The sequence below is a fragment of the Phoenix dactylifera genome, chromosome 2, assembly GCF_009389715.1.
Source record: "Phoenix dactylifera cultivar Barhee BC4 chromosome 2, palm_55x_up_171113_PBpolish2nd_filt_p, whole genome shotgun sequence".
NCBI lineage: Eukaryota > Viridiplantae > Streptophyta > Magnoliopsida > Arecales > Arecaceae > Phoenix > Phoenix dactylifera.
This window is the reverse complement of record NC_052393.1, coordinates 11,530,926-11,603,014: the sequence shown is the minus strand read 5'-3', so window position 1 is coordinate 11,603,014 and position 72,089 is coordinate 11,530,926. Positions and strand designations below refer to the sequence as shown.

Below are 72,089 nucleotides of genomic sequence, written 5' to 3'. Positions count from 1 at the left end.
TAACATATTAATGTATTAGGATGTAATGTAATATAATATAATATTTATAGTATAATTCATTAATAAAGGTATAAAATTATTTAAAATAACATAATATTAAATTATTTAAAATAATAAAGGTATAATACAATAATAAAGGTATAAAATGTTTTAATTATTAGTGTAAATTAATTTTTCATCATCCCAATGACCATTTATCTTTTTAACAATTTTTTTTGTGGAAGGGAGTTTGACGGCTAGTGTTCTTGGCTCCAACAGATTTTTAGGTTTATAAAGGGACAAACTATGTAATTATTATATTTTAATATGGGCATTTTTGTCAAAAATACAGCTTTCCGACAAAACTGAAAACAACATTTTCGAAAAGCTCCAAATTGAAGCTTTCTCCCAAAAGCTGTTTTCAGCTTTCCACAAAAGTTGAAACAGCTTTTCAGAAATTTTACCAAACACTATTTTTTTATCTAAAAATACTTTTGGAGGGTCAGAAAATGGGGTGAAGTCGTTTTCTTTATTAAGGACATAACATATATTTTATAATTTTTTTTTCAGAAAAATTGATGCTCAACCAAACATAATCTACTCTAAAATATGCCACTTTCTATGATCAATCAAATATACAAAAATTACTTTTCTGAGCATCATATATCCGAACATCAGTTTTTTCAAAAATATATTTTAGTGAAGCAAAATTTTTCCTGTGAACCAAATAAGTTCTTTGTGTCCAAGTGGAGCCAGCTATTGGACCCGACCCATTTTGGGATGCAAATAGTTCAGTTTGCATTCCTACTAATAGTCTAATGCCAGCAAAAAAATTGTTAGGACAAACAATGAAGCAGAAGTCACGTTTAGCAATAAGGGAAATAGGAGAAAAAGGATGGTGGTCTCACATTTACGAGGCAGTCATGGAAGAAGAGGCGAAGGATGGATACTACCATCCTCGGCTTCTTTCGGACAGCTTGTGCCATGATCACCGACCCCACATTATTGTGTGGGTTTCGGCAGCTACGGCTATAAAACGTAGGTGACAGCGGCTCACCGGTAGGAAAAGCTAGTAAGATAGAGAACAAGGGTGTCCTCGCAGCATATCTCAACTACTTGCGATCAAGATGTATAGCTAAATGACAGACACATAATTTTGAAGTTGAGACTAATCGATGAAAGGTTGCATCCTTAGACTAATCTTATCAATGATCTAACAAATTTCTGATTATTGGTATTCTATCCTTATCTTGCGTGATAGCCAGCAAAACATGCAATTGATGACTTCAACTGCCTCCTTACGTGGTCGCACTGTTTAATTCTTCTCCGTTCTACTTACCCTACATAACATTGAAGTGCTGATAAAAGCAATATGTTCGATAATTGATATGTAGAATCTCCCTCAACGCCTTTGAAGCATACAGACACCTACCCTTATTGACCGTATTAGTGCTACGCCAAATCCAATTCACTAGTTGCTGACTCACCGTTTTATATTTGATGGAGGGCATACCAACAAAACCACCAACTTTGTACTCTCTTTTTTTTTCTTTTTGGCAAAAGCGGCATTTTATATCACTCTAACGTGGGTACATCCTGCCAAATCAGATTAAAAATAAACGGTACAAGGGTGAAGGTATCTCTAATACAGACAGCTAACTTTTCCGATGTGCCGAGCAACAAATGAGGCGACCCAGTCAGCTGCTCTGTTCGCCTCACGGAACATATGAACCGTCGGAAGGAAGCCAAATCTGGAATCAATCTGCGTATCTCCCATAGCAGAGGGTGATCATCTCCATGTCTATCCATACCTCGAATCCAATTAATCTCCATGGAGGAATCTCCTTCGAGGCATACTCTGTCCGCACCAAGCACGCGCCTCGCATAGGAGATACCCTCCCAAGCTACTCAAAGCTCTGCCCCAACCGGAGTGAGACCAGGCATACTCCTGCCACCAGCTGCGATCATCTGTCCTAAATGATCCCTGATCACAAAGCCTACCCCTTCCGATGCTCCATCCGTCGACATACTACCGTCGAAGTTCACTTTGAAATAACCAAGAATTAGGAATACCCAACATAAGAGGGCAAACTTGGGCGCTTTGACAGCTGAATTGGTACCTCAGTTGTCCCTGATTATCCCTAAAGCGAACGTTGCAGCAGCCGATGTAACTTTCGCAGCATGATACATAGCTCTGTCCACCACACCCACCGGGGTCGAGCCGATGTGACTTTCATGAATTCCTGTCTCGATTAAAATGTAATGTCCTAGAAAAGAAGATAAGACGAGATCACTAAGGTTCCAGACTATGGTGATGAGCTCTATCTCATGGCCATGCTGATAATTTCGGTTTCCACGCTTAAATGGGAATGGGACGCATGATACGTACTTTGCGTCATGGGGGCTACAGTATCATGTGCAGTTGGTGGGCATGTAATGCGGGGTACAGTTCCAAGTCTTATCAGATATCTCCAAAGAAACTGGGACGTGGGGTATGTAAATTAACAATCTACTGCCAGAGAATAATGAGAAAAATTCCAGGTTTGCTTTCAGCATGTGCAAGGCGATTGCTTTGGAGACGGCCCAATTTGCACTCTTCTTCCAAATGCAGGAGACTGTGCTGCCTCTAGTGTCTAACGCTGTGCATCATTTTGATGGATGGCTACTTCCTAAATTTTCAAAAGAGCTTCCTCTCTGTGTCATGGTATTGAGAGTGAGAATTTTATCCGAGCTCTCTAGTAGGGACTTCCTTGTATTCATTTTTGCCCAACCTTACATAGCACTACGATTTCAGAGTCTGAACTAGGAGGTTATCAGTTATCACCCAAGTACAGAAGTTGTTAGATCTTCAAACACTTGTTTTTTACTGGATATTACAAAGAGACAGCGAAACAATTTCCAGCAGAAACAGTGGTTCAGATACAGTTCTGAACTTGTGCAATATCAGTCTGAAACTTGCGCAAATTGTTGTACCAAGATAGCATTTATGTGTATGCAGGAATGCAAATTTTGACGCGGAAAATTCTCAGCAGGAAAAAAAACAAGGGGAAACAAGGAAAATTCACCGTACAACGGGGGCAAAAATCCATCTCCTGGGCTGCTTAATCCTGACCCAAGGATTACCACTTGTGCATATGACCTGTACACCGTATCACCAATATATCAATGAGTAACTCCCGCTCCAATCATTTGATTGGAGGAAGTTCCATTCTAATTTATGTTCCAAGAAGAAATCAGGATGCCCCAATCTCCCAAAACTCAATCATGGCTCTCCTACTAATTTTCAAATTCTATTCTGCGAGATTTACTTAAAAAAATAAAATTTTAAAAATATTTTTATATTTCATTGATTTTTTAAAAATATCTTTTTATTTAATTTATTTTTTGATTCCAGCTACGAACCAATACACCGGAGAGTACGACCATTCTAATTTTTGTTCTGTTCACCAACCAACCATACTCCAAATATGATATCCACGAAAAAAAGATGCGAGATTACTTGCCGAATCCTGAGACAGTCTCATGTGCAGAGTACAAGATGTGGACCAAATCACCCATTATTTTTTTTGTCGCTCTTCCTTTCCTTCTCTCTCATCTCTTCCATTTCTCTTCTCCTTTTTATCCTCATTTTTATCTCCTCTTCTCTTGCGTTGAGGCTGTGCTCTCGTCGCATGCCAAAACAGCCTCTTAGGGCCTTAATTTAAAATCTCCTATACCACATCACCCCTCTCTCCTACTCACACTGGGAAACGAGAGATATGGGGTCAGAAGGCAAACTGGGAGGGGGACCGGCATGAGGTTGGACCCCATCCCAATAGAAGTTGCATTGCTGATAAGGAGTCAGAGTCCCTTAACCGGAAGCAGTGAATCATTCTATTTATCTTGAATGCGATGTCCTTGTATGCATGATAGACTGCTAGAAGGGCCTGTCCTCCAGCCTTCAGTCCATGAGGACGAGGTCCCCACTGCACCCGCGACCTGAATTTTTTGACATGTCCATGCGCATATATTTCGCCTTTCATAGAGATTTTGAGATTACACCTTTATATTTTTGGAATTTCAAGTGCTCGTTAGACAAAGACTTTACTATTATAATTTTCTCTCTTTATAATTTTTTTTTGTTATTTGTGAAGCTTTCTTTGATCATCTCCACCATTGAAAATAGACAGTAGGGTAAATCTCCATATTTTGTATTTGATTTGTTCTCTCTAGATTATTTTTTTTTTGCACAGTACTAACTCTGTACCCAATGTACAAGAATTTGTGATTGAAGTATTCATAAATATGAATTTTAATGAAAAGGACAATATTGATGGCTAGAGTTGCACTGGCAATTTGCATGATAGGACATGTGGATGCTTGTAAGTTTCCTCCTTGCAATTCTCAAAAAAAAATCCTCCTCGCAAAAGTTGCCAACTTTTTCTCTGTGAGTGAATAAATATATTATTAATGCTTAAATTTACGAAATACTTGATTTGTTTTGACAGGATACTAATCGTGTCTCTCCCTCAACGAAAGCATAAAATGAACCAGAAGAGGCGTATTTAAGTAGGAGAAGAGTGCGTAAAGTGTCTCTCTCTCTCCGTTACCGCAGCTCCCCAGTAGCCATCCAGAAATAGCCCTGTTGCCGAACCTCGAACCGCGAGGACTCGGACTGGCCTAATTGCAATCCTACGCTACCCTACAGGTAGTGTTATGCCAGGCTAAATAGGCCCCGCCCGGGTTAACACAATTGACTCGTTCCCACGGTCCCCCCGTCCTTTTGCGAACCGTTGGGCATTTGTAATGGCTAATCCCTGCTTCATTTTCAGCGAATTAAATGCAGACGGCTTCACGAACCAACGCCCGGTTGTAACCTCGCAGGATATTAATAGTCGATGATGCTGACTGCGTTGTGATCAAAATGAATCCGTGAGACCTGAAACTGCTATTAATAGAGGAGCAAAGAGTGCGCAGCAAAGCAACGAGGGAAGAATGGAGTTGGAAGGAGTTTTGGCAGAGTTGAGAGAGAGTTTCGAGAGCGGGAGGACGAGAAGCCTTTCCTGGAGGCAGTCTCAGCTGAGAGCTCTGTCAGACATCCTCCATAAGGAGGAAGAGGACATCTTCCGGGCTCTCAAGGCAGATCTCGGCAAGCACAAAACCGAAGCCTATAGAGATGAGGTCACCCAAGAACCCTTTAAGCTTTCTAATTAAATTTATATAGATGCTTCTCCTCCCTTTTTTCTTTCTTTTCTTCATCTCTTTCCTTTTCTTGTAGGTGGGCGCTACGATCAAATCGTTGAACCATGCGCTAGAGAATGTGAAGAGATGGATGGCTCCAACGAAGGTAAATTAGTCTCTTCTTTGGTCAGCTGTTGTTTACTTGTTTACGTTCTTTGTCGGGTTTAAAAATAAGAACGTAAGGAGTTTTTTTTTTCTCTTTGAGCGGTTATAGGTTGGCGTGCCAATGGTAGCGTTTCCAACAAGTGCAGAGGTGGTGCCGGAGCCGCTTGGCGTTGTGCTGATATTCTCGTCTTGGAATATCCCGATAGGTTGGTACAAAGTTCTCATCTTGGGTCCTGTAATGGAGACAATTTAAAGAGCTAGATGGAGGTCCACCTCTGTATCCAATCGTATGCCAGCGAAAAGACTGGTACAAAGATTGTTTTTTTGAGGTCAAAAGAAGAGAGTGAGAGAATATACGAGAACCTGTGCAAGCGTGTGTTTAGTCCCATATTGGTTAATGGTTATTCGTTGGGTAGATCTTGAGTACTTACGCATGATCAAGGAACCCAAATCTGTTTTGAGTTGTTACAAATAGTATCAGAGCAGATCCGAACCATAACCTATGTGAACTAGAAGACACTGCAGCATGAATCTATTAGGGCTGACCACAGGCTAATCGTGATGCTTGTAATTAGATTTAAATAGATTTGAACCCTTAACCTGACAAGAACGATAAAATTTAAATGAAAAAAAATATGTAAGGACCTAATTATATAAATATATAAAACTAACAATAAAGGAGAGACTGAATCCATCTACGAGATTTCCACCTTACGCAACACAGGATCATAAATGGACTTGATATGTGCTCATTTGGTGAAGAATTTTTGGGGGTAGCTAATTGATGAGAGCTCAAGGGATAGTTTGAGGTTCCGTGATTTTAAAGGATCAAACTTGTTGGGTGGTTGTGCCAAGTGAGTTAAATCTGCACACTGTGGGCTCTTCAAAGCCCTTCAATTGAACTAGAGTATTATTGGCGACTCCAAGAGACCCGGAATTGTTTATTTTAGAAGAGGCCCGCGGACTATAGGCTACAAAAAGGGAAGTAGTCCTCCATCCATTATCCCTAATGCCTCAAAAACCTTAGCGAACATGGGATTTGAACCTAGGTCCTTGATAGAGCCATAAGTGACTTTACCAGCTTGTTGGCTTGGGGACCTTTGACAAAAAATGGTCTAAGGGAAACTTGGTTCATGGGTACAAGACCAACAAGACAGATTGCTAACGATTCTACTAAAAAATAGAAACCATGGGTTGAATTTTTAGCTAACTTTTGGCATGTGATCTTCTTTTAGTCTCTGAATGTGAGGCCTCTTGTTAAGCAGAGGGGATTGCTTAGCATAGATGAGGCTCAAGGTTAGGATTTGATCCAAGAGTTTTGAGTTAAAGATCATATTAAGAGAAGGGAAAATTAGGAATATAGTAGGTTGGGTTGAATTATGATTTAAAGATGCGAAAGTCTAGACTCTTGATTAGTGGGGCCTTATAAAAGCAAGATGTCTCTAAGGGAAACAGGGATGACTGCAAGTATACAACCAATATGATATCTCTATGTTTTACATGTAGAATGTATTCATGCCCATTGTGCTTCATCATAAGTTTCGGAAGGATGATGTCGTGTCTCTTCTTGGTCTTACAAAGTAGCCTCCTGGTCAGCCTCTCTTACAACACACAATATGCAGTTTCAAGTATATATTGATGATTGCTAGGCAGTCTGCTGAACTTGGAGAAGCCTCGAAATATCTTGATTGTATGTCTGCCAATGAGACCAACAATTGAATCTTCTTGGCATGATAGATTCTTATATACTCAATTGTATCCTTAAACTCTTGAACACATTAAGCTGGCTTTCACCACCAATACACCTCAATTTCCAATACTTATGCATAAAAGGTGTCAAAGTCCCACATAACATCATCAAATGTTCCTTGAATTCTGTCAGATTATGAGGCAGTTGTCCCACTAATTATCCACTATGTGCATGATTTCGCGAACATTTAAATTCTAATATGTAAGAAATGAACATCCCATCTTTCAATTCTTTCGAAGGTCAACATGTCAAAGTTTTTAGTGTTGCTACCAGGAAAATCTACGAATTTTGTTGGCCCATCATATGTAGCAGTCTATTTCAACTTTGGAGGAGGCCCTACTACAACTATTCCCTGGGGGCACAGATGAAATCTCATGTGAAAAATTTTCAAAAGAAAAATGGCTTTACATTTCATTTTTATATATTTACTTATTAATGTATTCTTTCTTTATCGGTCTCCATTCTAATGCCAATTCCGATATTTCGTGGGCTTAAGTATAGATCGTTTATTTTTGCTAAATATCTTCCTCCTACCAATCAGCAGCATCGACGAGGGAGAAAATAGAACTGCTTCCTTGTTAGAACTCGAAGGTTTAAATGCCTAATACATTTCAGTTTAGGAACCTGATCTTCTTTCACTTGTTACTGTTTTGACCTTTCCATGTCATGCTGGTATGCTGTACTCGAAGTAGCAAATCCACATCTTCCTTCAATAACAATCATCACACAGCTAATGAAACTAACCATCTCTCTTACTATTATTGACTACTCGCATGACTGTTTTATGTAGGACTGTCCTTGGAGCCGCTAATTGGAGCTATATCAGCTGGAAATGCAGTACTTCTAAAGCCTTCAGAACTTGCTCCTGCATCTTCAAATTTTCTAGCAAACAATGTTTCAAAGTATTTGGACAATAAAGCCATAAAGGTAATTGGAGGTGGTCCAGATGTTGGAGAGCAGCTCTTGGAGCACAAATGGGATAAGATCTTTTTCACTGGCAAGTTCAAGCCTTCTAAACTGCATGCCAGATGTTTAACATATTTAATGATTTTAAGTTTTGGCATATTGGAAGCAACAGCTGCTTGACTCACACTGTAATAGGCCCCATTTTAATCACTGTTACAGGGTCTCTCTTTGCTTCACATTGATGGTGTGAGAGTAGGAAGCGAACAGTACAAGATCCATTTTATATTAATCATTAAACACAAATGCGTGGTCACATGAATTGGGGTTCACATCAAGTGGTTAGAGCATTTGATATTTTTGACATTTATGATGTGGCACCTGCTAAAGTCGACTCATAATTTTGTGGTGCATTATCTAGCACTTGTGTTTATTTTCCTCCAAAACAATATTAATTGCTCCTATCAACTTATTATAGAACATTTAATTTTATTCAAATAAATTATCTAGCACTTGTGTTTATTTTCCGCAAAAATAAGTATTAATTGCTCCTATCAACTTCTTATAGAACACTTAATTTTGTTCAAATATATCTAGGGAGCCCACGGGTTGGACGCATTGTCATGACTGCAGCTGCAAAGCATCTGACACCAGTTGTTCTTGAATTGGGGGGGAAGTGCCCAGCAATTTTTGATTCACTATCAAGCTCAAGAGAAAGGAAGGTATGTTATTTTAATGCAAGGCAAGTTGATAACAGGTAGTTCTGGAATATGCGTTCATCAAATAAGAAAAAGGGAAAACCAAGAAAAAAAAACCCAGGTATAACTACATATGCAAACCCACAAAAGCATAGCATTAACTTGTATATAATCTAATCCCTGCCATCAAATTACATGGATGAGACATGCACCCCCTTGCTAAAACCCTAACTAGGGGTCCAACTATGATTTACTCATTTATAAAGATTTGAAGGTTTTTTTTTTTTTTTTTTTTTTTTTTTTTGCACTAAGAACGGAAGTATCATACATAACTAGTACGGATACAACCAAAAAAATCAAAAAATAATACATCACGAAGTTCACTGGGCAACTCCGCCTCTCCTATCCAGAGGTGGTCCTCCGAATGGCTGACAACAAAAAAAGCCACTCAATCTGCAGCTCCATTGGCCTCTCTAAACGCATGCTTCACCTGGAGCACCATCCCACTACGAATCATGGCCCGAATATCTTTTAGCAGTGGGTGATAATGACCAACCCCTTCGGAAACCTGCAAGATCTATCTAATGACCGTCGCCGAGTCATCCTCCAGAAGGATCTCTCTCCTCTGAGGTGCAAATTAAGCGTCATGCATCATACGAAACATACTAACAGCATTCCATCTCAAGGTTTTCAATCTCAATACCGAATCCTTTACCAAACCATGTTAGTACACGGTTGGTATGCCTCTTTGGGGATGGTTTGGCATACTGATACTTAGTACTAAGTATTGATTCAATTAAGAATACTGATATGGTACGGTATACCTGATATAGGGCAATATATTCCGGCATGGTTAATCTTGCTTCATCTCATATGTGGCAATTACAAGAAGAGACATCCTTTTGGGATTACTTAGGTGCATAAATGTGATTAAGGGGTGTCATGGTTCAAGGTTGTCACAACGATGTGTCTCCACTAGTGATACTAATGTTTTGAAGAGGTGCTTTAATGCCTACGAACACACTGAAAAAATCATGTTGACGAAAATAGTACTAGTGAGGGGCTAGGACCCAACATTGATAGTATACACGTATCGTTCATAACCAGTTTGTCTGTTATTGATATACTTTTATCCCAATGTGGAACTAAAAGGGCGTGGAGTACTCAACAGTACTGATGCACATAGCATATTGCCTTTTTTTTTATTTCATGGCCATGACTTTCTCAGTCTGTAACTTATGGTGTGCGTTTGAAGGGAACTACCTCTATATTTTTCTTATGTTGAGCTTGGTCTGAGAAACAGTGCTAATGTTGTTCTACCCTAAATCTAGATGGCTGTTGAACGAGTAGTCGGAGGAAAATGGGGACCTTGCTGTGGGCAAGCCTGCATAGCAATTGATTATATGCTCGTGGAAGACAAATTTGCACCCATTCTGGTAAGCATCAGTCAAGAAGCACTGCGTTTTGATTTCCACTGTTAATACTGCTTTTGCTGCTCGATCAATTTCCAACCTATACATATGATGTTCCAATGTTTCAGTTCCTAACTATAGCTGGCCCTGCCTTATCCTTGTTTGTTTTAGGTTGATTTACTGAAGGAAACGATCAGGAAATTCTTTGTAAAACCTGACTACATTTCTAGGGTCGTTAACAAGCAAAATTTTGAAAGACTGAGCAATCTTCTAAAAGATCCATCTGTTGCGGCTTCAATTGTGCATGGCGGCTCCCTAGATTCTGAGAAATTGTAACTTCCCAAACATCCATTCTTGTCGTTGCATTCTTGCCTTTTGTTTCCAGCTGTTCCTCCATCTTCTGCCTCCAGTAATAGATCGTGTACTGAACAATCATGCAATGCCCGTAGGTTCATCGAGCCAACTATACTGATAGATCCCCCACTTGATGCTGAGATCATGACTGAAGAGATATTTGGCCCGTTGCTTCCAATCATCACGGTGAGAAATCTCCCCCATTTGCATTACTTCTCTTGTTTTCCGGTTAAGCAAGAACTTGTATTTTTCACTCTCACGTTTCCTATTTTGCAGTTAAAGAAGATTGAGGAGAGCATTCAATTTATAAGAGCAAGGCCAAAACCTCTTGTTGTCTATGCCTTCACTAATGATGAAAAGTTGAAACGCCAAATCATTGCAGAAACATCTTCGGGAACCGTCGCTTTTAACGATGCCATTATACAAGTATTCCCTTGCTACTCTCTAAAAGCTTTTCTGCCTTTCATCTCCACTTGACTTAATACAGTGTTTTTACATCTGAACCATGCTGCTGCTTCTCACGTTCTATATCAGTAATGTTCTTTTAAGTCTTCGATTGACGTCCTGTGTTCATACACCTTTAGAAACCAGCAGCAGTTGTTAGATGCGCTAGAAGGATTACAGATTTTAGAGTCTAACAGCCCTACTGAAATTTTCCTGTCTAATGAGACATGCAAACTAACACGTGACCCTTATTTTTGTAGTACCTATTGGAAACGATACCATTTGGAGGAGTTGGACAAAGTGGTTTTGGGCATTACCATGGCAAGTTCTCTTTCGACGTTTTCAGCCATAGTAAAGCAGTTGTCAGAAGAACCTTCCTGACTGAATTTAGTTTCAGAAATCCACCATGGAATGAAAGAAAGCTGCAGTTGTTGAGATCCATCTATCACTTCGATTACTTTCAATTTCTGCTCTATTTCTTGGGATTCAAGTGAATTCCAGATTAATCTGATCCTTGTTGCATGTCATAGTGATTCATGTATTTATTCCTAAACGTCTGCCATGGCCCATGAGCTACAGTCTTTAAATGTGAAAGTTCTAAAGAATGCTGTCACTAAGCTTGTGGATGACTAAATAATGGATGAATTTTAGATCAGTTAAATTTTTATGCTATTTTTTTCTTTTTTCTTTTTTTTTTTTTATGGAATGCTCTTATTTCATATTGCTCAAGCAGAGGATCCTGTTTTTCCTTATCAGCATGGTTCTGCCTTGGTTGCATATGATGAAGTTTCAACCAGCTACATCTTTTCTGGGATATTCTCTTAGAAGTCAAATATGATTGGAGCATATTATGTCCTGCTTACTATTCAACTGTCATGCAATCCTTGAAAGGAAAGAAACTGCAAAGCAGATCAGCCCCACCTTCAACTTGTGCCTCAACTACAACCAGCTACTTCAATAACTGAAGGATTGCAACTTTGTTTTCTTCAGCTACAGCTCTTGTTCAACCTCTGCTTACTATCATTTGCCAAATTTCGAGCTTCAGCCATTATCAAGAAACTATATAGTGTTGTTGGGTTGAGAGAAATGGAAGAATATTCCTTAATAGAAGCTCCTCAGCAGAATAGGCTTTTTTTATGCCAGTGGTAACAATTGTGTGGTGTTGCTGGAAGAAACTCTAGTATGTTCCCCAACAAAAGCTCGACGGAAGAAAAGGGGTTTTGGAAGGTAATGCATAACTCTAGGATGTTCCTCAACAAAAGCTCGATGGAACAAAAGGTGTTTTGGAAGGTAATGCATCTATTTAAGTATTGATCTATACTCTACAATCAGAAAGATCTTCTTGGTTTCGCTAAAGTGGCTGGCTGGTCTGCTCTTCAAAAGATGACATAGTATTTTGTTTTTGTTTTTGTTTTTGTTTTGGCTTATACACAACTAACAGATTGTTATTTTCTTTACTTTCTCATGGGTTTATTTGGTTACAACTGACACCTGCAGTTCTGTCTGATAGGCTCTCTACTTTTTGTAACTCATCCTCTCTGTAATTACTAATTCTTTTAATCAAGACTTGGGTGGCTTTTGCCTCCCTTAGTATTGTAATAACCCCAAAAAAATTTTTTATATATAAAAAGGGATAGAATAGTCCTTTAAAATTGATAAAAAGGGTAAAATTAGAAGGAATCAAAAGATAATGGCATAGTTGTAGATATGTTGAAGTGTTAGGGGCAAAATGGAAATTTAATAATATTAAACAAAGGTGAATAGTGCTTTGATGTGATTTAAATGGGGTGGTTGGTGGCTCACGGGAATGAAGCAGAGAGAAGAAAGGGAGGGGTTCTCAGGCGACAGAGAGGAAGAAAAAGAAGAAGAGGAAAGGAAAGGAAGAAAGGAAGAGGAAGAAGAAGAAGAAAAAGAAAGGGAAAGGAATCCCGGGTGCACTTCCAGCTGAAGGAAAAAATGTAGATCTCCTTCTCCTCTACGCAAGGACCTCGATTTCCAAAAAGAAAAAGGTAAATATCCGTCCCTATCTAGTCTTTTGATAACATTAGGCTATACAAAGGGTGGATATAGTCTAGAGGGGTCGGATAAGGGTTGTAGAGGCGGTTAAAAGAGGAAGAATCGGATTTTGACAAATTTTTCCGGCACTACGGAAAAACTGTGTCGAAGTTCCAACTTCGGCGAATTATTTAGGGGGTCAAACGACCTCCGATAGCAATGCATGTTACCTCTTTGGAATTTTCTATGAGTGTAGAATGTTAGGTAAAAATTTCATCAAATTTGGAGTCTGGAAAGTAGATCAAACCCGGGATGAAGTAACCGGCTGTCGGTCCGGATTACTGTTCATCCGGGTGGAAAATAAGGGATTTCATGCTATAATAGAGTATTAAGCCTAGATCAAGCTAAAAAGGACCTTGTACTCATGCAAGGGAATCCCTGGTATACATAAATGATGAGTTAATTAATAGAAAAAGAAAAAAAGGAAAGAAAAGAAAAGATTTAGGGAACGGGGGAGTTGAATCAATTAAAGTTCCCTATATTATAATTGGCACGTAGATTATAGCCCTTGATACAGGACTAAATGTATTGTAAATGCATGTCACAGTTGGGCAAGAAGCTAGGGAACAAGAGGAAGAAGTTCCCCACTACCAGCTGTAGATTTTTGGAGGCGTATCAGGGCTGTGCCAGATTGACAGGTGAGTGGGAGTCATGTACTTTGCACCATGAGCATCCTTAATTCATTTTCATGAATGTCGCCAAGTGTGAATTGATTCCACTTGAGCATATTGATTGATATTGTAGTAGATTCCTCTATAATCTTGATTCTCCATGCTTGATTATTCTGTACATGCATTTGAGAGAACATTGAGAGGAATTACGAGGGGTTGATGAGTAATCAAATTGATTCCGAATTGTGAAATGATTTCTTTTGTAAATTGATTTCATTTCCTCTATTTTAAAGACTTGTGAGTCGTAGCTTGATTATACTCTTTTATGAGTAATTAAATTGGTTCCAAATTGTGAAATAACTTTTTTTGTAAATTGATTTCATTTCCTCCATTTCAAAGATTTGTAGAGCCTTTTTAGTGGTATATTGAGTTGTATTGCACTTCCTTGACCCTCACTCCTAACCCTGATGTTAGTTTATGATTGGGTCATGATCGAGTGAGTGGTAATCTTGATTATACTCCTTTTTAGTAGAGTATTGGGAGGGTGCATTATGGCATTTATGCATGGCTTGGCAGTATCTGCAGGACACCTATAGTCGATGGGGTTGAACATCGGCCTTTGTGCACATAGTAGCCTTCTGGGTGGGCGGAGCCCAGTCCCTTCCTAGGGGGGACACGGCCCTAGGCGTAGGATCGGCCGGTCCTACGACTTATATTCTGCTTGCCGCCGGGCATAGTAAGACCCCGCGAGGTGCAGTATGGCTTTCCGCGGATGTAGAATTCCCGCGAGGTGCCGTTTAGTATGTAGATGTGAGATGGATTTCTGTTCTGGATACTAGCCGGCATTTACATGATTAGTGTGGTGTCTTATCCTGCATATGAATGTGACAGTAGGGAGTTGTTGCTGGTTCGCCTGGGGCGTAAAACCCATCTTCCGACAGCTGTCTAGCATTTCCATTATCGATATGGTGTATTATCCTGCATATGCATGTGACAGTAAGGAGTTGTTGCTGGTTCGCCTGGGGCGTAAAACCCACCTCCCGACAGCTGTCTAGTGATGATTTCAGCATATTGACACCTGATTTGTATGTTCCAGCATTATGATCTGTTGAGCATATTCATGAGTAGCATATATGTTTACTTGATTATTCCATATATGCTTCAGATGAGTTGATATTGATTGTGGTGATATTGATGATTTACTCTATATTCTCTATGTTGAGTTCATATTCATGTTGTTATTGATCTTGAGATTTCATCTCGAGCCATGATTATATTCTGTCTCATGTGCATAGTACTCTCTACTCCACTCACTGAGTATTCGTATACTCACTCCCTAATTTGGTGTTTTTGATTGCAGGGCAGGTATTGTATAGAGAGGAGCAGGGTTAGAGATTGTGTGCTTGCTGTGCCGCTCCATAGTATAGTATAGTATAATCTAGATAGAGGTTTATACCTTTTGGTGTATTATAAACCTTCTGTTGTATATAGTGTATAGTTATAGTCATAGATCCTGTTGTGGATATGGGTTTGACCATGGATGGATTGGAGAGCAGGTATATATATATATGTGCAGATCAGTTGTATGCCTGTGATGATACATGTGTTGTCCAGGTTATATTGTGACAGATTATGTGATTGCTGCTCTGACAGGTAGTGTGTTGTATGTATTGAGATAATCCTGACAGGTCACTATAGGAAAGGTGATCATTTTGTGCATGCATCATGCCAAAATTTTTCAGAATTTAATAATGATTGATAGGTAATAGGGTTCTACGTGATGGCTGGTGGCCTTATGCCTACCCGCACCCTAGGACCGTCGCGACGGCCCGCCGGGAACGGGGGGGGTCGTGACAAGTATCAAAAAAAAAAAAAAATTGTTGGTGGGTGCCACTTGATGTAGTTCTTGTGGCAAAAACGTGAACGACTTGTACATATTCGTAAGATCTGCAAACCGATCAGGTTAGATATCCAAGTTGGATCTCGGATTGATAAGGATGAACACACACCATATCCCATTCACATTTTAATTGAGACAAAATTAAACCCAAGCCTCATTCAGTTGCATTAAATTGGACTAGATTGACTCTAGGATTTATTTATCGATCCATTGGGTTCTTCAGGGCAATTCAAGTTAAGAACAATCCAAACGCACACCGAATATAATGCAAGAAAAAATATTTAAACAATTAGACATCAACGATAACATAAAGCTAATATTAGAGTAAACAAATTTATCATTAGATTTAAGAAAGCCTATCAAAAATATATTGCATTAGTTCTTTAACTTGGGTTCAACTTGAAGTACTTAGTAATCCAAATCAAATCCATATTTAGAACTAACCATATTTTTCAATAAGATAATAATTAGCACTAATAATATAATAGCTATACATTATGTCACATTATGACATTAAAAAATAGAATAGCATATTATAATTATTATATAATATCAGTGCATTAATATATATATTCTATTATGTAACATGAAAATATACCAAATACCATAATTCTATGTTTTAACACTAACACTAATATCATTACATATTATGTTTATATTTTATTGTATCAATTATTAGCACTAAACTAAAGTTGTGAAGTATAAATTTACACGATGGCATATTTCATAAATGATAAATAATAGAAATAGAATTAATGATATATCATATTATATTACTAAAACAGTTACATAGTTAATTTCTCTTTTGCATAAACGTCCAGCATCAACAGCCAAGATTTTATTAATATTGCATATAACACCTCTCTTTATGCCTAGACAAATATATTTTTATTTGCAAATCGGCATTTGTGTTAATGTTCCTGTGGTAACTCTGGTCCGAGTCCGAGGTTAACCAAGATAAGGAAGTGACCGAGCAGTCTCAACTGGAGGTCCACGCCACCGGACATGCTCTCTCCTTTTTTTTTTTTTTTGGTAAATGCGGCAATTTATATAGCTCTAACTTGAGTACATCCTGCCAAATCACGAGAAAGCAAAGAGTACAAAGGAGAAGGAATATCTCCTATAGATGTCCATAGAAAATCTCCGGAGTGCCGGACGACGAAAGAGGCGACCCAGTCTGCTGCTCTGTTCGCCTCCCGAAACACATGTGCTGCCTGCAGACCACCCATCTCCTGAACCAGCCTGCGAGAGTCTCTGATGAGAGGATGGCCATCACCATACCTGTCCACGCCTCGGATCCAGTCAATCACCACCGCAGAGTCCCCCTCGAGATACACCCTCTCAACTCCGAGGGACCTCCTCGCATATAACAACCCCTCCCATGCAGCCCGAAGCTCTGCTCCTACAACAGTAATCCCCGGCGTGCGCCGACCCCCGGCTGCTACCAGCCTACCAGAAGAATCTCTGATCACGAATCCAACACCACCAGATGCACCATCCATCGACATACTACCATCGAAGTTCACTTTGAGATGACCAAGGGGTGGGGGTGCCCAAGAAACATAGGCGAACCTGGGCGCTACAACAGCGGAGAGAGTGCCCCAGATGTCCCTGGCCATCTCAATAGAGATCAACGTGGTAACTGCAGTAGCCTCCCTAGCCTGCGCTACAGCTCTATCCGCCACCATCCTCGGCGACAACCTCCTACCCTCAAATATGCCGGCATTCCTGTCCAACCAAATATGATAGGTCAGGTATGCCCTGAGGATCCCCTCCTCCCAAAATCTGGGGCTCTGCATAGAAACTCTCAGCAGATGGATCAAATCCTGTGTCGACTCCATCACCTGGGGTAAGGGTGCAGGTGAACTACTCCAAATCTCCCTCGCCCTAGGACACTGCAGAAGGGCATGATCGATGGTCTCCTCAATCTCCATGCACACCTGACAAAACTGGGTAACCCGTACTCCTCGCCGAGCTAGCACGCTTCTGGTCGGTAGGCACCCCCATGCCACCTTCCAGATGAAAAGCGCCACTCGTAGGTGAACCCGCATCCTCTAGATCCATCCTCCCTCAATCAGTCGGGCTGGCTCCCTATTGCACAAAGAATGAAGATCCCTAGCTCGTACCCGCGTCCGGCCTGATGGCATCCATACTAGCCTGTCAGGCTCCTCCCGAGCTGGTACCGGAAGAGCCAAAACCAACTCTGCCAACTGCTCCCCAAGAACCTCCCGAATCAGCCCAGCCCTCCACTGACCCCCAACAGGGTCCAGCAAGTCACAAACTCTGTATCCACTCAACCTCGCCGAATCCACCATAGTCGGCAAACAACTGATCGGCAACTCAGTCACCCAGCAGTCCTCCAAAACATCAATAGATCGCCCGTCCCCAATGGCCCATCTAATCTCCGGAAGCACCAACATGGCTCTGGCACACATCTCCCTCCAAACCGGTGAATGGTGACTGCCAGCTCGTGTCCCGGGCAGCAATAGACCATACTTGGCCCTCATCAGCGAGGACCACATACTATCGGGCTCTAGCATGAATCTGGCTACGTGACGTGCCGCTAGAGCCTCCCGTCTCACCACCAAAGACTGCAACCCCAAACCCCCCAATCTAGTCGGCTGACGCACAACCTTCCATGCTAATAAGTGAATACCGCCTCTGCCACGACTCCTCCCCCAGATGAAGTTCCTAAAGAGCTGCTCAAGAGTCCTCAGGACCGCCACTGGAATGAAAGAGTTGGAGAGAAAGTAAGTGGGAATCAAAGAGAGAACTGACCGAACCAAGGTGATCCTCCCCATCATCGATAATGTGTGCATCTGCCATCCCTCCAGTCTATGTCTGATACTAAGCTCTAGAGAGGAACAATCCCTGCTACGTAGCCGCCGACCTGAGAGTGGAATCCCCAAGTATCTCAATGTGCCCTCCTGCTCACCCACCCCCAAAATTTCCAGAATAGAATTCTTCACTGCCAAAGTAGTCTTCGGGTTGAAACATATAGCTGACTTAGAGAAATTAATACATTGACCCGACACAGCACAATAGTCCCGGAGAATCCTACTGATGACACCTGCGGCCTGCCGATTCGACCGAGCTAGCAATAAACAATCATCTGCGAAGAGCATGTGAGAAATCGGTGTAGCCCCCTCCACTGGCCTGTAAACCTCTAACTCATGCAGGGATACAGCCTGTCTGAGAGCTCTCAAGAGCGCATCGGCGCAGATGATGAAGAGCAGGGGGGAGAGGGGGCATCCCTGGCGCAGCCCTCTGGAAGACTCAAAGAAACGGGATGGCGTACCATTTACCAAAATGGCAAAAGAGGAGCCCCGAACACAGCCCATAACCCAGCTGATCCACCTCTCGGGAAACCCAAACCCCTGCAAAGACTGCTGTACAAAATCCCATCTCATCCTGTCGTAGGCCCTCTCCATATCAAGCTTGATCCCCATCAAGCTCCTCCTCCTCGAGGCCCTACGAAGGTCAAACATAAACTCCTGAGCAATAAGCACGTTGTCTGTGATACTCCGCCCTCCCACAAACGCCCCCTGCTCTGGACTAATTAACCTCGGGAGAATATTCCTCAACCTAACGGCAAGTATCTTCGTTGTGGCCTTGTACAAAGTCGTGCACAGGCTAATCGGGCGGAAGTGGCTCGGCTCAGTAGCATCCTGCCGCTTCGGTATCAGTGTGATGAACGTCCTCTGCCAATCAGTAGACAATGTAGCTGTACTGAAGAACTGCTGTATGGCTGCTATCACATCCTGTCCCACAATCGTCCAATACCTCCGAAAGAACAACGGAGGAAAACCGTCCGGCCCTGGAGCCTTGTCCCCCTCAAGGGACCAGACTGTCTCCCTAATCTCCCTCTCCGAAACCGGCCTGATCAGTGCTGCAGTCTCCTCCTCCGTCACCCCTACACTAGGCAACCGAATATCCACCGGGCTCACACCCCCTGCCTCCTCAGTCCACCTGGCCCTGAAAAATCTCTCCAAAATCCTCAGAATCATATCCGGATCCTCCGATAACTGTCCATCCTCGCCTCTGATGACTCTAATCCTGTTCTGATATCTCCTGATCAATGTCGCCTGATGGAAGAATCTAGTATTTCGGTCTCCCTCCACAATCCACTATACCCTGGACTTCTCTCTCCTTTCAATGTCAAAGGCGAAACCCACCACCAAGGGTCCATCGTCGAAGATTTGCCTCCCGTGAGAACGAACAGACCAGTGACATCGCAGCCTTTGCCGTCGTCGCCCACCAAGAACCTATGCACCCTGTGATGCTGGTGCCGCTCCTCTCCGCCCACACGTACCGTTGTGTCCTTTTGAGAAAGCTCATGGTTACCATCATCGGCGGGGTTGGGTTGCTTGAGGTCAGGTTAGCGAGCGGAGCTGGCAGTTCCTCTAAAAAGAAGCCAGCAAAAATTGTGGACCCGACGGTAGTTCACGTCAGGCGTGTAAGTAAAGAAGGATTCACCTTCCTTCGTCTCGCGAAGCCACCGCTGGATCATCTACTGTTCGCTTTAAGCCCTGTGCAGATTGATGAATGACGGAGCTCGGATCGCGGTGGGTAATCCAACGGTGGATTCGCGCGAAGGAAGGCGAATCTCTCTGTTGGTCGTTGGGGAAGTTTATAGATGCTTCAGCTCAGGATAGCCTTTACGTGGGACACAATCTCTCTGTTCGTAATATACAAACCCGATCCTGGTGGTTCTTGGGAAAGTTTATGGATGCTTCAGCTCAGGATAGCCTTTACCTGGGGCAATCTCTCTGTTCGTAATATACAAACCCAATCCTGGTGGTTCTTGGGAAAGTTTATGGATGCTTCAGCTCAGGATAGCCTTTACCTGGGGCAATCTCTCTGTTCATTTTCATGGACCAGTTCCCATTCGAAATACCTTCCTCCTTTGCCATTACCCAGCCATCCATATTCCATTCCATTGGCTTCAAAAGAATCCAAGGCGTTTTGGCAGATCACCAATCTTTATAGTGGCACATGGCTGGTTAACTGTTGGACTCTCTGCTGCCTAGATGAGCTGAAGGTTTTCTAAGGCAGTATTAATCTCGGTTGAAATCAGATAGATGGAGGGGCATCTTCTATTGTCGGTGTGCATCATCGATCTTTGGCTTTAGTTTTAAAAGAATATATCTACTGGACGGTGAGATATTATTGCGTACACTGCATGCACCACGTGACTATGCACCCAACCAATAGCAGCCGTCGGTTCCTGTGGGCCTTATTTATCAAACAAGCTTTTTAGTACACTGCCACAAAAACCAGCAGCTGTGATTGGCTGCATGCACGGCCATGCTAGTGCTTGTAGTGTGGAAAATAATTTTTCCCCTATGGTAACTCCTTTGCTCCTTTCTTTTATCCTATAGAGCGAAATAAATTGATTCACGTTCTTCACGTAGGTTCCAACACCCAGCTGTGCAACTGTGTTGGGCCGAGAGTATATCTTAATGCAGTAAAAAGGTGAGTTTCAAGATGAGCGTCCAAATGCATTGAGGCCCTAATCTCAATGCATTTGGACGCCTCAAATGCTATGTATCTTATAGCTATAAATGTATTGAGACCTCTAAATGCATTTATATTGGAAAATATATTTTACCTAAAGAAATTTATTATTTTTTTTTATTTATGTATTAAGCCTTCAAATTTATTTATGCATGGGCCTTTAAGTTCGCCTTAGACCTCCAAAAGCATTGAGATTTATGTTGGGATCTTTGAATTTGCCTTAAGCCTCCAAATGTATTGAGCCGCTCCTGCAGACAAGAGTAATTTCGGAGGCGTTTGGTATGGGGTGATCATCCCAGGATCAAGGATGATATGGGTGGATGTGATGATATCACCGCATTTGATTGCACCACGGTGATCCTATATGGCGGTGATCCTAAATCACCTCTACTGCTCCCATCACCGCCCCAACTCGGTGATGGAATACCCGTCTTTGAGGTCGGGAATCTAAGATCACCCCAAGACAGTGATCTTGGATTAAAAATTAAAGACAAAAATACCTCTCAATATACCGTCAATATATTATGTCAATGTTATATATATATTAGTAATATATTATATTATATTATAATATATTACTAATCATATTATTATCATATTATTATTGAAGGATAATTTTAAATTATAGTAGAAATATATTATTATATTTTATATTTATATAATCAAAATATTTAATATATTATTCCTATTTACCTTTTTTTAATCAAAATAATTATTAGTATTAAAAAATCTATTATAAGTATAAATAAAAATATTAATTCCATAATGATAAATAACATATTTTTATAAGATTAATAATTTATAGGAGTAATAAATATATTTTTATAGAATATATTAATAATTAATATATTGATAAATATATTAATATTTTATTATAATATATTTTATATGTTTAATAAATATATGATAAGAATTACTAAAAGTAGAATATGTGATAAAATTATAACGCTATTATAAAAATTAGCATATTGACTTACATTTTTTATTCATGAGAATTAAAAACATATAATAAAAATCCATCTAAAATATATTACGGATATTTGTAGTATCATGTGATCGGCGATCTTGGATCCCCATACCATACAAAACAAGTTACTCATGGATACCCAGAAATTTTTAATCACTAAACCATTACCTACAAAATACATTGATCTTAAATCACTGAGGATCAAATCACCCCAGCATTCGGATCACCGAGGATCTTATATCACCATGGTGATCCTGTTGGGTTACCAAGCGCCCCCTTTGTGTCTTAATTTACAAAATCCCACCAGATGATCCAGGTTCCACCCACATGCTCATTTAGGGTCAACCCAAACCAAGATCCATTTTGCAAATAAAAATAGGTTCATCTAGCCCGATTTGTAAATAGGCTTCAGGAGAGATATCATGCCCCATACTGATAAAATATTTGGCATGTAATACAAAAAACATAAAATACATCTTACAATATACCTAATGAGATTGGTCCTTATTTTATTATGATTGTTTGTATCTAACCTATCAATATTACAATATTACATTATTCATATAATATTATAAGTCCTCCTGAGATAATCTTATTTCTTTGTATGGAAATTCGATATTTATGGAATCTATATTCTCAAAGTCTGAAAATGAAAACTGAAATATGGTCTAAAACTGATATGAGAAGACATCAGGATGCGCAGATACGAAAAACTGTAATTCCCATTCCGACAAACCAAATACGGCCTAAAAGGCAAACTTCTGCCACATATATTAATATATTATTTTACACTGTTATGCACAACTTGATTTAGACCAACCGCTCCATAAGCTTCATTTTACCATACCACTGGAGTAAGAGGAAGATGACAGGAAAGCATTGCTGCATCATTAGTTCTAGTCTCATATGGACCGCCACTCAATTTAAGATCTGAAAAGAGAACCGGTAATCCACATCACCTGATCCATGTCTATAGACTAGGATTGTCTGGAGCATATACGATTGGCTCTTGTTCTGACTTCAACAGAAGATACCACTTCATACATAGAATAGGGTGACTCATTGAAGCTTAGAACACAGAAAGGGGAGCGGAAATTTTATGGAAGAGTCTGAAGACTGATGACCTGTGAACACGTAAAAATGGCCAGCATCATTGCTGACTACAAGCTGTATGTTGACCTACACAGCGTATGTGCATGCAAACCAACTATTCACATTAAAGATTTTGTCCACATGTAAACGGTTGTTGCAAGAGAGATGCTCCACATGGATCAGCAATGGAGCAGTTTGATGCCACCTATGTGAGATCTACGAAGTATTCCCATGTTCTCTTATATTACAATTGATTCAGTCTGCATGACAAAAAAGGAAGTCATATCAAAGGGAAGCAGATGGCAGTAAAGAGCGTAGAGACTAGGAAGATAAAATGTCTCATTTTGGTGCAGCCTCAAAGATGAATGTCTGTTGTCCATGCAAACTATCATAGTAACAAGTACGATTCTTTAACCTTCAGATAATCATACTACATGAACAACAAAGGCATCTTTAATGCAGATTAGCCTGTGTTTCAAATAATGAGGCATTAGAAAACTGGACACCACCTTTGGAGATCCCTCCCATAATGACTTCACTGGAATGTGCATGAAATGAAATCAAAAGGGATGTAGGTATGTATGTGGCACGTGGGATGTTGATGTGACATGACAAAGTTTTAAGGCTGACCTGTGTGAAGATGTCCGCCTCTTTAACTACTAGCATTATACTATAAAATTACCCATATCACAAAGTAAAAGTAATACACTGCAATTTGTCACAGAGAACATACCAAGTGTGTGCGTGCATGTGGAGGAGTTGGTTTTCTTCACGTTCGGTTTTTTTTCCACTTTTTTTTTTTGTGGGGTGGGGGGTTCATGTGACATGACGAAGTATGAAGTTCAAGGCAAACATGTGCAAAGATGCCTGCCTCCGAATTGCTAGCATGATATGATAGAATTAATCATATGGGCAAAGATGCCCGCTCCTCCTAACTGCAAGCATCATATGATAAAATTAACCATATCACACACAGAAAGTAACACACCGGGACTTGACAGAAAGAACATACCCATTGGGACCTTGAAGCGTTGTGTTCTTGTGGGGCTTTTAACAGGAATGTTAAAGGCCAAAACCTTGCATCTTCTACCAGACAGCTCGACATACCATAGCAACTCCATGGTGAATCTCCTGTCCAGATCCAACAGAATGAGAAGGAATTCAAGCCTCTGTCAATCTGCCACCATTGACATTATGGCCTTTATGCACTGATCAAATGGCCGTGGATCATGTATTGTTTCCACCTTGGGAAATTAAATCTTGGGTTACAGGCATCGGCTCAATTCTTTTTAGCAGACGCATTCACTTTTTCTTTCATGGCCTCCTTTTCCATTTTCTTCTTTTCAGCTTCGACAATCCGAGCATTCTCTTCACGCGCTTTGTTGAACAAATTTACAAAGACAACTAAAATTGATGTCACTGCAAGATGAAAATAAGTACTTCTCAGATACCACATAACAAGAATTGCTAAGATAAGACAAACATCTTTGATGAGGAAAAGAAGAAATTCCTTTTTATTAGTACTTGATTGTAAAAGAGGAAGAGATCACTTTTTTAGCCAGGCATCGAACTAGTATGATGTTAGTGATTTCAGAAAAATCTCTGACAGATCTCTTCCTCACCTTTACGTGACACAAAAGGGTGGAGAAGCAAGCAAAACAAAATTTGCAAGAATCCCACTCAGTGCATATTTGCCTCAAAGTAGAAGTGTCAACCGATAAATTCAATAATCATATAAGCTAATCTATGTCAGTGATCAATGGCATATAAATATACATTGAGAACTAAATGCACTTAATGCTAAAATCTAACATACAAATTCCCACGTCTGCATTCAAAATTGTAATTTGTAAAAAATTTCACAGAATTTCTAGTAATATCGAGAAATAAATTTAGCTGAAATCACATGATTAGGAATGGTAACTAGATGATATAGGTTTAACAGAGCAGTATTATTGGAACAATATTTGAGCAGTTTCCATGCAGAATAACTGGGGGACATCCTCCCATTTCCCCCACTTATTCTGTCAAACCACCAAAATGCACCATGGAATAGAGTTATACCACCGGGTGGGATATAAAGGTTATGTCACAGCATAAATCTATTACAGCCTTGGGCTCAGATAAATTTATGCCACGGAATTGGGTGAAAATCTATTCTCCCCAGTAACTGTTTTGCCCTCAATGCCATGAATGGTCTACACAGAAGGTCAGAAAATGTCTTCACCTTTCCCTTTCTCCTCACTACCTTCCACTCCTCCCATCACTCTTCCCTCTCCTCCTCTCTCTCCCAACATCCATGCCTTGGAGCATCACAAGGCTCACGAGCCACTAAAGGTAGAGATCCTTCATTAGCTACTTGCTTTGAGCTCTTCTGCAGACATCCTCCACCCCTTCACCTCTCGTCTAACCGGCCTCATCTTCCTGCAGAGGAGCGGCACCTCTCGGGCATCCATTGCTTCGGCTCCTCCACCTCACCGGCATCCTATGCTTCCTATCTCATAACAACATCCTTGTGCCCTTTCCAAGCACCTCCCTCATCAACGTCGTCATCTCTTTGCTCTTCTCCAGTATGCATCATCTTCCCCTATTTTTGAGGTGCTGTGATCTCAAGTTTCAATTTTTATCAAGAAATTTTGATTCAATTTCAAGTTTTTAGACATAACGACATGTTCTCAGAAATTAGCAAGATCTCTTATAAGATCTGATTATGGAGGCCCGAATCTGATGAAAGATCTATTGGCTTCTAAGCTGGAGTTGGGACAGTTTTCTGAGCAGAAATCTATGTTTTTTTATTGGTAAACACCTCTTATACTAATATAGTTAATTGTTTCTAATAGAATGCTATCCAATAAAGCTTAATTTGGTATTTGTGATTTATTGTGAAAAAAATGGAACATCTATAATTTTGAGTTTTATTATGTGTTCTGATTCATTTGCAGGAGGATCTGATTTGGTGCATGATAGTTCTAAATCACGGACTAGTGCAGAATCACTCTAGAATTTGGATATTGTTCATGTACATATACATGAAAGATATGCTAAAAAAAAATTGTTGCACATGTGCATATGCTTGGTGAACTATTGCAGGTCTGACATTGAAAAATCTCACAGCATAAATTGGACTAATCTCTGGTACTTGTAATTATGTTCGCATGAGAGTGACCTTTAAGATTCTTACTATTAAGTCAAGAATTATCATTCACTCAGATGTCAAATTTCCAACAAGCACCAAGAAAGGTGGGCGTGCAGGTATGGTTTTAATTCCTCGGGGCTACATGAGGACAGCACCTAATTTAGCTCTCTTCCCCACACACTCCCAATAAAAGAAATTCAGCAACAATAACCAAGAACACCCGAGCTATTTGTGCTGAATTGTATTAAAACTTCTCCCGAATCATCTGACTGACCTAAAATGCATGTCAGACTCTTCTATTATAAACTATAGTTTGATAACATCATCAAGAAGAATAGTATTGTACTAGGTTTAACACAAGCCCCTGCTACCCCTGTTCCTAATGTCGGGTCCTGGGGCAACTTTTGCTGTTGAAGTTAGGATTGAGCTTTCTCTACTTCTGCCCCTTGCGTGATTGGATGATCCACTAGCATTGAAGCTGCCACTGATAACTCAATGATCTATTATCAAAACAACTTATGCTATCACATACTTCCAGACTTCCAGCAGTATTATATGCGTCAAGTCCATACAATTATTCCTTTCTAACTACCAAGTCACTACTAACAAAACAAGAAACAGAGCATTAAGCATGGTTTATATGTTAGGTGAGACTGAATTAATTTCTTGAAGAAATTTCTGGGAAAGAAACTTAAAACTCATAATAACTGAAGTATATAGTATAACTTTTGTCATAATCAAGCATATCTTTGTCCAAAATATCTGCTTATACAAAACCTCCTGACATCATATAAACCTTTTGAAGATTTATAGCCCATTACTTGCACATAAAATATCAATTATGCATGACCCATTACCATTGATTGATGCAACTGTATAGAATGTCTGTTAATTCACAAAGTTTGTTTTGATTGATGCGATTGCATATGAAGACATGGCAGTATGGGACATCTAAATGCACTATCAAGTACCTAGGTGCATGATCAAAATTTTTTATTACTTTAAAACTTTATTTCTTGAAGTAACTGTTTGTAAACTCGAAATATCATAAGGGAAGAGAGGTTTTATACTGGGTCCACTATGGCAGTGACAGAGGGGGACTTGTTCTGTGATAAAAAAATGAAAACAAAAAAGAATCAATGTGTCGATTCCAGTTCTATTTCTTTTTTTTTCTTGTTTGTGAACATTTTAAATCATCGTGACCTGCCAGTTGTCCCTCTGGTAGCCATCGAATTCTGTGGCAATAGGCTTGTTCCTCATCTACGTCACAGTAGTGTGGAGATGTCCAAAAAGCCCCGAAAGAGAAGGCAGCCTATAATAAAAGGTAGTTCGAGTAGGGAAGTCTACGGAAGGAGAGGAATCTTCACTGATGGACGGTTCCTCATTGAGTCTACAGAAGGGTGGTGGTCGAGCACTTATCTATCACCCTGTCCATCTTGTGGCCTGCATCCTCCTGCTTGGGCTTGGTTCTTCACCTTTTCCATGTTCTTGCATGATATTTTGCTTTAAGTATTACCGAACATATCCTATATAAAGTTAGTACTTGTAAAATGTACTACGTCTGCTAGGTCCACACTGCAGATTTTAAAATGGATTGACTCTTGTTTACTTTCTTTTATATGTTAGCTGGTACTCTAGGCTACTTGTACTGTTAACTACTATTTGCCTTGTGCATAGGATGTTGCCATCGGATCATATTACCATGCACGTGCTAACGATCATATCATTGTATGCACCAGTGAAGAACTAATTTGTACAAGGGCGAAGCATGGGAGAGGGTGTGGAGGAGGGGATCTCCATATTTGCTCCACAACATGACATAATGTCTTCATATTTGCTAGTTTACAATACATAAAGAAGGGCAACTTTGGGGCTTAAAAAAATTACATATCACTAATCGAGTCTATGGATGGGGTATGGGAGGGGTAGAGGGGTCAAGCGGTGTGAGAGTTGTGAATCAGGATATGTCGACATTGAATGAGAAAGTCCATCCATACTTAGCCATGTTTCCTTAAACAAGGAATGGTAATACTGTCCTTAGAAAGAAAAGCATCGCTTCAGGCCTGGGGATAGGGCATGGGGGTCCCTAAATTGGGGAGGGAGGTAGGTACGGTGGTTCTTCAAATTTCCACAACAAAAACCTCCGTACTTGGTCATTTTCCAATAACTGATAGAGGGGCAATTTTGTCAAGAAATATCAAATCCCACTTATCCCATCAACTTATTTCTCCAACCAAACACAATCATGATAGGATGTGCCTCCCATTTATTCTTCCAACCAAATGCCACAAATTCCTTATCCCGTTGAACAAGCCATACACTCTACAGTACCTGGATAAGTATTCCTTATCCAGCAAAATTTATTCTGCAACCAAACATTACCTTAATAGCTTTCTGTAGTTCTTTTAATACCCTAAAACCAGCATATGAGAACAGGACATTAGAAAGAAATAAAATACTTTAAAAATTCCCTCATCTTTATAATAATTTAGACAAGACCACTGAACAAATCTATTCGAAAATTGTACGATATGATAAAAATACAAAATTTAACAGACTACAGCACAACCACAACAAGCCACCAATATTTTTCCCAATAAAATATGAAAGGGAAATAATTAACTGAAAACACGAGGTAAAGATATATAGTGAAAATACACCTAACCTTGTTCAAATGGACAGCGAGCGGGATCTTCACCAAAATACTGAGCTAAAGAATCAGCATTTCTTCCCTGCAAAAAGATATATCTAAAGTTGAATTTAAAGAACTTGGAAATGGTGAAGAAACAATTGTGACTGGAGGGAACTCACAACTTCGGAATATAATGATATAAGGGACCTCACATCAGCCTCTGCAGTATCAAGAAAACTTTTCAAGGCCTGGAAGAGGGGCAAAAAGTTTCATGTTCAAATTATTCTTTTCAAAGACAATCATGTTTAGTATGCACTTCAAAGGGGGAAAAAAACAAAAGCAAAGATTAGTTGTATCTTATATTCTTAATATTAAATAAAGTAACAGATGCAAACAAATGTCAAAAGCCAGAGGAAAGTAAACTTTTTGTCCATAAAAAACCAACCATATTCACTAACAAAATGGTTAAATTGAGTGTTATTCGTGCAATAGTTGGTGTCCAACATTCATCGATGTTTACATCATGGAAGACCACATTCAGTGCCTTGAACAAATGAGATGAACTTCAAGTATTACAGATAAGAATGAGAAAATAAAGGTACCATCCTTAAACATCCAATAGTCCAAAGTAATAAAAAAAAGGAAAATTCATTCTCAATAAAACATAGAAGATTATGCAACTTCAAGAACCATCAGGAAAACTAAGGAAAATATAAATCTCAGGAATGACTTACAATAGCAAAGTAAACCAACTAACGATCAGATGTTAATTACTCTATGTACAGGTAAGTTGAAGAGAAGCAATGCAGCATTTGTATCATTAGCAATTGCTTGCAAAAGTTTACTTCTGAACCAAGCAGAATATTCAATGAAATGGCTTAGACCACTCTCTGCAAAGTTTCAAGCATCAAATGTGAAACCGTATTCATCAACCAGCATATGCTCTCCTTATTTTGCTTTTCTTTTTTGATGTTTTTTTCCTGTTATCGGGGGCAGGAAGTGGAGGAGGATGCTCATACATATGGACCTTCTGTAACTTGAAGATGCATGGTATTTACCATAATCAGGAATATATAATTAATATCATTGACAAATGGTACTTTTATCTAGTTAATAAAGTTATAGATTCTTATATAAAAATCATGCAAATCAGACTTGGCTAGCTGGACAGTTAGGCCAAAATGCGGCAATTTGGTAGAATGAGGAATAAATTTTTGCATTTATGACCATATAGTCTAATAACAAAAATCGCAATACATAATGTTAGTAAAATTTATTTAAAAAATATGCTTGATTCAAATATATTCAAGCTTGAAAGCCTCCAATTCAATAGTAACAGATCATTTTATGCAAGAATGACCAGGAATTTGTAACTTCTACTTTAAAATTTATTTTTATTGTGCAGAAGATGTGAAAGTCATGAGAATGACCTTCCGAAAGCCCATGGAAATATCACCATCATTTTCGGAAACTGTAAGTTCTTGCTCAACCTTTTCAAGACCCTTGCTAACTGCTTGCATTTCTTCAGCTACCAACTTTAATTGGATCTAGGAATTTTCAACAAACCAGTTGTTGTAAATGATCAAAGAAATAATAGAGCACAATTCAGTTAGAAAAAAATTTAACACAGGAAAATGTGAAATTACCTTAGAGGCTGCTTCCAAATGAACCAAATCTTTATCAAAATCAAGCAACTCAGGCATTTTCTCAGCAAGAAGCTGTCAAAAGGGGGAAAATGAAAGGAGTAAAAAAAGAAGAAGAATAATTTTATCAACAGTTTCATGTCACTAACTTTGTATAAACCTAAGCAAAAGATTGACATGAGCAAATCCTGTCAAATAGGGTCCTGTACAATTTGCTGCTAATATTGATAACCAAAGCAAACAAGAGAACCAAAATAAATATATCCTCTTTCAGTTGACGACAATATTCCAAGTATGCAGGGCACACACTATTTGAAGAAAATCTAGATAATCAAAACAAAACAAGGCAACCAAAATAAACATAAGTATCCAGTTAAAGTCAATACTTCGAGATTTCACACAGGCAGGTGCACATGCTGATGTTTATGGGCCAGATAAATGGGCTTGTCAACAAAATTTAATCTTCTGTTAGCTCATACTGAAGCATCATTTAGAATATTAACTTTGCCCAATTTTTAACCAGAAAGAGTATAAACCATGAAAAGAATCACATTCTCTTATGAGAATTTTGTCATGTCAGTAAGCAAATTCTCACGGTTCTGAATCCAGATCAATTTCATATTGCCATCAGTCCATCAATGGCCAAACTACTAAACCATATGACAACAAAAAGTCCTCATCATAGCACACCAGTTTCCCAGGAAATGAAATTCCACAGCATGGAAAAGGATAATTATATATTTGTTAGTAATTATCAGGTCAACATTAACATATAAACACCTAACCATGCTCAAATTGGAGTTATATATACTACATGGAGGATCCGACTTTAACTCTTCGACTCATTGAAGTCCCAATTTACCACTTCCAAATTTTGGATCCAAACCCCATAATTAGATAATAATAGTGATGAAGGCCAACCATGGCCAAAAGAACCCAGAAATGATCTGATAGCACTCTTTGCCATTAGAAGGCATCTGATGGTAGGTAGTCTGCCATCAGAAGAAAGCTTACCGTCAGAGCGATCTAACAACAAAGAAAGGCCTTCTAAAAGTCCAAGAGCAAAACCAAGAGCCAGACACAACCACATTTAATGGCACCAAGATCACCATCCAAAGCCATCGAACAAGCAGTTCACCATCCGAAGACTCAGGAACTGACTCCGAGCAGGATACAAGGACAGCAAGATCTGACGGCACCCTGTTCACTGGCAAATCCCATCCGACAGCAAACTAACTTATCCAGACATGTCCGAACACTATGTCCATCATCAAATCCATTTTGCTTCTAGCTCGGCCCATGACAAGATTGCTTAGTTTGGTTGTCTTAGTACTTTGTTTTCTTTATTTTTTCCTCAATCTCTAAGGGTGCCCACACGTCCCTATCACTGTAAGGAGCCCAAAAGTCTATGACTCCCCTAATGTACTCCAGTTTTTTGCAGTTGAATGTAGTTGCTTTCTCTTAACTACACGCTCGCTCATGATTGCTATTAAATTTTCTTTACATGGTGGATCCTGCACAAGCATTGTAGATTGTAGGGGGAGCAGCAACTTGATCAGTTGGTGGAGCCCTTGGCCATGGAGCATTTTGAAGACATCAATTCGTGGGGTCCTTGGTGGGCAACTAGACCCTTCAGTACTAAGGCAGTAAAGAAACTAGTTATCCCTTAGTATTTAGTTTCCCTTAGCCTTTAGATTTTAAAATTATATTTGCTTTCATACTTCTAGAATTAGCTTAATTTTCTGCTTAGTTTTAGACTTTCACTACATAGCTCTAACGCTAGTGCTAGGCCTCATAGCCTGTGTCAGAATGTCAGATTATATAGTTCAATTTACTCGCATGCTAATGATAAACATTCGCCAAGGTCCATTTTCATGGGAAGTGCATGTAGCTGTGAGCAAAGCCATGGAGAGTAAAGGGGGATCTTGTCCCCCTTGAAAATTCTGAAAATTTTAAATTTTTCTTTATGTCACTGTGATTTATAGGATGACCAAATCCAATGAAACTCATCCATTGCCAAGAAAAAGCCGACACCCTTATAGAATTCTTCTTAAGAATGACTTCCCTGAAAGTCCGCAAGTTTTCTCTAAATTGTATCCAAATAAGCATCACCAGACATGCACAGGCTGCATCCACTACAAACACAAACTCATATGAAGAATAAACATGCTATATGTTCTATAAATTCTAGAAGTACACTATCCATCTCTAACATTAAAGATGAAAAAGAGAAAGACACTAGGTTGAAAAACAAAGCATGAAAAATGACAGAGAAACAATGAAATCCAAGAGAAAGAACAAGATGACTAGGGCATAAATTTGTCACACTCGGTCATGCTGCTCATGCACAAGGTCCGCTATACCAACCATACCGACGTATCGATGAATCCGGGGGTCAAGCTAGCAACTAGGTCCATTGGATCAATCGTGAGAGATTAAGGTCTTGCTACGCTATGGTCCGGTGGGTCAGGATCATGTTGGGAGGTCACTCCTCTCGCAGGATTAGGAGGGCAAGTAAAGGGGGTTCGAATATATATTGGTTGTGCCCGAAAGGTTATGAATCGATTGACAAGTCCAATCCCGATATCTTGATTTTGAGCGGCAATGCATCGTAGACCCATATATATATTGTCTGCTAATACACGCCTCCCTGCTCGGAGAAAGATTTCATCCCTTGGTCGTTAAGGTGGGGTGAAAACTGCAACTAATGCTCTTTCTCCGTCGTCGAATACGGGATAGGTACCGGTACCATACCGAATTAAACCGGTACTGTACCGATTCGGCTGGTTCAGGCCAAAAGCCAAAAAACGTTTGAGGTCGGTACGGGCCCAAAAAACGTTTGAGGTCGGTACGGGCCCATACGGGCCGGTACCGACCGGTACGGGCCCATACGGGCCGGTACCGACCGGTACGGATTGCGAATAGTCAGAACAAAAAAATATAGCTATATCGTACCGATTCCGTCTGGTACCGGTACGTACCGGCCCGTACCGACCCGTACCGATCGGAACGGCATACCATGGTCATGCACATGGTCTAGCACATTGTATCTATATTTCCTGTGCACAGGACCTACACACAGGGTCGACTAATGATCACAAGTCGACAGAAGAGGTAGCCCATTTCGACATGCTGACACATTTATTTTGTGTGCGATGTGAATGAAGAGATTCATACGAAGAAGCTAAGAAATAAGTAGTACCAAATATATTTACAAAGGAAGAAACCTGGCTCTAAAAAGTGGCCCTACTCTTGCATAACTAATTTCAAAAGCACATATGTCAGTCTTAGGGCTCAACCACTATATTGTTAGAACTAAAAATGAAGTTCTCTACAGAATGTTGTAGAAAAGTGAGCCACATAGATATAATCATGACAATAATAATCAAATGCCTACTTTTAGCTCAATTCACGCAACATCAAGTCCATCCATAAAATGACTCATAATTTGGAGAGAACCATACATTTTAGCAAAATTTCCAAATTCCAAAAAGCTTTCTAACCATAAGGCTGCCACAATAAGAGCATGACTTCCACTTGGCTTGTTAGATCTAGTTCTCGAACGTTTTTTTTTTATTTACTATAATAGAAAGCTGCATATCAAGTTTTTTGTTAAAAGAAAATGGAACTTCTGCAACCTAATATACCTTGCATAAATAATGCATTAATGTCATTTTGTTATTTCTTGCACGTGTATCTGATAGTTTAAGAAGGCTGTCCAGTCTGAATCCCACAGCAGAACCTGCAAATTAAATAGAAACATAAATTTCATTAACCATTCCTTACATCATAACTTTATGATGATTTTCCATATCCCATGTATCAATACCTCGTGCAGTGCCTTGGTTTATTGCGTTTCCTAATGTAAGAATTGTCTGCATTATTTGTCGCAACTTCAAAGACTCTTTTACCTAATTGAAAAATGAAACATTATAGTCAACTCAATTCAAAAGGCAACATTTTATTTTAATTTTTTGCAGTCCGAAAATACCTCTCTAGATGCATCATTGATTGTATTCAAGTTGGCCCGTAACTCCTTCACCTGTTTAAATTTGAATATTTTGTTGCAATATAAAAATTAAGGCATAATAAGATATATGCCAACAACTTTTTTCCAGCTCATAGAGCAATGTACCTGAGTGGAGAAGGTGATCCTAAAAGAGAAGACCCTCAACTTGGATTCTACTCGAGGAACCTTCATGAGCTCCATGAAAAACTGGCAAAATAATTGACATCAACAATAATAGCAAACAATAATAAATATATGCACTCAGGGATCCCAAAAAGACCTGCTCACATCTCCCAAGCATTTCTTTGTTGCTGGTGTAGTTCTGAGACATTGTAAAGCATAAAAAACAGTCAGAAAAATAACAAATTCGGTAGATCAACCAAGAAATACATAAAACAAAACGCACCACCGAACTGGAATTAATAAACTGAATTCTAAGCCCTCATTATTACAGTACCCAGATAAAGGCCAGGTTTAGAGGATATCATTTTCAAAATCATGTTTTCCTTAATTAGAAAATTGGAATTTTGCATTGAAACCTTTTATATTCCATGTCATTGATTGATTGCAAGTTAGTAGTAGTTAGAAAAAAAGTATTAATGGAAGATGCAGGAGAGAAAAGTCAAAACTGACAATATTATCCTAAGTGCAAGTTTTCTAATTACATGACCTTAGGGATGTTTAGACTTTTCTCAAACCCTTGCAAGTATTCAGAGGATATTTGTAAAGATAACTGCAACTTGTTTTTTTCCAAAAACCATGCAACATCACAAATTTTGGTGATTTTCCGGTACATCCAAATCCAAACAAAATCTTAAAGCATCAGATTTGGAAGTCATATTATCGTTCAACCAGCAAGTTGATTATATGGATGCTGTGATTGTTACAGCAAGTCTGCTCCCACTTTTTCCTCTCTTCTTTTGTGGTGACCAAATTACACAGGCACATACATAATTTTCTTTTATCTAGGATATCGGCATATTATTAGGGATGAAATCTTTGATATGCAAACTTAGTGTCGTAGCATGGGAGAAAGATATGTAAATAATGCGAGATGATCCAAGCAAAAGTGCATGGACATGAATCCGACACATGCAAAGAAGTCTGATACTCAACCCAAAAAAAAATGTTTTTTTTTTCTTCATTATCATCTCCTGTCTTAATGTTCAAATGAATTGAAATCTGTCAAGCATCTGAAATATAGAATATATGACTTTGAACTAAGTACAAGACTAATAATCCACTGCCTCATCATCCTTCAAATACTTAATATTTTATAGCTTCCATTTTTGAACAGGTTAAAGTCAAGTTGCTCTTTTATTCAGCTCAGGGAACCATATTAATGGTTAACATTTGATAGTTTGGGCTACCATTAATCAATATAGATGCAGATTCTGCTGTCCAGAGGGTAGTTATATCTAAAATATAGAAACTTTACACATTAGAAGTTTGGTATATATGTAGAACTACTAATTAAAACAAAATAAGATCAATGCATTCTATCTTTTATGCAATAATAGTATTATATCTTGAATAAAGTAAACTTCGCCTGGATCTTTAACACCTAACTTATCAGAGGATGAGGTAAATATTTGTCTCACAACTTGGATTAGGTATTTTGGTGCTGAGGGTATCCTATATCGACTTAAATGCTTTCTGTTGATGATTTTGGGCCTGAAGACAGGTGCATTCATCTTTAAAGGCTGCAAGATCGGCAGTGATACATGCACAGAGGTCAAACGAAAAAGGAATCAAGGTTCAATATATAAGTTTCGGTTTCAGTCATGCCCATCAAGTTGTAGTAGTTTTGGCAAGTTCCCTCCAAGTTTTGGAGTTTCAATAAAAATAGCTTAAATTAAGAAAAATAAAAAAAGAAAAATAGCACAAGCCACGATATCATATATTGCACGGTTAATCAGTATTTTGAATCACTCAGGAACGTTGTATGTATGATTTTAGTGTACCCAGACTGAAAGTATGGAACTTAAAGAAATCAAAGACCAATGATAATGTTCAATCATCATATCAGACATCAACTTAAACAGCAATATATTGTTTAAATGTTTGATAAAAATCTAATATCTAATACATAATTAAAAATAGTTAAAAAGGCTACGATTTGTATACATTAAACCATATAAGGATTAAAAAAATCATAAAACATTTACCATCATGTCAAGGACCAACTAGCTATTATCACCATATAAATTGTAATGTATAAAATTCACAAAGAGGACAACAATTAGATGAAGTTCATCTGACTGCCTATAAGACATTTTATTCATTCTTATCTTTCTATCTTCTCAACTTTCTCTTCTCCCAGAATTGAACTCCCAATTACTTGCAATTTTTTTTAAAAATTGAAAACGATAATATTAATCTTAAAAGAATGCTTACTAGAAGCTAGATTAACCACCAACAAGCAGGCATAATAGCACCCTCTAGATGATTAATACAGAAAAAACAGGAATTACTATGCAAATATAGAAGACTTCAGGGAATAACTTACAGAAAACTCTTTATTCAAAGACACCTAAAAATGACTGGTGAATAACTGGTTAAACTTGGAAAGTCAGAAAAAATTACTTGAACAATTAATTTACATAAACAGAATGTTACCAGATAAGTTAGAATTCCTTATTAAACTAAAAAGAAAGCCGCAGAATTGACAAAATCTACCTACCTATACTTAGAGAAATGTAGTAGTCCAGAATGACACAATGGAGTTACACATGTAGCATCCATGATCATTTTTTGTTTGTTTTGGCTGGAAGTGGCAGACACCATCAAATTGATCAGTTGTGGCTGACTTGGATTAGCTAAAGACAAGATCAGATGACTGTTGCATCCCCTTTGGACACAATAGAATCTGACTATCTAAAGTTAGAAAAAAAGAAAATTTCCTGTGCAACACTGATGAAATATTACAATGGTTGTCAATCATTGTTTATCGTCTCCTCTAAGTAGAGACGAGTCAACCTGTATACTTAAGGCAATCAAGACTTGTTGCACATGCAAGGATGAGCCCATATAATACTAATAGAGCTAGGTATTTAGCCTCCAGAGCACAAGCAATGAAGGAGTTGTTTGGGTAGGGAAAAAAGCTCATTTGTATTCCAGACAAAAGAGGTCCAACAGTAGATATTTAAGGAGAGCTCCATGTCAGTCTTTGTTTATGGTCTCCACTAAGCGGAGAACATACTGAGTCAGCCTGTATACATAAGCAATCAAGAGTTGTTACACATGCAAGGATGAGCCCATGTAACAGAGTTAGGTCTTTAGCTTCCGAAGCATTATGTGTATTGAGAGGAATTGCTCATGCAAGGAAAAACAAACCCAACTGAATTCCTGATCCAAGGGAGACAACAATCGAAATTCAGAGTAATACAAGCAATAAGCAACCAAGTGACTTGAAGGGGAGGTGAAGAAGTCAATCAAGTAAATCAAAGATGCTGAATTCCTAAGGAGTGAAAAACTTTTATAAACATTTTTGATAAAGAATAACCATTATAATGCTTGAAGAATGAAGAAATTGACAAGTCACGGAAAACCCTAAATTTATAAAGAGTGGAAGGTTTAAATTACTATTGAAGAATGTTTTGGTATCATTGTTATATACTGCTTGGACCTGCATGACTTAAATATGGATATATTTAACTCTCTAAAAAACAGCTACCTCCAATTTAACTATCTAGGTTGGATGTACATTGTGAACAATGACTACAAGAATCATGTAATTTGAATGTAAACAGCAGAACATTGCATTGTCAGGAGACGACTCCCAAGGGAAGTAGATGTAATGGCTGCAAGTTACCATAATGAGGTTTTAAATAATAACAGCTTCTTTAAGATAACTCTTGTGTAAGAAAATTATGATATAAGTTTGGTAAGTTAGGGTATACATACTAAAATTAACAGTTAAAAAAATGCCATATTCCTCAATCTATTATTCTAAGTATATTATGGTTGGAAAAGAGTCAAATCTCTTAAGTTTGATAAAATCTGAATATTTAAAAAACTCTAATGAGATGAGGATCCTGCATTAGTCATGTAGAAATATTACTGCACGCATCACTTCAGACTTCAAAGTTCAAACTGCCTAGAAATTTTTGTAAGCAATAACTAGTTTCCTTTCTTCATTAATAAGCATATGTAAACAAGCATTTCAATGCTACAAGCCTACAATATTAATTTAAACATCTTAAAAACAAAGTTCGCAGCAGAACATCTTCACTCTTAAACTAGAAAATGCATATGGATATGGGTGGAGAGTCGTTAAAATCAGAGCGTCCAATTAAAAGGCTCTTTTCAAATTGCATTTGTTTCAATCATCTATTTCATAAGATTACCACACTTTCGAAGCCAATGAAACCTTCAACCAGAAAATAGCAATAATGTGTTAAAAGAAACAACATGGAAACACATCACAACAATTATTAACAATTCATATTCAGTTCTCATGCATGTAACTCCCCTCCCACCCCCCACCCCCCCACAAAAAAAAAAAGAACAAATATTCACATATACGCACAAATTGTAAAAGCAACAATTTACCTTCAGCATCTCCATTTCTTCTTTTGTTGGGCAAAATTTGATCAGATTTTCCACTTGGTCAATATCCAAAACTGAAGCATCCAGAGCTAAGATTGCATTCTGAGGATCGAGCATAATAAAAGCAAATCATGTGATGACTTTGACAAAATAAATATGTCATTCCATCTTTAAACAAATAGGAAATTATAAACAAAGTGTATATGAAAGGAAATAAGACACAATGTTGTCATGGTTAATAATGATGATGGACTCACTTATACTGCTCCTTGCTTACATGAGCTTAAACTCCGGCCAATAAGGTAGATCTTCAAACCTGCCAACTGGCCAAATAGATCTCATGGCAAGCAGCTCTATTGCCTCAATGAGGCTAGACAAGAACTTGGCACTAATTCTAGAGGGTTATTTTATCACCGAGCCACAACAAGTCAAATCAGCTCAATCCTTCCATTCCCAACTTTTGAGTTGTACACTATAGTTGACCCCATATTTGATAAAAGCCTTGAATGATGACAATGATGGTCTCCATTACATTGATAAGTAATGATAGCCATATGGCAAATAGCATATTCCAACTAGTCATGAAAAAAAACACCTAACCACGTCATGAGAGACAGAAGTGAAGAGAAAATATGGGTGAGGGTGGATTTGAAGGTGAGAATAGGGAACCGCCATCAGAAACAAATAAAGGGAGCTTATGCTACAATAAACATGTACATATGTTTGTCGGACCCAGATCCCTTAAGATTAAAAAACGCATTTATTAACTCTTAAAGATATTTTTAGAACTTGAACTCATAAGGAGCAGGAAAAATAAGAAAAGGAGAGGACAGAGACTTCAGTGGACGAGCAGGTGCCTATAGCACTAAGGAAATATTTAAAATGGTGCAAGTTTGTGGCTGGTTGAACTACACAACTATTACATTTTGAGCAGCAGGGTTTATAGGGAAAATTAATGCAATGAGTGTACCAATCACACCAAAAGGCATGACTTGGTGTTATTTTGTCTTCCAAAGGTAAGCTTCAAGTTGATCTATCGATAACAGACATTAGAAATTGCTCACTTAAACATGTACAATGTACATGTACATTGTACATTCAACACCCTTAAAAGAAACCTTCAACTTGATTTCATAATAAACAACACATGTTACTTCCAAATGCCATGTGTTTATCAAACATGAGTGATATGTTACAATTTAAACAGATGCATACAATCTTACTAGTTCATAGAGATTGTTATAATCTTTTAATCTATTCAAAACCAAAAAACTATAAGCAAAAAGATCTCGGCAAATACATTGTACTCCACAAAATGATGTCTTGCATATATGTTTTCTTGGGGCATATATTTTCTTAAATTTTTCTCATTTTTCTTATATGTATTCTATGTTCCTCCTTTATTTTTCTTCGGCTTTGAACTGAAACTACCAAAAGCAAAAACTTGAACTGAATCATAACCAGGTTACTTCGTTATAGGCTATTGATTGAAAATACTAAACCATACACCCAAACTTCTTTGCTATTAGAGTTGAGAGTGCACTCTCTCTCAAATGTCCTTCTAGATGGATCATAAATGTATATGCAGATAACCATGGTTGGTCCTTTGTACTGCAAAATTCATGGTACATGATCAACCAGAGGCTTTTTGGCTTGTTAGGGGGCACAAAGTTAACAGGATGTTGTTTGTGCATATTACAACTCACATATGTTTAATGTGTTCTCCACATGATTATATAAATTCTTCCAATCTTATGATATCATGTTAGACAAGGATTGTATGCATAGTATATAAATGATTAAATATATGCACACCTTACTTTCTTATAATGGTGTTTGTCTCAAAGACGTAACTTTTGCTAGTTGCATGCAAATAGCTTACAGCTCTAGTAAATTCCAATATCCTGGCTCCTCATGTTTCAAGATCAAGAGAAGGGAAGGACCATGAATGCTGACAGGCTTAGCAGCTAAAAGATCAAGAGATGAATGTCTTCCTAGAATCAATCATTAGTATGACAGAGAGGAATCTTAGAATATACTCTTACAAGAAAAATGGGCTCACGAGACAGGATTGGGAAGACTTCGAAGGGTACCTTCCTAAAGTTAAACAGGTGCTTGATCATTATAATATCGCAATAGAGTTGAATCGATAATTGTGCAAATCAATGGTACGCACATACAAAAGCATGTCACATGACAGGAAAATATCCTTGTCACTGCACTTTTAAGGCAGGACAAAGAGACACATGCTAAAGAAAAAGGAGATTATAGTATAAAAATTAACATAATAAGACAGGAGATCTCATATACCCTGGCAAAGATGAATTGTTGCTCTTCATTCAAAGCATTCTGCTCAAGAAGCAAGGAAAGAGGAAACTTACAATCATGTCTGGAAGAGGCATTTTAATTTTTGTAAGCATGATTTCGCAATTATTTGCTCTGCGCAAGTCAACCTGAGAAAAGTGGATAGGAGAATCATATAAATAATCTGTAACATAGAACAGCCAAAGAAATTCTTTAGAAAGGTCTGAAAGCACAATTTCACAAGCACCCATGAGTTAAAGGTGTCTGGTAACAGAAAGATGTCACAAATAGAAAAAATACTTTAAAAAAATGTGTATTACCGCACACATGCACCCACACATGCATAAAAGAGTTCTCAAACAATAACAGATCAATAAAAAATCATCATGCAGGCACATTCTATCCCACTATACAAGAGAAAGAGATGATGAAAGATGAATGGGGAAAAAAATTGGGAGACACCTTCTGAAAGGTTGGGACCATCAAAGATGATGAATACAGGATATCTAAAGCAGTAAAGTCACCTTCCACAACCAGCAAAACAAAAGCAGTTCACAAAGAAAAAAAGAGGAGAAAAGAAAAGGCCAGTCAAGCTCTGCATGCTTGGACATATTTAAATTCAGATTAAAAAGTCGAGCCTTCCAAGAACTGTTAACCATATGTTTACAGAAAACAACATAATGCGATTTATAAAATGATGGAATCCTGTTGCAGAACCAGGACAAAAATTTAGGTTATTTTTCTCAAAACCTGAAGTAGGCAATAATTTTCAATTTATCACAACACATAACTCAAGGTATTTGATAACATCTATGATTATTCAATTGGAATATATTTTGTGATAATCTTATGAAAAATAAAAAGCAATGCTAGTAATAAGTGATTATTACAAAATGCATAGGTCTAGGCCTTAAGATTGTAACTTGATATAATCATCAGAAGCTTTTGAGCTAGGGACTTGAACCGCGACCATCCCTTTGAAAGGAATAATTAACTTAAATAAATCCTAAAAACCAGTAATACTACTAAATACATAGTCCAAAATTCGCCATACTAGTGCGTACCAGTCTATACTGGGCGTACCGTACCATGCCGATACCGAACCAAGACTCAGTACATGAGACATACCAAGGCCCAATATGGGGGACGTACCGAGTCTTGGTACGCCAATCCAACCCCCATACCAGGTCTATTGACATTGTGCCAACATTGTACCGATACGGAGTCCATTATCGAAACGACGAACCTTGATATAGTCTATGAACCACAGTGATAACGATTGTTTATATTCAAACTTCTGAATGATGCTAAGAAATTAAGTGATCAAAAATGACAAAATTGATTGGTGAACATGTAACATATTCATGCATATTAATATGCATTTCTTGCACACAAGGGTGTGAATGTTGTTATAATTTGAGCCCAAAAACTATTACCATAAGTAAATATCATCGATCAAGCTATGGAGTCAAAATGCACAAGTCATCAAAATTAAGAATCTACATTGTTAATCATGATCTACAAATCTTCAAACTAAAGGTTCAAATCTTGTGTTTATTGGATCTATACAACCTGCTATTTAACATACAGGAAATAAGCCAATGAAATCGGGACCGGTGTGCACCAACAGTGAGCAAATCAGACCCATATCATACCATATCACCTATATCAAGGCATATCAACCTTATATCGCTCGATGCACATTTCTTTTTTCAGATTGTTTTGCTTATTTTGTATCACAACATATCAAGTCATACCACATCCACACTGCCTCCACATCGAGGAATAGATTATGGCCCTCCATCCACATGGTACCAAGTTAGCAACCCTTGAGATTTGAATCCTTGGTTAGGACCCATATCAATTAAAACGTTGTTGAAGTGGATACTTCCAAAGCATCAATCAAAATATCAAATCGTACTGATATATATATTAACTTTCAGATTGTTCCTTTCCAGACCAAATAAATTGTAGGCAGAAAACATCAAATATAATTGGTTTTTGGTTTTTAACCAGATATCACCTAAGTCTTAAGTTATGCAAGCAAAGCTGCCCAAAGACTGAACCTAGGTGAATTGAAACAAAAAATACTACAATAAATATGCATATCAACATGTTTCAGTATGCCTGTCCATGCAGAAAGCACATGAACATGTAGGTATTAGTCTGCATGGGTTGCAATAACACGAACATTCACAGAATTTTGACCAACAAGGTAAATCATAAGATTTGAATGTGGCTTGTATTCAGGGGGGAGAAAAAAACTGCTAATTTCGATTATTTTCAATTATGTTTAAAAAATTATTCAGAAACCTTAAGCAGGATATCAAAACATATAACACGAACAAGAGTATGTCAGCAAAACATGACCTGCTACTGCTCAGCACCTGTAAGATCTAATCCATACCTCACCAAAACATACTAGACAGAATATTCAACTTCAAGTTCAAAATTCTAGAAAAGATCTAAAAGAATATTATATTAAATACCAGCTGAACTATCTCTGGCTTGCTGATGCTAGAACCACGTCGAGTTCCACCCTTATCTTTCCCGCTTCCACCAGTTGCAACATTAGCGGAGAATAAACTTTCCAGCTCAGAAAGATCAATCTCAGGGGCCCTATCCAACACATTTTACTGATGAGAATTTAAATTTAAACAAAAATCATTGGCATGTAAAACCAATACATGTAGAAGGCACTGGCAAGTGATTGTTCAGATATTTAAAAAAGTGGTCTAAAATAACAAACCTATCTGACTTCAATATGGGAATTTTAGGTTTGGAGAATTTGGTGTTAGCTCAGTTTCATCATTCTAGATCATTCAGTTAAGATGTCACTGAAACTACATGCCATTCTTCAAATCTATTGCACATTGGGAGGACCATAGCATATACTGTTACTTTGCATTGTTTCTGGATGGAGAGATTAAAGACAGAAGGTTACAACTGCAGGGCCATGGTCTCCAACGACCAAACAAGACTACAAGACCATTCAGTTCTACTAGACTCCCATAGTATCCTCCCGATAAAGCAAGCCTACAAGCTTATCAGTAAAATATTTGGAAATTTCAAGGTTATAAAAGTGCAGTTACCTTGACTGATTCTCTTGTTTCTGATTATCAGCCCATAGACTTCCTTGCATTGCACGAGTAACTTTCACCCAATGTAATGGCTTTAATGAAGCTTTTTTTGGTGCATTAGCAGGTTGTGTAGATCCACAACCTCTTCCTAAACTTGATATACTAATTTTTCCCCTACCTAAAGTTGGAGGGGATGGTGCTGGTGCATTTGAAACCTTGGATCCAGGAGGCTGTGGTGGACCTGGTATTCCACGACTTCCTCCATGTAAGGGTGGTGGAGGAGGCACAACTCCAGGAGGTTTTGCTGCTTGAGGAGGTGGCAGAGGCATGGTGCCTCTCTTGCTAGGTACCAAGGGAGGAGGAGGTGGGGCTGGAGGGCTTGCTCGTACAGAATTCAAAGGAGGTGGGGGAGGGGGAGGGGGAGGTGGAGGTGGAGCCCCACAAGCAGTACCAAGGACAACCCGACTTGAACTTGGAGGAGGAGGTGGTGGAGGAGGAGGACCCTTTTTAGACACAGCAAGGAGAGGAGGGAGAGGGGGGGGAGGAGGAATCTTATGAGGCATAGTAGGTGGAGGTGGTGGTGGTGGTGGTGGTCGTGGTGGTGGTGGTGGTCGTGGTGGAGTCCCATGACCAGTACCAAGGTCAACGCGAGTTGAACTTAGAGGAGGAGGTGGTGGGGGTGGAGGACCCTTTTTAGACATGGAAGGGGGAGGAGGACCAGGGAGGGGAGGAGGAGGAGGAATCTTATTAGACGTAGTAGGGGGAGGTGGTGGTGGTGGTGGTGGGCTCCTATTTGATATAATAGGAAAAGGAGGTGGAGGTGGAGGCAAAGGGTTAGAACTGGTTTTAGTAGGAAGACTAGGAGGTGGTGGAGGCAGAGGACAACTGGTAGATACATTGACAATAGGCGGTGATGGAGGTGGTAGAGGACCTTTATTAAATGTGTCAGGGAGAGGCGGAGGACGAGGTGGAGGCTCTGTAGCTCTTGTGGTTGAACATGGTGGTGGCGGTGGCGGTGGCGGCGGTGGCCGCAGTGATGATGACAGTGGTATGGATCCACTAAATGAAGTCAACAACGACGACGATGATTGGACTTCTTTAATTGCGAGCCAGGATGGTTCAGAGGGTAGAGATGATGGACACAAAGGCGAAGAAGGGGAAGGATTAGACAAATCATGAGGTAGAGAAGGAGGGGGAGGGGGAGGGGGGTGGGGAGGGTGAGGAGCTTGGGGCAGAGCAGTAAGTGTTTCTGATGGTTCAGATGTAAGACCAACTGCAGAGGAAGGAAATGAAGTTATTGAAGGTGGTGGCAATGAAGGAATACTGTTGTCGCGCATAACAACCATAGAGGAAGTTGACTGTGCAAATCCTGTTGTAAAAAAATATATTATCAGGCATAACTTTTCAATTCCCAAGAAAAAGCACTAGTATATGGAAATGTAACCTCACCTGTCAAATTAGAATCTTGATTTGTATGATCATTAGGTGTGTTTTCTAATTCTGTAGTGATACTTGTACCATGTTGAACCCTTTCATGGTCCACCGAAGAAACAGAATCTGAAGTTACAGAATCTTTTTCTTCATCAGAGTCTAAAGGCGAGAACAGTGGCATCCGTAAACCAACTTTACTTTGCAGCCTTGAAAATTCTTTCCCATCACCTAAAAACAGCTTCTCGATTTTTTCTTGGAGGTCATTTGCCGAGATTTGTTTGAGCAAGCAAAAAGCAGCAGCATCATTGCTTTCAACCCATTCAACACCATTAAAAAGTTCTTGCACCCTTGAAAAGGCTTCTATAGGCAATCCACCTTTTACCTCACCATTTAAAGTTGCAGTTGGAGCTCTGGGAGGAGAGATGTTCTCAATGTCGCCAAAAAGCACCTGAATTCCGAATTTATCACAGGAAACACAGAAGAAGATAGATCAACATTTCTAAATTCATATTGGCATGAAAGACTACCCAGAACACCAAGCTATGCTTACCTCTGCTCTAAAACCTTTTGGATACAGATCCTTTGAATCCCAAAGTATGTCCACATCATCGCAGTTCAGCATCAATATATTCGACCGAATGAAAGCAGTATTGAACATGATGCGGAACATCATAACCTCCCTTTCTGGATCAAAGTCAAGATGAACACATTCCAAGACAACATCACCTTGAACTAAGCATTGGATATCAATTTTAATCACATCACAGTCTTCCTGTATGGACAAATCATCTTCCGCTGCTTCAGATACAGGAACTGGAACAAACTGCAGCATGTTAAGAAGAATAAGAAAACGAAATACCTGTCTGTAGTGTCGCAAGGATTTCTTCTTGGGCATTGAAAAAATCATGTTGGTTGACAGGCCATCTTTGCTATGGAGATTATGGCCAAAAATACGGACTAACGGTCTGCATCCATTCTCAGAATCAAAGCCTGGAAAGGCACGAAGAATGAGGCAATCCAAAGAAAGAGCTCGTTCCATAGGAGGCCACTCTGCAGAAATATTCCTTCTAGCAACATAATGCAAGTAACGGAGCTGGGATGGGAATGGATTCAGTGGTGATAAAAGTTGTAAAAATCCTTTAGGAGCCTCACGATGGATAATTTCTAGAGTTTTCCGTTCTCCACTGTGCAATTTTCTAAAAATCAAAAAACAAGCTAGAAGAAATGCTAAAAGTGGCCAACCCCCTCTCTCACAATGAAGCAATATAATGTTTTGATTATTCCTGAGAGACAGCCAACTTTCACTGACACGAAGGAAGTGCTGAATAAGAGACAAAGGGAGAAGAGGGCAGCCTTCATACTGTCGTGGATAATCGATGACCGTGATATCATATTCGCAAAGAACTTCTGCAAATTGGCTTCTCTTTTCTCCCTCTCTGAAGTTAAATGCAAGAAAGGAAGAATCGGCATATTCTTCATGGAGCTCAGTTACAATTTCACGCAAGTAGATATGGTATATTCCATCAGATAAAACCTCAGTAGAGAAGCATGAATCAAAAACTGCATAAGAAAAAAGAATATCTTATACAGGGAAATATCCAGATGTACCCAATTTAAATAGTTTAAAGACTTACCATAAACTCTATCAAAGAATTCCAGCAAACCATCAGGAGGTCTCCTATAAAAGAACCTGCTAAAGAGAGACATTTACAACAATGTGCAGATTTCCCGCCGAATCAGAAAATAAGTCCTGAACTGCAGGTTCTAGATAAAGTTGGTATGCCAAGCAATGTGAAATTTTGGACACCATGGTAAATGACTCCCAACATCAACATCAGAAGGATGCCTTGATGTAAACATCACCTATATGATCCCTGAAGACAATGAACATAAATAAGAAAACGTAAATTCATGAAATATTGAATTATAAAAGAAATACAATCTCATGTACCTTTGTAGATTTTTTACAGAAAAGTCAAAAAAAAAACTTTAGGTTGACAAATTGATAACAAAATGTTTAGAAAGTAACGCCAAAATTAGAAAAGTAGAGCATCTGAGCACAAATGAGCCTTGAAAGTAGGTGAAGCTTGTAGGGATGGTTTTGAAGAGGTGCAATATGAGAAGTTGGTCTTTTTTTTCCTTTTTATCCCATTAAGTGTTCAGATGACCCACGGGCAGCTCCCCCCCCCCCTCCAAATGGAAGTTTGTTACTATAACACAAATACTAAGACATACAAAACTCTACATGAGTAAGACATCGTCGGGCACCCAAATGTCTGCACTAGAGAAAGGAAAACTAAATCCTCAAATCTCAAAGAGCTGAAAGCCCCTCCCAAGAGATTGGAGTAGATTACTCGCTTAGGCCAGACAACACACAAATTCGATAAAATAACTAGAATATCTTTACTGATAAGTTCATATTCATGCAAAATTGCAAATCATGATCTTCATCTAATTAATTTTTAAGAGGAATGTCTCAAGCTATGTCATTTAATTGTTTGTGTGGATTAGCCATGTCTAATCACCCTTAAGAGAACCTAAAAGAGGATCATCCTCTTTCAAAAGTTTCTTTTAAGTTATGATCTTTAATCAACCTAATACTCAAGTGCCCTTAATGTGCAATCCTCCCATTTTATTGTTCCCTTGATCTTCAAGAGAGTTCACCAAATCTTTTAGTGTTTCAGGTGGTAACCAAACAAAAACTGGCTACAGTACATTGAAGCAGGGCCCCACAAGCAGGGTTATGTTTCCAGTATATAATTGTAAAAAGGGCACATAGCAAGCATTTGAGAAGGCAAACAAACAGTTCATCTAACATAAATCAACTTTGAACAACACATTACCAAATATAATGGATCTTGAAATGGCAGAAACCGATTTCAGTACTAGAGACCTGAATATGAATGAACATGGGATGCTCATGAGAGCACTTACTGAGTCAATTTGAGCAAACATAAGTCATTTGCACAGGTATCTTTCCAGGCAAGAGACAAATTTTGGAAGTTTCTCTCGGAAGTTTCATTTATGATATTCAAAGCACGGTTGAAATCTAAATGGAAACAAAAAACCAATATGGCAAATCCTTCCTATTTTGTAGGGGTGGCAAATTTTGAGTGGACCAGCCAACCCAATCTGAGTTACCCAAGTCCAACACGAAATAAATGAGGTTGAGTTTGGGTTTGGGTTTGCGCCCCAGACCTGACAAGTCAACTTGGGCTGGAGAAGCACTTAAAATGTAGCCCTAAAGTCCTAAATTGTGATAGTGTGGTGAGACATGAACTAACTTGGTGCAGGTGATTAGGTAAGTTGTGAGATTAATGGTTAAAACGAACAAAATTTATTGAAGATAAGTAGAGTGGAAAGCATGTACAGAGCATGTACATGATTTCTTCTAGATCATTACATTAATTTCTTCTGACAAGTCTCCTTACTCTATTTTGACACATAACACTGCATCCTCTCTTCTTTGCCCCATCTTCTTTCAATTTTTCTAAAGTATATAATTGAAAAATGAAGCCATGATTGTGTTGGAAGATTGGGTGGACACATATAAAAATTAAAAAGGATCGGGTATGGATACATTATTGTCGGCACAATTATGAATAATTCGGTTGTGTATCGAGGATTTTGATCCAACCTGAACACGATCCAACCCAACCTATTGCCACTCCTACTTGGGTAGAATATCAAATACTTGATACAATAGGATTTCCACTGCAATATACTCTACAAACTGAGGGGCCTAGTAAAGCAAAAGAATAGTTGGCAAATAATGGTAAAAAAAATTGAACTTAAAATGTTTTTCACCACTTTCATGATTTGCGGTTAACTTACAAACTATCATTGGACAATGATCCATGTATGCTTCATAATTGATAAATAGAATTCCTACAAACCTAATTCTAACCCCCACCCAAAAAGAAGAAGAAGAAGAGCATCTGAAATCACACATGTACATGATTGTCAAATACATGGTGCGAAGAGATCATTTAATGAAATACACTTTGGATATTAGGGCCTATCAAGTACTAATATGTCTCAAGTTATTTTAGCCTTGACAAGTCATCTCAAAGGATCTTCAGATAAATCACCCGATATCCACAGTAGTCATGTATCAAGTAGATCTTAAAAAAGGTCAAGTACTTCGCATAATCAGGCTGATAACAACTATTTCTCTACTCGATTTGTGACCATAGTTTGATTCTATCCATTTAAAGCAAGAAGAGGATGTGCCTCCTTTCCTCATGTATCTCATATACCTATGCCTCATGCAAGCTAGACCTTCATTAATGTAATCAAAAATATGTTTGCACGTGTAAGATAAGAACATAAAACCATCAATACCAAATTCATCAAGAAATTATCAACTTGAGGGAAAGAGAGGAGAGGGAGGCCAAAACGTGGAATCACCTTCTTGATCTTGATGCCATATCAAATAAAAGAAAGCTTTTCCATTTCGATGTTTTCGCAAACAACCAAAATACATGAGGAGTCGGCTGCTAGTGGCTTTCAGGGAGCAGGAGATAGATCAGAGACTAGCAACCCCTTTTTCTTAGTAAGTCAAATTGGAATAAGTTTCCTATTTGACATGCATCTAGGCTCTCGCTCTTAATAACACCCCATATGACTACAACTAATAATGCCCAATCTATAACCAAGGGTTCTCAACTTAAACAAACCTTGTGATACTTGCTTACAACTTAGCATTGCCCCCGCTCAGGAGGCAGGTGTTGTATCATAAAAAATTAAAATTAAATTAAAAAAGAAAATCTATGGTTTTTTCCTCCAAAAAATATCTGTTTGAACTCTAACATAATAAATTCACGAGATGGAATAAGATATCTATGGAAATTGAAGCTTTTCAGTGCAGAAAAGGAAAGAATTGAAATGAAAAGGGTGTTATTTGTTAATGCAGAAGTTCAGACAACTGGTTCATTTTTCAAAAGCACGCCTCAACAACACACAACCAAACACACATTTCAGACATGCAAGACTGACTGTATAGAAAGCTTTAAGCTCCAGAACTTTGTTTTGTTGGTCTTATTTAGTTTAAATGTTATGATCCTCAAATATGAGTCATTCTGCTGAAGTCAGGGGGTGATCTGATAAAACCAAAAAATATGCCATAGTTCAACTCCAGAATAAACTGTAACTTATGAAGCTCTGGGCCACTGCTTGCAGACATCAGCAATCGGCCAATAAGATCATCCTTTTAACCAAATCTAGTATTAATTTCAAGAGAAATTATGACTAGATCTTTTTAGCCAGATTAATATCATATATTGTTGTTTTACCTCTTTCTTTATTTGTAAAAGTTCATTTAAGTTTCAGGATTTGCTTTATTAGACCTTTGAGTTCCTTATGACTCTTCTTCAAAAGTTCAGCTAAATAGAGGAAAAACAATCTTGTACAAGAAGTAAGGCCACAATTCACATTTCATAGCGTTGGACATGATGGCCTGGAAATAATTGAGCTAATGGGGATTTTTTCTCTTCTCCTCCCCCACCCCCTATTTCATATATGTCTTTTATATCTTTCTGCTTGTTTTCTCCTATTCTTTACCCTTTTTTATTTCTTCAGAGTTATGATTCGCTGCCTACATACAGTGAAAACAAAGGATAAATCTCAGTTTTAAACCTGATCTAAGAGCCATTTTTTTACCACCAGATTGCTTCAATGTGAAGGCTATTACACTGCTATCCAAAAGACATGTTCTCTGAACCAGCAAAATTGTATATCTGTTTTTAAACTTTGGCTGATCACCATCAACAAGAAGCCCATTGCATCCAAAGACACGTCATCTTTTGAGGAAGCTAACTGTGTAGAATTTTGACTATTAGGATAGATTTTCTTCTTGATGGTACCATGGTAGGCTATACTGGTCAGTACACGTACATACTAAACATACCATACCATATCGGTAGTGAGCCAGTATACGATACATAAAGCCATACAAGTGTTGGTACACCAAACCAACCTCCATACCAGGCATACCAACACTATACCAAGATGGTACTAATATGGAATCCAGTACCAAGACAGTGAACCTTGGTTGGTACCTTATTGGTTGGTGAAATGAATAGTAAACAATTTAGTGGCTTCATAAGGGAAAAGAACAATTATTACAGAACTTTTGAAAATATTACCCGTTTTATAACCTTTCTTTTCTACCTTAATTATTGTGGATTTACTATCTTCAGAATGGAATTGTCCTCTTTTGAGGCTTGATCATAACATGGACTCACCAAGGTCGATATATCACCTTCGTTACTTTAAAACTTAATCAGAGATAAAAAGTAAAGAGACAAGGACAGATCTAATCTAATAACAAGTCGCGATAACAAATGTTCACTTTACTAATTAATTAAGGTTCAACTTATCAGATCATGTAAGTTCGTTGTATAGATATACTGGTCTGGAAAGAGTCAAGTTACATTCCAAATAAATTGCAGCCTACAAGCAGCAGCCTAAGAACAAAGATCCTCTCTCAAACAAATGCTTATTTCATTGAAATATGCATCAACATTTTATATTTCTGCAAGACAAGAGGACAAAGAATAATGTATTCCTACATGAATTAAGTAGGTCAATAATTTCAGCAACAGAATAGGCAAAGCCTTGACAAGTGGAGGATGGGCCATTAGATTGGTCGATGACTGCTTAACCTGTGCTTCTATGACAAGACAAAATAGTGTTGCAGACCAGATTAGCTATGACCAGCATTTAGAATGCCCCTTGTAGGAAGAGGGATTCATTGTCAAGAATGTCAATACAAAAGTACACATTTTGTTACCTTTGAGATAGATGAATGGAGCAAGCATCTATCTGAGTAACAAAACAAAATGATTGACAAGTACTTGATATTCTTTACCTACGGTGAAGAATGGTATAAGAAGAGAACATTTTTCATACCTAGCGAGTATATTTATTTAGGAAGTTTTGAAAGTTTACCAAAGATCAAAATCTATTAATAGGCATCATCCTTAAAAGATATCATGGTTCACTGCACCGGTATGTACCACTCCATACCAAGTGTACCATACTATATTGGTACTGAACCAAAACTCGATATAGGATGGTGTATCGAGTCTTGGTACGCCAAACCTACCCCCGTACCAGGCCATCCGAGATTGTACTAGCATGGTACCAATACTTAATCTGGTATCAAAACGGCGAACTTTACTTAGAACCATAGATAGATTTTCTATATGAAATCACATATGATGTTTTTTTCTAGTCATTACCATGCACTATCAACCATTGGATTAATGAGTAGCAATACAAAGTTGGTATATTAAATTAAATTTAACTTCAACTGGGGAAACTATCGATAGTTTCATATTGAAATATTTATAAATACTTCCCAAATGACATTTAATGTTGGTTCCAACACAGACAATTCCCAAACTATGGTTATCAACAATCTTGAAAGGGAAAAAAGAACACATTGATGAAATGTTTGTAGATAAATGATAAAGATAACATGCTAAGAGTTGCTTCAAAGATCTACCAGCTACACTCAATTCTACAAAACCAATTTTAGGGTCCTAGTTTCAGGCGAAAATATGTCTTGGTAAGTTTGTATGTGCAGATTGTAAGGTCTACAAAATTTGGCAATACAAGTTACAAGCACATTTACAACCCATTATAACAGTAACACAGAAAGGACAACATTCTTTAAAAGAAAGAGCAGACTAGCACTCTAGAAGAAATCAAGAAACAAGAGGATATGGAAGACAAGTGAATATATCTATGGCATATAAATCGAGTAAGATGCCGTGTTTATACAAGCAAAATCTTCCATCACCTCTAAAGTTATTTCATAGACCAGTGAATACGGACGACGTGAAAGAGGCAAATACATTTGCAATTTATCCCTTAAGTTGGAACATAACTCTGGTGCTCCCACATGCACTCTTCACCCACCTTGAATTAACGGAAAAGGTTCAGAGCAAACAGAAACATGTAACGCATACTCGTCAAATTGTTTCTCAAACCTAAGCGAGCCCGCCAGTCAAATGAAGGCAACCAACTTGCATCGCTAATCCTCTATTTTGCTGCAAAGCCTAGGAATTTGCAAGAGCCCTTTCCCCTCTAATTGCAAAACCAGTGTACAGTTAATTTCTTTACCCAAATGAGTAGCTTACGTAACGGAACTTATCCTAGTAGGCTGCTTACGGGATTGAACTATTAACAAAGAAAATGCAGCCAAGAACCACTTTCTGCTCGTCGTATCCGACGCTCTTAATAAAAGACCTCGGCGGCTCGGATCTGCAAAATTAGGGCACAAATTTCTCCCTAAACCACCAAGAAAACATAATTTCCGCTACCCATGGCCATGGTAGCTTTTACGCGAGACAAGAACCCTCTCCAGGAACCAAATCAAGATCCTTTGATATCAAACCCTAGAAGATAACCAGAACCGAGTGCTATACCGCTCTCCAAAGCAGATAAAAACAGAGTTTATTACCTCGGCAAGTGAAAAATCCAGTCCGCGGCCGCGAGGGTTTCCGGATGGTGAAAAGAGACCACCGGTTGAGGGATCGAAACAGCGTTCTGGTTTGAGAAGTAGAGCTGCGACTGAGAGCGAAATTTAGAACCTCAACAGAAAATTTTCTGAACGCCCAAATTCACTGGGAGAGAAAGGAAAAGGAAACGGCACTCTTCTCTTCCCGTTTTCTCCCTCTTCTTTATCGGGACTGAGGAGGGGCTGATGCCGTGGACGGAAGCCGTATATGGCGGAGGGTCGGAGGGGAAGGGATTCGAAATTAACGATCTAGCGAATCTTGATTGTTCGGATTTATGCGGATCCGAATCCGCGTCTTGATAAACTCCGAACGTTGGTTTTGGATGTGAATGGGAAGTTTGACCCGTGCCCGACCCGTCAGTAGGTTGAAAGCCGGCACTGCCCGACTTGTGCGTTGTGAGTTGTGACTTGTGACCCACGATGAAGATATTATATGAATTAAAAAAATATTATTTGAAATTATATAATCTTAAATTTATCACACCCCGAACGTCTCAAATCCATTGCCTGGGGACTTTCCTTTCTCTTTCATTTCTGCGGTGACAGTATAATCCGTATATAAACTCTTAAAAAAAATTATTTGTGCGTACATATTTTCTTAAATATTAAAATTTATATAAATATTTTTTAAAATTAATATGTATATGCATACTTTTATAAAATATTAGTTTTACATGTAAAACTTTTAATTTTTTATTACATATATGTCTATACCATCAAAAATATTATCAGTTTAAAATTAAAAATAATTGAAATATCTTTAATAGGTAGATATGCAAAAAAAAATATTTATAAAGATATATATGCAAATAATATGTTGTGAAAATATTCATGCAATTTTACATATTAAGAAAGGTTTACATGCAAAAAATGTAATTTTATTTTTTTTCTATTCAGCCTATTTTAACACTCGGATTTATTCAGTGCTTGCTCCTCAATGTTTTCTATAAAAATATTGCTTAAAAAAAAAGATTGACTCGACAATTAAATAAAAAAAGAGTTATGAAAGTTTTTTCGCTAATTATGAGATTATTCTACTTTATTCCTCTTCATTTATAACAACCTCTATATCTTATTTCATCAAAATATAACTTATAATATTTATTATTATAGATGTATATATATATATATATGAGAAAATGCATTAGAATATAGAAAAGAATTAGAATCTCACGATGGATTGCAATGATCCAGCTTTCTTCCAATTGTTATGCTCGTGGTCATGGATAGAAGAACAACATCAATCATCCTCCAATAAAATTATTGAAGGACTTTGAACTCTTCAGACTTATTAACAACCTCTATGGTCATGTCGACTCGTAGAACTGTCACTCTAGACAAATCCGAGTGTTAAAATAGACTGAAATAGAAAAAATTAAAACTAAAATTTTTTGCATGTAAACCCTCCTCAATATATGAAATTGCACGAATATACTCGCAACATATTATTTGCATATCTATCTATTAGGAATATTTCAGTTATTTTTAATTTTAAATCGCTAATTTTTTTACGGCGTTAGATGATGTGGGCACATATGCAAGAATATATATATATATATATATATATATATATATATATATATATATATATATATATATATATATATATATATATATATATATATATATATATATATATATATATATATATATACACACACACACACAAATTAAGATCAGCAGCACACGCCGACAATACTCACTTCGTAAATCGCTATTCTTGCACATATATGCTGAAGATTATAAGTTACGTGTCAGGCATCCCTTTCTTCAGTGTATTGAGAACACCGATGTGAATTGTATCAATCTTAAACAAAACTATAGAAATCATCCTGTGATTCCAATATCAAATTTGACGAAGATGCCATGACAAAACCATGTTCCAGTAATTGGCTTCATCCAACTTGCAGCTGCTGGTGATTTTTACCAAGCCTATTTGCAAGCGTCTTCATTGTATCTGAATGATTTGAAATTTTGTACTGAAGGTCAGACTGCAAACAAACAAAAGAGCGCATTCGGAATGGAAAATGTTAGGGGGAAAAAACATCGCCGTAGTTCGGTGAGCAGACCCCCCGAGCGGGGGCCGACCGAGCAGACCCCCTTTAGCTTAAAGTTAACTCCTCTCCAGACGATCAAAGGGTTACGTCTTGCGTTTGCCATCAATTAATGCGTATGGGCTGCGCAGACACCTGATTCACTCAACAATTAAAGTGTATGGCCTCCATCACCTACGGACACCGAGCCTCTTACGGCAGATACGCATGCCTTCAAATGATGGCATGACTCTTCGATGGCTTAAGGCTCCGGCCTGATTTCGTACAATAATAGCATTGACTTACATGACCGAGCATTAATGGCCAATTGAGCAAACGTACGACCTGCTCTGTCACAGTCACAGGTAATCCGGCCCTCCCTATAAAAGGAAGACTTCTCCACTCACAGGAACAAGGCTCTCTCCCTCTGGCTCTAATCTCTCTCTCGCTCCCCCCTCCTTCCTCATATAGACTTCTTGCTGACTTAAGCATCGGAGGGCCGGTGCCGGACTGCCCGGCCACCGGCTTCTTGCAGGCCTCTGGGAAGACGCAGCTCGCCGACAAGCCGCCGTTCGCCACTCAGGCAGCGGAGCCTCCCCCTTCCAGCCGACGGTCGCCCTCGGGTCCAATTTCCAGCAACAGTTGGCGCTAGAAGAAGGGACCGAGTCGCGACCATGAAACTGAGAAGCAAGGGAGCTTCCAATGCCTCCCGACGTCCTCCACCAAGCCCTGGACACTCTGTCCAGAACTCGCCGCCTCCGGAAGACCCGGCTCCCCAAGTTCGGCCGGAGCAGTTCGATGCCCTGGTGCAGCAGGTTCAGACTTTGGCCGCCGCTATCCAGGGCCTGCAACCCAGGGGCGTCCCGATGGTGCCGCCCCCTCCGGCCCCAGTTCAACCGGCGCTCCCCGCGAGTGGACCGCCTCTCCCAAGCCAAGATCACCGTGTTCCGGCCTCCCCCTGGGGGGAACACCCGGTGAGGGGTCCTGGAGACTGGCCACAGCCGTCAGAAGCCGAGTCAGTCCCAGGACAACTTGCGCCGGGGCGGACCGCCGTGGCGGTCCCTCCAAGTGGTGAGCTTGACAAGAAAGTCGAGAACCTGGAGCGTCAGATTGAGGCGCTCCGTGGCAGGAAGATGGGACGCGATGGTGACTTTGAGTTCACCACGAGATCCCCCTTCTCCCAGCAAATCGAAGATGAGCCGGTCCCGCCAAGGTTCAAGATGCCCCAAGTGGAGCCCTACAGCGGCAGGACCGACCCTCTCGACCACCTGGAAAGCTATCGGGCCTTAATGGCCCTGCAGGGAGCCTCGGAGGCCCTGCTCTATAAAGCCTTTCCAGCGACACTCCGAGGAGCGGCCCGGCTCTGGTTCACTGGGCTAAGGCCTAGCACCGTCTCCTCCTTCAAACAGCTCGGCATGCAGTTTGCCAGCACCTTTGTTGCCAGCCGACCCCAGCGGCGGACCTCCGACTCCCTCCTCGACATAAAGCAAAAGGAGGGAGAATCTCTCAGGGACTACCTGGACCGTTTCACTGCTGCAACATGGGAGGTCCGGGAACTCGACCAGTCAATCGCCATGTCGGCACTAAAGACTGGGGCCCGATCTTATAGATTCCTCTTCTCCATCGAGAAGAATTTCCCCGCTGACTTCACGGAGATGTTGGTTCGGGCGCGAAAGTACGCAAAAGCCGAGGAAGCGGTGGCTTTTAGGCAGAGCGGGGTCGAGCAGACTTCTAAGAAACAGAAAAGGCGTCGCGAGGACCGCGGCCGCCCCAGAAGCCCGTCCCCACACCGAGCCGAGCGCCCGCCTCGCCTACCCCGGCTGCAAGGACCGCCTCGGCAGAGATCCCCTTCTCGCCCGAGGCCACCACAACGGCCCCGCACACCCAATGGGAGGTACGAAAATTATACTCCCCTCACTGCTCTCCGGACCGAGATCCTCATGGAGATCGAGGGCCGGGACTACTTCCGACCCCCGCCCCCGAGGCGGGATGCCGGGGCCTGGCGGAACCTCCGGAAGTACTGCCGCTTCCACCGGGACCACGGCCATGATACGGAGGAGTGCTTCCAGCTTCGGGACGAGATTGAAGCACTCATTCGCCGAGGAGTGCTTGACCGGTTCGTGCGGAACCGGCCCGCAGGAAGGCCAGTGGAGAATCCCCCACAGTCCGAAGATCCAAATGCCAACAGGCCCATCGCCGGCACCATCAACACCATCCGAGGCAGGGCCTCGGCTGGAGGAGCTCCAGAGGGAACCACCCCAAAACGCTTGTGCGCCTCGGAGGCCATCTCATTCTCAAATGAGGACCTGAAGGGAGTTGAAACTCCCCATGACGATGCTGTGGTCGTCTCCATGGTTGTGAACAAATTTGATGTAAAGCGTGTTTTGATTGATAATGGAAGCTCGGCGAACGTTTTGTATTTTGATGCCTAGTCCAGAATGGGAATGACGGGAAATCAACTGCGGAGGATGAACGCCCCGCTGGTCGGCTTCACTGGGGACTCGGTCCCAGTAGAGGGTGAGGTCAACCTTCTGGTCACGGTCGGACTCGCCCCCCGAGAGAGCACCGTGAAGATGAATTTCCTCGTGGTGCGCCTGCCCTCGGCTTACAATGCCATTCTCGGGCGACCAGGACTCAACGCTCTCCGAGCCATAGTCTCAACCCGCCACTTGCTCATGCGGTTCCCCACCAGCCAAGGGGTCGGCGAAGTTCGTGGAGACCAGATGGTAGCCAGACGGTGCTACATGGCGACCCATGAGGCAAGGCAGCCGGCCGAGGCGTCGGCCACGACGAAAGACGAACTCCTGGCCGAAACCTTAGGGGCGCGGGTCGGCCCGCAGAAGAATCGGGTGGAGCCTGGTGAGCTGCTCATTCGAGTTCCCCTCCAAGAAAATTTTTCCGAGCTAACCGTGCAGGTCGGCTCCGGCCTTGACGCTCGCGAGAGGGATCGCCCCATTAACTTCCTGCGGGGCAACGCGGACGTCTTCGCCTGGTCGCCAGCAGACATGCCGGGGATAGATCCGGAGGTCGCGGTCCACCGACTCCAAGTGAACCCCAGCAAGCCCGTGCGGCAAAAAAAGCGAAGTGCCGCTCCAGAGCGACAACGAGCGATAGCTGAGGAGGTTGACAAACTCCTCGAGGCTGGCTTCATCCGGGAGATATCCTATCCGGAGTGGCTCGCCAACGTGGTCCTCGTCAAAAAGGCCAGCGGGAAATGGCGCATGTGCGTGGACTACACCGACCTGAACAAGGCCTGCCCAAAGGACAGCTTCCCACTCCCTAGCATCGACCGGCTCGTGGACTCCACCTCGGGACACGAGCTGCTGACATTCATGGACGCCTTTTTCGGATACAACCAAATTCGGATGGCGCCGGAGGATGAGGAAAAGACGGCCTTCATCACTGATGGGGGCACTTATTGTTACAAGGTGATGCCCTTCGGCTTAAAGAATGCTGGTGCGACTTATCAGAGGCTGGTCAGTCGAATCTTTAAAGATCAAATAGGTCGAAACATGGAGGTCTATGTAGACGACATGTTAGTAAAGAGCAAAATGGCGCAAGACCATGTGACCGACCTCAGCGAAGCATTCTCCATACTCCGAAGGTACCAAATGAAACTCAATCCGGCCAAATGTGCATTCGGAGTCATCTCGGGCAAGTTCCTTGGCTTCGTGATCTCTCAGCGGAGAATCGAGGCCAACCCCGAGAAAATCCGAGCACTCCAGGAGATGACGCTGCCAAGGACAGTGAAGGAAGTGCAGCGGCTTACGGGCCGGGTCGCAGCCCTCGGAAGATTCGTCTCCCGATCGGCCGAGCGCTGCCTCCCGTTCTTTGCGGCCTTCAAGAGGTCAAAAGACTTCCTATGGTCGGCCCAATGTCAGCAAGCCTTTGAGGAGCTCAAGCATCTCCTCGCCTCTCCTCCCCTGCTCACAAAGCCTCAGCAGGGTGAGCTCCTCTACTTGTACTTAGCTGTTTCCCCTGTAGCAGTGAGCTCGGTCCTGGTCCGAGAAGAGAGCAAGCTCCAGAAGCCGGTATATTATACAAGCCGGGTCTTGAGGGGTGCTGAGACCCGATATTCCAAGCTGGAGAAGACCGCCTACGCCTTGGTCGTCTCAGCCCGGAGGCTCCGGCCCTATTTTCAAGCTCACACGGTGGTCGTGCTGACCGACCAACCGGTGAAGCAGATCCTGCAGCGATCAGATCGAGCCGGACGAGTCACCAAGTGGGCTATCGAGCTTGGGGAGTTCGACCTCGAGTATCGACCTAGGCCGGCGATCAAGGCACAGGCACTCGCCGACTTCATAGTCGAGTGCACCGTGCTGGACGAGCTTTAGCTCGAGCCAGCACCGGCGGAGCAGATTTCGAGCTCGACATGGACCTTGCATGTTGACGGCTCTTCGAACTCGGGGGGTAGCAGAGCAGGCCTCGTCCTCACCAGTCCAGATGGAGTGGTCGCCGAGCAGGCCTTGCGCTTTGAATTCCCCACCTCCAACAATGCAGCAGAGTACGAAGCACTTGTCGCCGGGCTCAAGTTGGCCAAGGAGCTGGGAGTGAAGGACCTAAGGGCCTTCAGTGACTCTCAGTTGGTCGTGAACCAAATCTTGGGTGATTTTGAGGCCAGAGAGCCCACTATGCAGGAATATTTTCGGAAAGTGCGGGATCTCGCTTTCGGCTCTGAACTCCTTCCACATCCAACACATCGCCAGAACGGAGAACTTCAGAGCAGATCAACTATCGAAGCCGGCGTCCTCCCGCATGAGCGAACTTCCGAAGGCAGCAGCGCTGGAGTACCTCCAAAGACCCAGCACGGAGGAGCCCGAGCCGGCCCTTTGCATCGAGGTTGAGCCGAGCTGGATGGATGAGCTCGTCAACTATTTGCGAGATGAAGTCCTCCCCAGCGACGAACGCGAGGCTCGCCGGGTCAAGCGCTTGGCCGCCCGGTACACGTTGTATGAAGGTAAACTCTATCGGAGATCTTTTACCTCTCCCCTCCTCAGGTGCCTCCGCCCGTCCGAGGCGGAATATGCAATGCGCGAAGTCCACGAGGGGATTTGTGGAAGCCATATGGGGGGACGAGCATTGGCGCACAAGATTCTGCGCCAAGGATACTACTGGCCGACGCTCCAGAAGGATACCCTGGGCTTCGTCCAGAGGTGCAACCGGTGTCAGAGGAACGCCAACATCCAACGACGACCCTCGGCCCTGCTAACCTCGATCAGTTCCCCCTGGCCATTTGCCCAGTGGGGAATCGACATCTTGGGACCGTTCCCTTTGGCGACCGGACAAAGAAAGTTTATAGTTGTCGCCATCGACTATTTTACGAAGTGGGTGGAGGCCGAGCCGCTTGCCCGGATCACCGAGCAGAAGATGCGGGACTTCATCTGGAAGTCGATCATTTGCAGGTTCGGGCTCCCCCGCATCCTTATATCAGATAACGGTCGCCAGTTCGACAACGCCCGTTTCAGGGAATTCTGCTTCGAACTTGGCATTGACCACCGCTTCACCTCGGTTGCACATCCACAAACAAATGGAGAAACCGAGGTAACAAATCGAACCATCTTGCAGGGGCTCAAGGCCAGGCTCGATCGGTCCAAAGGACAGTGGGTCGAAGACCTGTACAACGTCCTGTGGGCCTACCGGACCACATTCCGGGTGCCCACCAGCGAAACTCCCTTCAATTTGACGTACGGGACAGAAGCCGTCATTCTCCTGGAGATCGGGCTCCCTTCCTCGAGGGTAGAACATTTTGATGCCAGCTCCAGCTCCTCGCAGCTCAGAAATAATCTTGACTTAGTCGAGGAAGTAAGAGAAGCCGCCCGAGTTCGCATGGCAAAGTACCAGCAAAGGACGGCACAGTACTACAATGCCAGAGTCAAGATCAAATCCTTCAAGGAGGGGGACCTCGTTCTCAGAAAGGCGGAAGCCTCCCAGCCAACCGAGCAAGGGAAGCTGGCCCCGAACTGGGAAGGACCCTACCGGATCGCGCGTGTCCAGCGACCCGGAGCCTACAAGCTAAAATCTCTTGACGGGACTCCCATTCCACGAAGTTGGAGCTCCGAAAACCTTCGGGTGTACTACCAATAATGCCCCGAAGGGTCCTCCGTACCAATTGTAAATCTCATTTGCAATTGTTCTAACTCTACTAAATTTCTCCTGGTGTCTACATACTTCCAGGCGACCCTGCCCAGCTCATATATACACCCCTGCTTGGATGCAAATAGAACCGAGCAAAACCGGGCACCGCAGCAAAATTCGGAACGACGATATCTCCGACCATCGAGCTCGGCTCGATCTCCATCACCTATCGGGCTCGGCTCGATCTCCATCAGACATCGAGCTCGGCTCGATCTCCATCACCTATCAGGCTCGGCTCGATCTCCATCAGACATCAAGCTCGGCTCGATCTCCGTCACCTATCGAGCTCGGCTCGATCTCCGTCAGACATCGAGCTCGGCTCGATCTCCGTCAGACATCGAGCTCGGCTCGATCTCCGTCACCCATCGAGCTCGGCTCGATCTCCGTCACCCATCGAGCTCGGCTCGATCTCCGTCACCCATCGGGCTCGGCTCGATCTCCATCAGACATCGAGCTCGGCTCGATCTCCATCACCTATCGAGCTCGGCTCGATCTCCATCAGACATCGAGCTCGGCTCGATCTCCATCACCCATCGAGCTCGGCTCGATCTCCGTCACCTATCGGGCTCGGCTCGATCTCCATCAGACATCGAGCTCGGCTCGATCTCCGTCACCCATCGGGCTCGGCTCGATCTCCGTCACACATCGGGCTCGGCTCGATCTCCATCAGACATCGAGCTCGGCTCGATCTCCATCACCTATCGAGCTCGGCTCGATCTCCATCAGACATCGAGCTCGGCTCGATCTCCATCACCCATCGAGCTCGGCTCGATCTCCGTCACCCATCGGGCTCGGCTCGATCTCCGTCACCCATCGGGCTCGGCTCGATCTCCGTCACCCATCGAGCTCGGCTCGATCTCCGTCAGACATCGAGCTCGGCTCGATCTCCGTCACCCATCGAGCTCGGCTCGATCTCCATCAGACATCGAGCTCGGCTCGATCTCCATCACCCATCGAGCTCGGCTCGATCTCTGTCACCGATCGGGCTCGGCTCGATCTCCATCAGACATCGAGCTCGGCTCGATCTCCGTCACCCATCGAGCTCGGCTCGATCTCCGTCACCCATCGAGCTCGGCTCGATCTCCGTCACCCATCGAGCTCGGCTCGATCTCCGTCACCCATCGAGCTCGGCTCGATCTCCGTCACCCATCGAGCTCGGCTCGATCTCCGTCACCCATCGAGCTCGGCTCGATCTCCATCACCCATCGAGCTCGGCTCGATCTCCATGACATCGAGCTCGGCTCGATCTCCATCACCTATCGAGCTCGGCTCGATCTCCATCAGACATCGAGCTCGGCTCGATCTCCATCAGACATCGAGCTCGGCTCGATCTCCATCACCCATCGAGCTCGGCTCGATCTCCATCACCCATCGAGCTCGGCTCGATCTCCATCAAACATCGAGCTCGGCTCGATCTCCATCACCTATCAGCTCGTCTCTCTCTCCATTAGCCTTCGGGCTCGGCTCATCCTCGCCGGCTATCAACACTTCGTCCCGATGTCAGGCCCAAGTGATCCATGCATCCTGAATCGTGGTCGCTCCGTGTACGAGCTCGAAAGTTACGACCCCGTGCCTTGGACTAAGCTCGGGGTCGTTCTCCATGGACAAATTCGCGGCACGAGGCATATAGCCCCGAAAAGCCAGAAGTCTGGTCAAACGCGTCTACTTAAACCTTAGCTCGGTTTTGCGGCCGCTCGATAAAGTTTGGTCCCGAGCTCGAGGTCCGATGATTAAAGCAAGACGCTACCTAGCTAGGGCCCCGGGCCCAACGATTGCGAAACTGCATCTAAAATTTAGGCGCTCGGCAAGTCCGAGTCCGATCTAAAACGCCTTGGTGGCTCGGACTAAAACGTCTAAGAAGTCGGAAAAAGTTGGGAAAAGTATTTCATTTAAAGGCCCAGAGGCCAAGTACAAAATTAAGGTTCGGCCGCGCGATAGACGCGGGCCGACCTCTTACAAAATAAGTATAAATTTAAGGGGCGGTTGCCGCGACGTCTTCGACCGGGACCTCCCCGTGCTCGGCTTCGACCTCGGCCCTTTCGGCAGCAGCTCCGGGTTTGCCGACCTCGGTCCCCTCGGACATGGCTTCGGAAGCGCCTCCCCGAGCAGTTTCCTTAGTGGCCTCCAGAGCCCCCCCCCCCCCCCCGTCGCCTCAGCCGACTCCGCCTCAAGGCCCTCGACCCCGGCTCCGGGCTGAAGCAGGTCGAGATCGAAGTCGGGGCAAAGCCGGCGCAGTTGATTCCGGAAGTCGGTGAACCCTTGAACGAGGCTGTTCACAGCTTCCTCCTCGAGCAGCTCTCGGAATTCTTCCGACTCTCGGAAGAGCTGAACAACGCTCCGAGCCCGCTCCTGGGCCTCCTCCTCCTGGGCTCCAAGCCGAGCTTGGAGCTCCTCGGCCTTGAGCTCCGCGCTCCTTATAGCCTGCCCGCGGACGACGAGCAGGGACCGCGCCTCGGCCAGGCGAGCCTCGGCGGCCCGCAGCTCTGATCTAGCCAGAGCATGAGCGGCCTTCTCTTCTTCAAATGCCATCGACAGAAGTTTGACTTCGTCTTCGCCGGCGCCTACTCTGAGCAAGAGCTCCTTCTTATGAAGCTCGAGCTCTGCCACTTTCTTCTCGAGCTCCGCCACCCTCTTCTCGGCCGCCTCCCGCGCTTGCGAACTCCGACGAGCCCGATCTCGGTAGTCCGCGTTGAGGGTGATCAGGGTCTCAGTCTCGTGGAGATGCTGTAAACAAAAAAGTTAGGCCAAGGGAACAAAAAATTGTGCGAAGAAAATACCGAACAAAAACTTACCCGAATTGCGGAGAAGCGGGCCGAGTCCAAGAACTGATTCTGGCTCATGGCCTGAATCCTCGCCCTGTCGGCCGGAAGGAGCACGACGCAGAAAAGTTGCCGCGCCGTTTCAATATTTTCGAGGGCCGAATCGTCCTCGAATAGTGTCCACTCCACGACGTAGGATCGTCGCTCTTGATCCCTCGCCGGGTCGGGAAGACCGGCCCCCGCCGCTTCTGGCTTTGCAGCCCCTTGGCCGCATCCCGGCTCGGACGCCGAGCCCTCGGGTCGGACAGGAGGCCGATCAGGAACTCGGGAGATAGGCGCCGAGCACGGGAGCGCCAGGGTCGCCCCACCCGAGCCTCCGGGCTCGGAGCTCGAACCTCCCCCCTTAGTGGCCTCGGGAGGGTCGACTCGGGGAGCGACCTTCGCCTTCTTTTTGGGCTCGAGCGGCTCCCCTCCGAGCTCGGCCGCCCTCTTCCTGTACCGAGCGTACATAACTTCGCTCTTGGTAACCATTTTTGCGATATCTGCAAAGACAAGCAGGGTGAGACTCGAAGTATCAAAAGATAAAAAAAAAAGAGAGAGAAGATTAAGGCTTCCTACTTTCGCCCTTACCATGAGGACGCGCCGAGCTCAGGCCCACGTTCACCAAAGCGTCCTCGCTTATGAGGCCGTTTAGGAGAATTCCGTCCCCGAGGCTGCGAACGGCGTCAAGGGCTCCCTGCTCGCGCGTGGAAAGCCTAGGGGTTTTGTTAACGGCCCTGAGTCGGCACGGCCTCCACCTGGGGTCGAACCCCCACGTCCGCTCAGAACCCAAGAAGAAAAACTTCTTCTTCCAGTCGTAAATGGACGATGGGGCACCGTGGAAGAGTGGCCGACCCGCCCGGAGGGCGACGCAAAGCCACTCTCCGTCTCCCGGATTCGACTTTAACATGAAAAGCCGCCGGAAAACGTTGACCGAGGTCGGGATTCCGTACGCCAAACATAGCGATAGGAACCCGACGATCGTCCTCCATGCATTCGGAGCGAGCTGCGCCGGGACCAACTCGTACTCCGTGAGCAGCTCATTCAAGAACCCATGGAGGGGGAACCGTAGGCCGGCCCAGAGTGCCTCCCGGTACACTCCGATCCGACCCTCCGGGGGGTTCGATACTCGACCCCCCGGTCCGGCGGGTTCCAAGCGGAACCCCCGCCGAGGAAAAAACCATTCCTCGGCTATCTCAACCTCGACCTCAGTCATGGTGGACCCAAAGTCGTTCGGACTGGACCCCATTGCAAAAGAAAAGAAAGGGAGACGAAGGAGAGACTCCGAACAAATAAAGAAAAAACCTGTCGGAAGTTCGCCGGAGAACGGTTACTTCAGACTAGGAGGAAAATAGGAAGGAGAAAGCAGGAAGAACGACCTGAGGGATATGTATATATATATACCCTCCTCCGACGACCCAGATTTGCGGAGCAGAGCGCTGCTCTCCGCCCAGATCGTGACACACGTCCACCCAGAAATTAAAGAGCCGCACTCAATTCGAACCGACACCTCGAACACAGAAGCGTCTCGTCGGATCGTGTGGTCTCATCATGAGCCCACGACGCGAGGACGCTTCGGAAAGCGGAAGGGTACCCTGATAAAACGTTTTCGGAGAGGGAGAGTCGTCGCCTATTTAAGGCGCCTTGAAACGCGCGATAATTCAAAATTCCCTCACGTATAAACCTAAACTACTTCCGCGCTCGAACTCCCGAGCAGCTCGAGCTCGGAAGTCGGGGGGTAGTGTTAAGGGGAAAAAACATCGCCGTAGTTCGGTGAGCAGACCCCCCGAGCGGGGGCCGACCGAGCAGACCCCCGAGCGGGGGCCGACCGAGCAGACCCCCCGAGCGGGGGCCGACCGAGCAGACCCCCCGAGCGGGGTCCGACCGAGCAGACCCCCGAGCGGGGGCCGACCGAGCAGACCCCCTTTAGCTTAAAGTTAACTCCTCTCCAGACGATCAAAGGGTTACGTCTTGCGTTTGCCATCAATTAATGCGTATAGGCTGCACAGACACCTGATTCACTCAACAATTAAAGTGTATGGCCTCCATCACCTACGGACACCGAGCCTCTTACGGCAGATACGCATGCCTTCAAATGATGGCATGACTCTTCGATGGCTTAAGGCTCCGGCCTGATTTCGTACAATAATAGCATTGACTTACATGACCGAGCATTAATGGCCAATTGAGCAAACGTACGACCTGCTCTGTCACAGTCACAGGTAATCCGGCCCTCCCTATAAAAGGAAGACTTCTCCACTCACAGGAACAAGGCTCTCTCCCTCTGGCTCTAATCTCTCTCTCGCTCTCCCCTCTTTCCTCATATAGACTTCTTGCTGACTTAAGCATCGGAGGGCCGGTGCCGGACTGCCCGGCCACCGGCTTCTTGCAGGCCTCTGGGAAGACGCAGCTCGCCGACAAGCCGCCGTTCGCCACTCAGGCAGCGGAGCCTCCCCCTTCCAGCCGACGGTCGCCCCCGGGTCCAATTTCCAGCAACAAAAAATATGGAGGTTTCAGTAGCCAGTACAGAGCACGCGAGCTACCAATTTGCTGACCATTCACAAAAACTTGCGGTACAGTGTAGCAGCCAACTAAATTTAGAAGAACATTTTGGATTTCTTCCATCATTGAATAAAAATATAATCTTTTTAACGAGAATATAGACTATTAGAATTCACCAATCTTCCATAAGCATTTGTGATATTATGGTCTTTAAACACTAGGGACTCGTTTGGTTCATTAAAAAAAAAAAAGGAAAAAGGGTGGTCCGGCAGAAAACAAAAAAAATATCTTTTATTTTGTTGATGCTTTCAAAGAAGAGGAAGGTAAAAGTAGAATTCTTATGAGAATAAAATTCTCATATTTTATGAAAAAGAAAAGTTCATGGGGATATGAAAAAGCTATTTTTTCATCCTTTGGAAATTAGGGTCTTTTTTTTTCAAAGATACTTTTAAGTCATCAAAATCCATAAATAAGATCTTTTATTTTATTAAAAATATAATAGGTATTTCATACAACTTTTTCAGAAAAGTAAATACTCAACCAAATATAGTCACTCTGAAATATTTCTCTTCCATTATCAACCAAATATACCAAAACTACTTTTCCAGATATCATATTTCCAAAAATCATATTTAAAAAAAATAATCTTTCCGCGAATCAAATGAGTCTTAGGATATGCTCATTTTCCTTTAGTTTAGAAAATGGGCAAAGTTCTATGACATAGGCTCGTAAGATTTCCCTCTGAAATTTAGCGATTGATATAAAGATGCCATGAGGTTCAGGAAAACATATAAAAGAATTTTTAGGGTTTTTCAGAGGACATGAATCCAGAGGCAGACAGAACTACCGATTTCAGTAGAGATAATTGCTCTCTCTCTCTCTCTCTCTCTGTAATAAAAATGGTGACATAGGACGATATATGCCTGCATACTAATCCTCGGCTCCCAACGAAATTCTTGCGATGCTGGTTAAGAGATCATATTTAAGTTTATAAGGAGGGAAGCAAATTCTAACACAAATTAATCCCTCAACTTTTCACGAATTTTAAGAGTTTTGAAAGATAATATCAAGGACTGCGGCTATTCCCCATTTATTCCCATGTTGCATGAGAAAATAGATTACTTTGAAGAACAAGTTTCCCAACAAATGGGATGTCACCCAGTTCATGAAACCAGATAGATTACCTTGAAGGTCAAGTTCCATGATAAATGGCATCTCACATAGTTCATTAAACACAGGTTCAGCACTCAGTGAATACCTAGAAAAAATATATTAAATGATGCTAACAAGCAAAGAGAACCTATTATATAACGTATGAGAAATATATTAAATGATATTAACAAGTGAAGAGAACCTACCATATAACCTGCAGGTTGTGTGGACAGGTGGATATTGTTAATCAAGCAGCAGATGGTAAGCGGAGCTGGCATTGCATTATAGAATAGAATTTACAAATCAAAATCAACATAAACACTATTATATGTTTTTACCTTATTTTGATGTCCATAATGAAAATCAAGTTGGACTCCATCTCAGGAAGGTGCATCTCCAAATTGTATTGATATTAAAAGATTACCAACCTAAACCTCAGCACTAATGTGTCCTATTCCGTTTTCAACGGCATAAAATGTTGGAATATGGAGGTCCATTTCCAACCTATTTTTAAATCCAAAGATTAACAGCAAGACCCCAACTCAAAAGGGTTAGATCTCATACTCCAAAATTAACGGCGAAGAAACCAAGATAAGCTTGTAGATAAGAGGGTGAAGTTTAAAAAATGTTGTAACATGCACATCAGCATTACCAATATAAATTCCAACACAATACAATCATATTTATAACCTACTTTTAGCAGTCCCACCAAATGATAAAATTAAAAGAAAAAAGGCAATTTGGAAGAGGCCACATCAAAAACCTATGAAGAGGTTGACCATGGAACAGAAAAAAAAATGTACATGTTTTGACTGAAGTTTTCCCTTTTTTTTTGATAGAATGTGGAGGAAGTAAGGTAGTTCTCCCACTCAATTCAATTAATTTGAAGTAAGTATATGTACAAAAGAAAAGAAGAGTTGAAGAGCTACAAAAGAAGAGAAAAGAAATTAAGGTGAAGCTAAAGAGGAGATGCAACTCCAAATTTGATGATGTCCTTCAGTCATTTTATCCCGTCTCAGGTGTTCCCAAAGATGAAAAGAGTGGAGGATCCTTTGAAGGATAGAAAAAATAGATGCCCGTCGAGCTAAATATGCCAAAATATAGTCTTCAGCAATTTGTCCCATGCTCTTCTTAAGGCTGGTTGAAGATACTTTTTCTTCCAAAAAAAGTCTATAAAGGCTGGTTGAAAAGTAGTCCAGATACTTTTGGTGAATGGGCATCTAGTGAAAGCAGTCCAAGGCATCTTCTTAAGCACGCATAAATCAACTTTAAGCACGTTGTTTGCATAAATATTACAAATATACATCACATGCTCAAACCGACAATTAATGCACTTGGACATGCTGCACCAAGTTTTCTCCTGCATCTTCAGCGCACAGGCCAAATAAGTGCAAATATCATAAAGCATGCTTAGCTCTTATTATTAACTTTGTTACTTTCTTTATGCAGTATCAAAGAAGAAAATAAATGCAGTATCAAAGAAGAAAAAAAATGATGAGAACGCAAGGGGATGGGGAAAAAAAATTATGAGAATGGAGTGTTGGATTTTGACCCACATGACTAATTGTCGGTGATATAGTCACCACTTTCAGAGAAGATATAGCTCCTTTATCCTTGATGGAAGGATATATGAATGGGTCTCTCCCTTTGCCTATTTGAAAGACATAGAAACCGGTCTTTATCACGGGTGTCATTAACGCAGGGGCCAAGAAGGAGAAACAAGTTTTGATTGTTCAGATTATCCATGGATTCAGGTACGCTATTCTTTTATTATTTGTTTATGACCTTATTTACAGCTAACATGGAGGGGTTTTTTTAAATTATTTTTTTTGATAATAAGGGAGGCTAGCATGGAGGCCACCCAAATCTTATTAAAATAAGGAAAAAGTCAGGATGTCACAAGATTACAAGAGGAGATAAATAGCACAATAGAGCAATGATGATCACATATAGAAACGAATGGAAGGAGAAAACAGAAAGAAGTCAGAAAATTTAAAGAATTCAGCCCAGACAAGGAAGAGAAAGCTCAGTGAAGGAGCGAATGCTCTGCTCCGCAGACACGCGATAGAATCCAGTTCTTCGACTGGGACAAGAGAATGCTCGCAGTCCAGATGCCATGTGGACCGAGGTTTGCATGGAAGATTAATCGTCTGTCAGCAATTCCGGAACCAGAAGCAACCAGAAGTTATAATTCCAAAAGCAACCAGAAGTTTGGGATTGTAGACTGACTAGTCATAAAAAAGATTCAGCGCCTTAGAGGCCACTGAGGATAGAGATGTGATTTTATGAAGGAAGAGTCTTGCATTTCGCTTTTACCAGCACCTCCACCCGATAGCAGCCAACAGCATCAGAATCACCGTCAGAAACCGCTTAGGAAAACTTTGTTGGATCCAGTCAAGGTATAAGACTCTGAAGGATGATTGTAGATGAAGCTTTTTCAAGGAAACACAGACGACTTTTCAAATTGAAGGGAAAAGGCGGCAGCAGGAGAAGAGATGATCCACCGATTCCGGCGTAGAGTTGCAAATAGCGCAGCCTCCCAAAAATTTGTCAAGCTTTCTTCCAAGAGCCTCTTCTATGTTTAATTTGTTCTTTCAGCACAACCTGAGAAAACACCTGACCTTGAGAGGGAAGGGCAGGCTCCGGATGCGAATTTGTGAAGTAGATGCCACTGTAACCATGGTATGTCGTACCATACCATACCGGTATTGGTACGGATGATGTACCGACTCTTGATATGCCAAAAAAACTCTATATCATGCTGTACTGACACTATACTAATATGACACATGTACAGAATTCGGTACCAGTACGATAAACCTTATTGTAATCCGCTAATCGGCTGGATGGACATGCCGGAATATGTCATCCGACGATAAAATTTATGCGTGCTCTATCCCATCCTGCAAGTGCTTAGCATGTGCAAAACATAGCTAATGGCTCCGGCCGATTGACATTTGAACTTGCACGGTAGCTTTAGCCACACGCCTTTATGTCGATCTATAAATACCACTTGCATGGGCGGGCCATCTTAATTTGGAAGTGGAAACAAGAAACGGAAGACAAGGGCAGTGGAACAGATATTTCAATGTTTCGCCACTGGGTTCAATCGAGGCCAGAGCAAAGCTATCGTATCGATCAAGATCACA

At 41.5% G+C, this 72,089-nt stretch overlaps 2 protein-coding genes across 4 annotated transcripts; one reads left to right on the top strand and one right to left on the bottom strand.

Annotated features, from left to right (window-relative positions):
• The first annotated feature begins 4,922 nt into the window (after positions 1-4,922).
• LOC103717123 (aldehyde dehydrogenase family 3 member F1) lies at positions 4,923-11,615 on the top strand. The gene is made up of 10 exons (XM_008805393.4): positions 4,923-5,139; positions 5,237-5,305; positions 5,414-5,510; positions 7,845-8,051; positions 8,555-8,679; positions 9,987-10,091; positions 10,239-10,399; positions 10,517-10,607; positions 10,698-10,847; positions 11,126-11,615. Exons 1-10 carry the CDS (start codon positions 4,954-4,956, stop codon positions 11,357-11,359), a joined length of 1,425 nt encoding a protein of 474 aa, XP_008803615.2. The 5' UTR covers positions 4,923-4,953; the 3' UTR covers positions 11,360-11,615.
• An 11,004-nt stretch (positions 11,616-22,619) lies between these two features.
• LOC103708520 (formin-like protein 3) lies at positions 22,620-54,534 on the bottom strand. 3 transcript variants are annotated; one of them, XM_039121408.1, is made up of 21 exons: positions 54,264-54,533; positions 47,428-47,667; positions 46,653-47,353; positions 46,344-46,565; positions 45,812-46,241; positions 44,375-45,731; positions 43,772-43,901; positions 41,360-41,431; positions 38,982-39,080; positions 34,708-34,749; positions 34,554-34,634; positions 34,410-34,460; positions 34,248-34,329; positions 34,066-34,160; positions 30,422-30,493; positions 30,206-30,322; positions 28,955-29,023; positions 28,809-28,875; positions 24,020-24,426; positions 23,741-23,942; positions 22,620-23,267 (listed from the first exon to the last, which is right to left on the bottom strand). In XM_039121408.1, the coding sequence occupies exons 2-19, from the start codon at positions 47,498-47,500 to the stop codon at positions 24,287-24,289; spliced, it is 3,900 nt and encodes a 1,299-aa protein (XP_038977336.1). In that variant the 5' UTR covers positions 47,501-47,667; positions 54,264-54,533; the 3' UTR covers positions 22,620-23,267; positions 23,741-23,942; positions 24,020-24,286. The 3 variants fall into 3 exon arrangements, with proteins under 3 accessions (XP_038977336.1, XP_026660989.2, XP_038977340.1); XM_026805188.2 differs by lacking the exon at positions 23,741-23,942; XM_039121412.1 differs by lacking the exons at positions 22,620-23,267; positions 23,741-23,942 and having other exon boundaries at positions 24,286-24,426; positions 28,955-28,995; positions 54,264-54,534.
• Between the last annotated feature and the right edge of the window lie 17,555 nt (positions 54,535-72,089).

Excerpts from the sequence above, each read along its gene's own strand:
- LOC103717123 (XM_008805393.4), top strand. The coding sequence starts at position 4,954 with ATGGAGTTGGAAGGAGTTTTGGCAGAGTTGAGAGAGAGTTTCGAGAGC. Across the intron at positions 5,140-5,236 it reads CCGAAGCCTATAGAGATGAG|GTGGGCGCTACGATCAAATC; the intron begins GTCACCCAAGAA and ends CTTTTCTTGTAG. Across the intron at positions 10,092-10,238 it reads ACAAATTTGCACCCATTCTG|GTTGATTTACTGAAGGAAAC; the intron begins GTAAGCATCAGT and ends TGTTTGTTTTAG.
- LOC103708520 (XM_039121408.1), bottom strand. The coding sequence starts at position 47,500 with ATGTCTCTCTTTAGCAGGTTCTTTTATAGGAGACCTCCTGATGGTTTG. Across the intron at positions 30,494-34,065 it reads TAATGCATTATTTATGCAAG|CTTCTTGCTGAGAAAATGCC; the intron begins GTATATTAGGTT and ends CCCTTTTGACAG. Across the intron at positions 24,427-28,808 it reads TCGCTGTCCATTTGAACAAG|TGACATCAATTTTAGTTGTC; the intron begins GTTAGGTGTATT and ends TTCATCTTGCAG.